The sequence below is a fragment of the Hevea brasiliensis genome, chromosome 5, assembly GCF_030052815.1.
Source record: "Hevea brasiliensis isolate MT/VB/25A 57/8 chromosome 5, ASM3005281v1, whole genome shotgun sequence".
In the NCBI taxonomy this organism is placed as follows: domain Eukaryota; kingdom Viridiplantae; phylum Streptophyta; class Magnoliopsida; order Malpighiales; family Euphorbiaceae; genus Hevea; species Hevea brasiliensis.
Window position 1 is genome coordinate 102,516,879 of NC_079497.1, and position 72,089 is coordinate 102,588,967.

Consider the following 72,089-nt stretch of genomic DNA (forward strand, 5'->3'; position numbering starts at 1 on the left):
ATTGCTTCAAAATCAAGATTGAATGAGAGCAAGGGATTGAAGCGAAGATCATGGGAGACTCTACAATGTAATTTTTTATTTTTCTCATACTTTGTGAATCTCAATTAGTTGATTGTATTAACTCAAGTCTATATATTTTCAAAATTACTTAGTTTCTTTGTTTTTACCTATTTCTTGACTAAGGGGGAGTGAAATGAAATTTTCATTTTTAAGAAATGCAAAATTATCTTTTGAAAATGTTTTTGATGGAAAATTTATTGCATTAGCTTTTCAACGGTTCAACCGGATTAAAAATCCAGTTCTAAGACAAAAAGTTATGCATTTTTTAAACTTCTGTTTATTTCAATCCAGTGGGCACTTCAACAGCTGAAGTAGGGAACTTCTGTGACACCCCTTACCCGTCTACAGTAAAGCCGAGTAAGATATGTTACCAGTGTATCGGAATACCATAATTTTATTTCAATCATTTTTATTCTTCCTTAATTTATTTTTTTCATAGTTATGAAATACAATTTGTGAAATATAATTCATTTAAGTCATTTATTGAAATTATAAATTTATTTGAGGTTCCGCAAATTTTATAGAAAATTCGGCAGAGTACCGGCTAAAAATGGAGAAAACAGTTTTTTCGGAACTTGTGAAAAACACTTCCAATACGTTTTCACTCATTCCCAAACTCTATTATATCAACAAAGTCTCAATTTTTCTCAACAATACTTCTATTTCTCATTCATTCATTTCACATGATAATCATATACAAACCATAAATAAATACTCCATTTTTCATTTATAAACACAAATTACAAATATTTACATTAATACCAAAATATATTACATGAGTCTCAACTATACATGAGAAAATAAAAGTTTAATTACAAAATACCAAAATGAGACCTAGTGTCCTACTAATGCACTGAAGTCTGTGAGGTGACACGGACACTATGCAGAACTGTGGACGGCCTCACTCAGTCTGTGGTCTACTGAGCTCTCTGTCAGTCTCTCCAGAACCTACGCGTGGCAAAAAGCAACGCGCTAAGCAATAATGCTTAGTGGTGCCAATAATAAAATAAAAAGAACTAAAAGAAAATAAATATGCAGTGAATGTATTGATGTCTTGTGCAGACAAATTTTTAGTAATTATTTGTAGTCTTATTTGTTTGGTACTTGTTAGATTCATTATCTCATTAAAATTTTCAACTTTCATTTTTAGTTGCCCAAGTAACCTATACTGGATGACTAGACTGGATAAACGGATAAACTGGCACTGGGAATCAAGTACCTCGGGCCGTCACACTATCGGTCACATATGTATCTCCCGGTGTGCAACAGAACAGCTGATAAGCTGTAATAAACATTAGGCACAAGACCAAGTATCATCATAATGTCAGAATGGCTAAAAGCCATAAAATCACAGAATGGCATAATGCCATATGCAGTACTGCTAACTGAACCCTATTGGCAGGCCAACCTATCCAAACCAATCTTACTAGGTGTACTAGGGTATGTTACACTTTTAGATTTTTACAATTCTTTGAAATTGAAGTTTAATTGTTACTATTCATTTCATTAGTCAACTAAAATATGGACTTTTTCATAGAAAATGGGTACATTGGTTCTAATATCCCCAACATGCCACATTTTGCATTCTAAAGTTGTTGGTATTGGTTGCCAATACCATTTCAAAGCTTAGTGTTAGTTATTCACAATTTTCAGATTTCAAGCACTAAGTTTACTGTTCCATTGGTCATTTGTGTAGTAGGAATTTGACAAAATTGTCTTCAAGAAAGTTGTTCCTTATTGTGTTTAGTTACATTTTTTTTTTTGAATCACTACATTTGAAGTTTTGTAACTCAAGTTATGGCCTAAAAACTATAACTGGCTGGATTGCAAAATTTCCATATTTTCTGGGCAGGGTTTCTTCACCAAAGTTGTGCCATTATGTGTCTAGTTTCATGGCCAATTGGCCTTGCACCAATTGAACCTATACAACTCCATTTATGGCTGCCCAAACCTACTAGACTCACAACCAGTCCTGCAGGTTACCAAGGGCAGCATGCCTAAGTTCAACTCCAATATCGTTACTCACTTCAATTCCTCCTCACACACATTCAATGTTCACTAATTGACCATTACAAGGTTAACATACCATTACATGAGCAAACCCTAATGTTGTTCAAATGTCCAAGTTTTCAAGTTCATTCATGCATTATACTTGCATTTCACTTACACAAACATGTTCAGTCACTCATCTAATACTAAGGGCAGCTCATAAACACTTTACTTCAAGTAAATTCATCAAACCCTAGCCATCCCTAGGCTTTCGAAATTGTAGGGATGAATATACATAAGTTTTATTTTGTTTTTCTTACACTTTTCCACTTATCTCATGCCAATAAACATGAATTAAGTAAAAGAGATAGGAAATTGGACACTAACCTCTTTGGGCAGAATTTCAAGCTAAAAAAACTTCAATTCTTTCTCTTCTTTTTGCTACAACTAGCTTCTCCAACATGTGGGAATGATTTTTAGTAAAGTGAGTGTAAGGTTTTGTGGTGTGGAAGCTTAGGAAAATCAAGCTTTAAAAGAGGAAATGGAGAGAGCTTCTTGGCTATGGTGGACAGAAAGTGAGGAAGAAGAAAGCAAATTTCTTTTTTTTTTCTCCCATTTTATCTCTTTTTATTTGTTTTAAGTGGGCTTGGTTAAATGTGATTGGTGGAAAAGGGTTTAATGACATCATGTGATGTCAAAATTGACATTTTATCTCATTTTCTTTTCTTTTCTTCTTTACTCATTTTCAATTTAATTTTTAGCAATATTTATTCACATTTTATGTCGTGATAATTATTTACTTAACTGAACAAGTCGGCTAAAAATCATCTCTGAAGACGAAATGATCAAAATGTCCTCTGTTTGGCTTAACAGACCAAAATCATATGTACCAATTCAAAAAAAATTTTAAGCCTTTTCTTGGCATTCTAATGCCTTAGAAACCTCAATGACTCTTCTCTAGAGTCCCAAAAATTATTTTATGAATTTTCTCCTGGGTCTAGGGCTCCTAGTTGTGAGGACCGCAACTTCCCACTGGGTTACCCATCACTAGGGCACCGACTCATTTAACTTGGCTATATTTTATTTCTAAAATCTTTCTTAAATTTTTTTTATTAATATTTAAGTTAATTATAGTTCCTCATTTTAGTTTAAATATTTTTCCAGATGTTCTAACGGTCCAGACCAATACCAGTTAGCGAAACAGTAGAATGTACGGAATTGCTACAATGAGGGTGTTACAACTTCAACAGCCAAAGTTAAGTTTTTAAACTTAAGATTTTGGCACTCCAAATTTCAATAGCCGAAGTAAGGGACTTCAACAAATGAACCTAGATATCTGCAACTTGATAAATGGGGTTTTACGTGGGTGAATGGCTATAATTGTATTTAATGCACCTCCAACAGTCATTATCTTACCAAAACCATAAATAGAGACCATTTATGACTAGAGCAAAGTTACAACATGTCACACCTTACCCCTTCATAAGGCATAACATGATCCCGTAGAATACTTAATGAACTACCGAACTTCACCTACCAATAACTCATTAAGTACCCTACAAGGGATTTTGAAACAATTTTCTTACATTTTGGAAGTGGTGAGCATTTTGATGAGAATTAAAAATCATTTATTCAAACTTTAATACTAGTAAAAATTTTGTCCATTTTAAATTTTGCTGCAAATTTTATAAAAATTTTGATAGAGTTCTGTTTGTTTTTGGAGAAAACCGTTCTTCAAATACCTGAGAAAAACACTCCCAAAAATGTTTCACAACTCCCAACCTCCAATAATTCACAATTCAACTCAAATCAATTCATTCCAAAACAGTTCCACAATCCAAATCAAATTTGTCAACTCAGAATATTTAATAATTCCATTCATAAAACATAAAGCAGGAAATTCATATGTACAAATATTAAATTTACAGAAGAAAATCCAAAATAATATTATTACAATTTATTTACAACTGCTCAACTACATTGATACATACAACATTTCCGTATTTACATCAAAATTATCTACAAGGGTATAAAATAATACCCGTACAAAAGCTTGATGTGATCTTCAACTCAGTAGCAGCTCACTCCGCTGCTTTTTCCTTGCTCTTATCTGCGACAGCAAAATAAGCTATCACTGAGTATAAAAATACTTAGAGGTGCACAATAAAAATTTAAAATGCAATAAATAAATCATTCATTGCCAAACACAATTCAAATGTTTCTCAAACACATTTCAACAATTATCAAAGTTCATAATAACACCATTTTGTCAAATAATCTATTAAACACAGTTTAGTCAAACAATTTCATAAACACAGTGTTGCCAAAGTCATACACAACTTAAGCCATGACACAAAATTTCCGATCAATGCCGCGTTGTACACCACGACAAAGCAATCTCAACCCCATTAATCAAAGTCAATAACGGAGGTGGCTAGCTAGCTAATGAGTACTCATCCGATCTACAACCTCAACTGGCAAGCCAGAGAGAGAGGAAAATAAACGATCTCAACCCCATAAATGGAGGAGGAATAATAAGTAACTGTCATGCTAAGTGTGAATCAAAAATCCATTTCAAAAATTTCATTCAAATATTGCATACAAAAATCAAATCAATTTCCAAAGTTACAATTTGATCACAAGGTGGCAACACAAAAGTTCATAAATTCATAATGCGTACTAAATCAATTTTTCAAAGATAAAATGCTTAAATAGGGTTTATTGTGCACAAACCTCAAGCGAGTCGTCCCTTAGCCTCGACTCGGTTCCTCGGGTTTCTTCCCGATATTCTTTTCAACTGAAACATACAATTTTACAATGTTTCAGTACTAGAACTTAACATAAATCCAAAATAAATTTTAGCTTCACAATTACCTAACTCTAACGTGCTAAATTCGACGTTCTTTAAATTTTGTGTTTCGGGTTACTATTCACTGCACTATTCAAGTCAAATAGTTGACTTTCTAAGGCTTAATAGGTATGGGAATTCCAACTTCACCCACATACCACATTTTGGTCACTAAACTTGTTGGTTTTGGTTGTTCACTCAAATCCTAAGTCTTTTAGGCAAATTTGGTAAGTTTCGGTTTTGGAGTCCTAAGTTGCACTATTCCATTGGTCACTTTATTGTTGGAATTTGGCAAAACTTCCTTCATAGGAAATGTTCCTTATTGTCTTAAGTATATTCTCATTTTTGGATCACCCCAATTGGAGTTTTGTAGCTCAAGTTATAGCCAAAATACAATTACTGTTCACGTGCACTGTTCATGCTGCAATTTTGGTTCTGGCAGATTTTTGGTCCAATTTCATTCAATAATTTGATCAAGTTAAGTCCATAATTTGGTCTAATTTCCTTCATAAGAAATGTTCTAATATGTCTTAGGTTTCCATCGGTTCAAGATTCACCTAAATCAGAGTTTTCTAGAGAGAGTTATAGCCATTGGAACTTTACTGCTCAATGGCAATTCTGCAGAGATGCAGGTTCAGTAACTCAACTTTGCTCAATAATTTGACTAAGTTAATGGCATAATTTGGGGTGGTGTTCTTCATGAAAGTTTTAGATCTATGTCTTATCTAATTACTGGTAAAATCTCAGGTCATTTTGACCTTCCTAGCTCGAGTTATGACCAAATGAACAATTACTGTTCATTTGGTCAGTTTGGTGCAGTGGCAGCCTGCTCTCATTTCACTTTGGTCAATTGTTTCACTAAGTTTTGGTCAGTTTTTGGGCATGGTTCCTTAATGAAAATTATGCCCTTTTATGTCTATTTTCATCCCCAATTGGTGGCATATCAATTGGACTTGTAAAATTTCCGTTTTGGTCCTTCAAAGTTGGCTTGGTCATGCTACCAGCAGCATGACCAATTGACCTACGAATTTGTCTTCCATTCTAACAATTCCCATACATTTCCTTTGGTCATTATTGACCATTCTTCAGTCCACAACTGGTCAAAGATATCATTTATGCATTTCTCCAAAATTTGGTTCACAAACCCTAACATTCAAACCCTAATCTCACTACTTTGTTGTAATCAATCACACTTAATGATTTTAATGCTAATCATTCAACTAAGGAAGGTTTCTAACTCATTCAAACACATTAAATTCATGCAATTCACACTCCCTTCAAGCTGGCCGAAAATTCAGTTTATTCCTCTTCACATATTTTTATTTCATTTTAAGGTTATTTACAAGCTCTTAATGCCATATAAACACTAATTAAGCAAGAAAAATTGAGGTTTGTATTACCAACCTTGAGCAGAATTTTCTTCCTCCTTTTTCTTCAAATTTTCCTTCTTTCTTTCTTGCCCAATCCTCTTCTCAAGTTGCCTAGATAAGCTTTAACTATGGTGGCTAATTTTTCTATGGTGAAATTTTATGATATACAAGCTCAAAATTGAGCTTTAATGGAGTTTGTGGAGAGGGAGAGTTGAGAGAGGGAGTGAGGCGGCACCATATGAAAAAGAAGACCAAAATTGATTTTTTTCATTTCTTTTCTTAATTTATTTTAGTTGATGGAAGACCACAAAATCCCATTTAATACTCAACTCAACTCAACTAAGCCTTTATCCCAAAAATTTGGGGTCGGCTATATGGATTCGCTTTCTCCACTCTAAACGATTTTGGGTTAAATCCTCAGAAATTTGTAATACTTCTAGGTCATGTTGTACTACTCTCCTCCAAGTCAATTTAGGTCTACCTCTTTTTCTCTTTCTATCCTCTAACCTAATGTGCTCTACTTGTCTAACTGGAGCCTCCGTATGTCTACGCTTCACAAAATCCCATTTAATAAATAACTTAATTAATTCTTTATGACATCATTCATGATGTCATCACCTTTGACTTTTCCATCTTCTTTCTTTTTTTTTCTATTTATTTTTTTCTATTAGTTCTTTAATTTAATTCTCGATCCCAAAGTTTTCTTTTCTCTGATTTTATTTGACAGTTAGGTCAGGAGTCAGCTCTAGGGGTCAATTGACCAAATTGCCCCTCGCCGGTTCATCTCGGTTTGCAAATAATTCCATATTTCTTCCAGCTCCCTGACCTAATTATTTAACTGGCTTAATAGTTCTTTTTCGTGATTTTCTCTTTTCCACTGTGTTCATAAGGGTCCTAAGGACCGCAGCGTTACTTTTTACGGTTCGAAATTTGAGTTTAAAACGACTTCGCAGTCGTTCCCGAGGAGGTCACCCATCGCTGTGACTCTCGGCTCATTTAACTTCTTATGTTCTGTTTTTCTTATTTAGACTTAACTAATTGGCAATTACTAATTATTTGTGTTTATGGTTTCTCTAGTTGTCTTAAGTGTGGTTCTAATCCCCTTAATTGTCCGGACCGACACCGGTCACGGGAACAGTGAAATCTACCAGGCTATGCAAACGGGGGTGTTACACAACAACTTATTATTTGAGAATTTATTGAGTTTTAAAGTCTTTCCCTACCTTCTCACTCTAGAACTTGAGCCATTTCAATTAATTTCTTGAGAGCTTGTTTTTGAGCTATAATTATTGTATTTTAAGAGTAAGATTGAAGTTATTGAGAGTATTTATTGTGTCTAAAGTGTATTAGAGCATTAAATTGCTCTTGTGAGAAAAGGAATTTGTAAAAGAATAAGGGTTTACTCTTATGGTTTTGTAAAGAGGTTGTTCTTCACCCAAAAAAGAAATATAGTGGAGTTAACTCTCAAGGAGGGCCTTAAGGAGAGGACGTACTATAAATCTTTACGTTCACCATCTTTCCTTTCTCTCTTCCTTGTACTTGCTTTTCATTAAACTATCTTAACCTCTAAAATTTTTAATTAGTACCCAATTCACTCCCCTCTTGAGTTGCTACAAGGGACAACATTTATATATCAATATGAAATCCTATATGTCCTGAAAGAGTAAGAAACTCTTAATTTTCTTAGTATCTATTGGGGTAAGAAATTGTTTGCCACTGCATTATCCTTAGTTAAGTTTCATCTAAATCAGTTACTATAACTCCATATGCGTATGGACTCACAGAAAACCCAACTTAGGTGTTATTGAAACCTTAAAGGTGTACCATTTTTGTTCACAATCTTTTTTATAAACATGAAAATTAGTTCCAAGGGGAAGGAAACATATCTTTATAAGATGCTTAGAATAGTCAAAAGGACATGTATTTATGGGTGAATAAGATAGAGGCACAATAACTAAATTTGAATCATAAGATTCACATTCTTAGATAATGACTTTCCCCAACAGGGTGAAACAGGTAAATACCTATCTCTATATGAAATTATGGACTAGGCTACTTTCACTATACAAATCCTAATGGATTCTTTTCCGAGTGGGAGTATTTCAATTAACAATGAAACAAGTTTCAATTGCCATCGAAATACAATCTGTAGAGAATCCAATGTATATTACTGGTCCTAGTGGGAGTAATATAAACATTGATAAGTTAATTTATCAATCTCAATCACGACGATCGAGTTATATCAATGTTCCCATCATCATTTTGAGATCGAAGGGGAAGCATTTATAGTTACTCCATAAGATAAAAAAGAAAAAAAAAGTGATAATAAGTATATCCCTCATATACCCTGCCAAGGATGAATGGCCTCATATGCCTTGCTAAGGATGAATGAATTAAGGCAATAGAAGAAGAGGTGGATCTATAAAATCAAACCAAGTATGTGAATTGGTTGATTTACCAAAAAGATAGCAAATGGGTAAAGTCCCTTATGCTAATGCAATTATATCTGCTATGTTGTTGGGTTGGTTAACAAATACCAATTCAATTTAAGATATCAACATTGAAAAGTAATTAAGAGGATATTAAGGTATCTATAAGCATATTGATGTTAGATATAATTATTATAAACATGGTTCCAAGATAAGAGATGAATATGAAGTACACATCTATGCTTGATATGGTAACATATTATGAAAGATACTTACAATATGCATGTTAAATCTTTGGATTTGCGTGTATGTTTGTTGTGCTTGTATTATATATTTTTCCTAAATATGTTCATATGCCTAAATATAAATGTGAACTTGAAAAGTATATAAATATACATATGTGAGTATATATGTTTGGAACATCTATTAGAACTTGAAAAGTATGTCGGACAAATAAAAAGATTGGCCTTCTCACACAGGCAATTGCCTCCATAATTTTAGTGGTGGATAGAGATGAGACAGTTACAAGCTTAATGTTATTTATGTGATAATGATAATACAAAGAGCTCAAAGCTTACAACGTGAAATGGCACCTTGGAAAAGAGACAAGGATCTAGGGTTATTATAAGCTAAGTAATTACATTGACCATATGTGATTTGAGTCACATTATCTGTCTTGAATGCCAGTGAGTTCTGATGTGAAAAGAGTAGACAAGTGAACTCAAAGTTAGATATTGAGGTGTCTAAACCATCATTTGTATGGCATTTAATAAAGACATACGCTCCATTAGAAAGGAGTAAATACCATATCATGCAATTCATACCACATGTGTGATTTGTGTCCATCAAAGGGAATGCAAGTGTGATCTCTACTTAACATTATGTGAGACCCTAAAGGTTATAAGTAATTTTTACCTAGTACTCTCACGACTCTAATCAGTTACTCAAGACTTAGTTTAATGTTTGCTATCTTAAGGTGTTATCAATGGACTATGAAAGATTCGGTCCAGAGTGGCATTCCTAGAAAAGCAAGTTAAATTAAGGCTGAGAGTATCGTGCAAAGGGAAAGCTCATTGGAATTGTCACATTAATATGTGTTCATAGGCTAGCCAATTATGTTTATATTTGCTATGAAGACATAATTATGAACTCAAGATATGTAAATGAGATTGGAAGAGATTAGAATGTAATAAATAATCTAGGATACTGCATACTCTATCTACTCTAAGCTCCATTAGTTTAGATGTTATATTATCCTAACAGGTATATAACAAACGAGCTCTAGAAATATGCACTGGTCACACTGTCTATTACAAAGTATGAATGTTACAGAATTGAAATGGAAGTTGACCCATCATGTGTGAGTGGGAGATGTTGAAAATATGGATTAGGTCATACATGTGGGTCAATCCGAATCCATGGTTTTCTATTTTGTGAAATAAAAAATATATATTAAAAGGAAGTAATGAACCTATGTAACTACAAAAAATTGTTTTTATACAAAGAATTCTATCTATACATAAAGATGTATCCATACAAATAGTTGTATCCATTGACCAAAGGTGGTCATATTAAATTATAAATAGCCAATCTTCTTAAGAAAAAAGGTTGTTGGTTAGAATAGTAACAAAAGTGTTACCATTTGAAATTAGTTTTTAGACTTCTTTTAAAGATATTTTCAATCTTAACAATTTAGAGTATTTTATATTTTTATAATAATAAGGGATACATTTAGACTGTGAATTAATATATATAGTTCATGTTATTCATATAATTATATGATAGACAAATAATATAAATATAATAAAAATTTTAGAATTATATGAATATAAATTAGGAGCTATATTTAAATTCATACGTTAGTCTTTACACTTTCTCTTCGTTGTGATATAAAAAAAGAAAAAACATCATTAGTATGCATCATCTTGTGTCATTGAGCGATTATCACTGGATGCGCCGACTGCGTCAAAATTCTAGCGCTGCAATCAATGTTTTTTCAATTTTTAAATCCAGAATTTTGTATTTTCATTCTGACTTTACACCAAATCAAATCTCATTTCCAAGTGTTATAATTACAACTTACAAATCTCATTTCCATTGCAGCTAAACAGTTATGCTATACGTAAATTTAATGGAAATTGATTTTTTTATATTTAATTTAAATTTTAATATTTTACTTTTTATGAAAATATTTTTTAATATTTTTTATAATTTAATTATTAAAATTTATATTTTATAATTATAATACTTTCACTTTAATATTCTACTTTTAATCTTTACATATTTAATTTAGATTTTCAACTAAATTAAAATTTTTTATCACTTTTTATAATTATTTTTTATAAAAAAAATATTTTTTAATCCTTCCTAATTCTATCATACTTTCAATTGAGCCATTAATTCACTAATGGGATGCCTATCAAATACCGCATCACGCCAATAATAAGATATAATTAATAAAAGTTAAAAAGTATGTGATTTAATTTATAATTAAATTAAATTTTATACTTTTTAACTTTATGCTTTCATTTTTTTTTAATTATATCTTATATTAATTAAATTATCAATTAAATCATATGCTTTTCAACTTTATTAATTATATTTTACTGTTAACTTGATGTGATATCTGATGCGATATCTTCATTGATGAATTAACAACTCAATGATAGGGTAGAGATACAAAAATTTTAAAAATATAAGATTTTTTTAGTAATTCTCATTAAAATGTATAAAAAAGATTGAAAAAATATAAAAATCATTACGATGATAAGTAGATAAATAACAAATATAATTAAAAAAAAATAAAAATAAACATACGCAAATCAATATTGGAAACTCATCGTTGTATATATATATATATATATATATATATATATATATATATATATATATATATATATGTAGAAAGTTACATTTACCTTGTTATACTATTGTTTTTTTTTTTTTACTTGATGCTACTCAATCTTTTGGTTTTGGATTCAATGAACTCTTCCTAATACTATGAATAATCAGAAATTAGTAGAATATAAACAAATTTTGAGAATCAAAATCAATAAAATTTGATTAGATAAAAAAAATAGAGAAAATCAAATAACATTTTGAAAGCGTTAGATAATAGAAAAAAAAAATAGTAGTTTTCAAATGGCACAGAAATGCTTAGGTAAAATGATATAAAATAAAATAAAATAAAATAAATTTAATCATTAAGCAATTTTAATTAAAAAAATATTATAAATTAATAATTAGCAAGTCAAACTCTCCTTAAAAAGTATCATGTGACAATTTAAAGGGAAATTTTCTCTCTCTCTCTATATATATATATATACACACTAAAAAAATCATGTATTTTAAAATTTTTGCAATTATACTCATACTAAAAAAATTATCTATTAAACCCTATACTTTTTAACTCTTGCCAATTTTCTTTATCATCAACTGAGCCATTAATCTATTAATGAAGATGCCACATCATTCTAACTGTAGGGTATAATTGATAAAAGTTGAAAAGTATAAGGTTTAATAGTTAATTTAATTAGTACAAGGCATAATTGCAAAAAAAAAATGAAAGTACAAGGTTTTTTTTACAATTTCTTCTAAAATAATTAAATTTTTAATGGTAATTATACTTTATGTAGATTATTAATTAAAATATATAGATTTAAACGTGTTTCGGTATTATTCTAGTAATATAATTGAATTTAGGACGAGTACGAATATTTAAAATAATAATTAGATTCAGATAAGATAATTTTTATGAGCACTTTATATATTATCATCCCTAACAAAATTTAATGACTAAAAAATAAATTTTCCTTAAATATTTACTATAAAATTATGTATAATTAATTAAAATATATATAACAATAGTAATTAAGTTTCCCAAACTAATTAAAGCTGGCTTTATGGATCATTTTTTACCATGTAATTATGTTCAAAATCAATTTTGTATCAATATTTAAATATTATAAATGCCTTTATATTACTTTCTTTCGTGTCATTTTAAATCTCTTCCTTTCTATTATCTTTTCTTTCACCACTAATTTATCAAGTATTAATATTGAATCTTTTTTAGATTAATCAAATTAATCCAAATCAAATTATTAGTTAACTCTCAATTTTAAAAATAATTTAAAATTTTGTTTAAATTAAAATGAATAAGGGAAATTATCAAAAATACTTTGTATACCTTCAAATTTTTTAATTATAAGCATATACTAATTAAATTATAATTTAAAAATTATACTTTTCAACTTTTATCAATTATAAACTATTATTAGCATGACGTAGTATTTAATGTGATGTCTCCATTAATGAATCAATGGCTCAATTCACAATATGATAGAATTGAAAGGAGTTAAAGAGTATAATGTTTCACTAATAATTTCTTTTTAATATGGTATACTTGAAAAAATTTTAAGAGCACAAGATTTTTTTATTTTAATAATTTTCCTTGTACATATTTGAAAATGATACATATTTTTTTTTAATATGGAATTAGAATTTCATTAAAAAAGAAGGAAATACAAGGGAGTCAAGGACTAAATCCAAAAAAAAAAAAAAAACAACCCAAAACTCATCAATCTATAAGTTTAAATCAGCCCATAGCAATCTCCAGAATATGATGAGGAACGTAAACCAGATACTTCACCATAGCTTTACTGCACCGCACCATCAATAGATTAAAAGAGCACACATATCTAAACAATAATAAAAGTAACATAATATCATTTATATTAACCATATTAATTGTACTATAAAAATATAAAAAAAATAATGTGAAATTGAATATAAATTTAAGTAAAATATTAAAGTAAATATCATTAAAGGAGAGTGGGAATGGCAAACTCTTGAAAAGGCTTTACATTGCTGATTGTAACTATTTTGCTCCACAACAGCATGCTCAAAAAGCCCAACTCGCACACCCAGCTCTCTGCAAAGATCACAAAAACAAACCTCTTCTCCCTCCCCCTCAAAAGGAAAAGGTGATGTATGATAAGTAATATGGTGATTGATTATGTACATCAAAGATAGAGATGAGAACTAACAGAAAATTAAACCTTGCAATTCACCCCACAAAAAAAAAAAAAAAAAAAAGGGCAAATTGTTACTTTTCCATGGAGACCTAAAATGACCATTCTTGAAGTGAATTCAATGTCTTCTTGGTGGCTCTGATCGAATAATCCTTAACCAGCCATTTACCTGAAACTTCTTTGGAATTACCCCTTTGGTTGATTTACATCAAGAAGCATGCCTGGCATCTCAACAATGGCGATTTATGCTTAGAGGGACACCCTGAGAAGCACATCTACTCTTTCCATAAGTGCTAAACAATTCACCATTATAAGAAGACCAAAGAGAGAGTCTGTTCTTGTATGATAAGTTGTGATCGAAGCAAGTATCCTGAATTCCTAGTCGTTGCCTTGGTGTGCTTATCAACCTTGCCTTTGCCTTTGCAGACTCTGTTGCAGCCATATAAGTTGGAAAAACCGGAGAATTCGGGGCAGCACTGTCATCTCCTGCAGTATTCATCCGTGTGCGACAAAATGATCTTCTTGGAAATGACACTGGTGAATTCAATCCTTCCGTAGAATCTTGTTTTCTTGTGCCTTTTGTTTTAACTTGTAATTCACCAAATATTTCACCAGTGGACGGATTAGAAATGGCAGTTGATTTCAGATTCTCCATCTGTTCTCTAGCAAATGCATCTTTGTCTACCAATTGTTCCAACCAGTGGTTCTGTCTACCAGTTTCCTTGTTGGATAGTGATTCTTCCAGCCTATGAGTGTTCCTCCTCTCCTGAAATTGTTGCAGAACTAGAAAATGAGAAAGGAAGACTAAAAAGAGATCCGATTCTTAGTCAAACTCAAGACCTCACAGCCTTGTAGACAAATAAGTACCACTAAACTAAAACTCATTTGTAAAATATAGCATTTGATTGTGAGTCAAATCACTGTTAAATTCCTAAAATAGTTCTTTATAGCTTTCCTGTAATCAGAAATGGAAAGAGGGAGGGAAGGAAAATGCGTGGCATATGAGATAAAATTACCCGATGAGAGAATGAGAATTTCATCATCCGATCTTTTTTTATGATAGCCTCTTGCTTCTTGAACCATAGGCTTTCCATGTCTTCCTTTGAAAGCATGCTGTAATCCCAACATTTTTTACTTTGGCATTCAAGCTGTCCATAAAAGAAAAAGAAATTGTTGAATGTTACAAATAAACCAACAAATGCTATATGCTAGGCATTTATGCATCAGATTTTACCAATTGAATTGATTGTAGATCTTTCTTCTGGTTCTTCCCCTGGAGAGAAAAATACAAAAACAATTGTTAAATTGCAAGAAACCTTCTCACCAATTTCGATTGCCCTTCCACAAACAAAAGTTCAAGAATGAACTTTGGCCTACCTTACTGTCCATGTCTCCCAACTCCTTGGATAATTGTTTTTTTCCACCTCCTTTACAAATGTTATCTATATTAGGAATCCTTTTCGCTTGGACCTGTGATTGCATCTTCTTCACATTGGATGGCAAATGCTTCAGTTTCATGACTACTTGCCGTCTCACAGCTTGTCCTCGGACAATGGCTTGAAGCCTCACTAGTCCCTTCAATGCTCGCAAAGCTTTCCTCGCCTGCTTCAATACGATTCAAATTTTTAGTAGGCTAGTGCATGACTATACATGGGCACAAATAATTCCAAAATTTCATTTCTGAAATGGTATTGTGCAGTGTGCTTGATTGGAATTCAGACTACAAACGAAGACCATCTGAGCTTCAAATTGGGTGGAAAGTACTGTTGCTTTCTTCACACAGTGATTAGAATTAGTGTCTAAATTGAGCATTAGAAATTTTCATAGAATTTGTAAATTGAGCACCAGAAATTGTTATAGAATTTGTAAAATTATTTAACTTCATTTCATACATAGCTACTACACCTACTGATGAATTTGAGCACAGTAATTATTCTGTTTTTATCAGCTATTTAAAATATTATATGAATTCTATCAGGATATATGATTAGACTTGAGAAAACAGAGAAGAAAAATTCATGTTTAGGTACAGAGAAAAGCAAGGATTTTTGCAAGCTTACAAGATATCCACGGAAAGCACTCTGTACTTTAATGGCAGCAAAGTTTTCATCTTTCTTGGTGAAATGAAGACGAGACTCAGAAGAACCAGTGAGCCTAACAACCTCAGCTGCAGCCTGAACAGCAGCAACTGCAACCTCAGCCGCAGCTGCAGTCGCCAGGGCTACACTCACAGAAAACTTTCTCTGCTTTTCTTTTGCTTCATCGATTGTCCTCTGAGGTGATGGCAGGCTTGGAAGCGCAGGGCGTTGTTTAAACTTTAGCCTTCCAAGAATCCATCTCCACCTTTTAGATTTCTGTTTTCAGAGCAAGAAAAGGAAGATTTTAGGAAATGCTTCTTTCAAAAGAAAGAACAGAACAGAATAAAAAAGCAAACCTTCTCTGTTTTTGGATTTTCCTCAGAAGCAAACATCCTTTTGAACCAAACAAACCAGCAAGTCTTCTTTGCCATGGAAGATATTATAAAATCAAATTAAACCATTTTAAGAAACTTCATATTCTTTTTCTATTGTTAAAAGAACTGCATCTATGCAAACCTGAAATCTCAACAACCCACAAACACCTTAACCAAATGTACTAAAGAAACAGAAACATAAATTTCAATTCAAGAAAAAGGAATCAATCTTTGAATCTTGAACCCCAGTTCATGGCGAAGAAAGCAGAGGATAATACATTGAAAAGTGTGTATGTGAGAGAGAGAGAGCGTATACAGGGGAAGGGAATTGATCTGGCATATGATGGAAGCAGAAGCAGAGGTGCTTTGTAAAATGGGGAGATGATGACTTGTTAGCGAAGTCTGTTCTACTTCGTAGGGGTCCCGTTCTCTTCTCTCTCTTCCAACTGTCACTGATTTATCTTCAACTGCCACTGATCCCTCACAAATTTGCACCCTGTTTGGATAGTTGAAAAGATTCAATCACAGAATACAAATGTTAAATATATAAATTTATCTTGTATTCATAATATGGTTTAAATAAAAATTTTTCAAAAAAAAAGATAAAATAAGTTTAGGGTTTAATTGTAACAACAATTAAAATTTAAAATTTAATTAATCATTTTTAAAATTTAAATAGAATTATAAAAATTTAAATTTTTTTAATAATTATCCAAAAAAATTATAATTATTCTCAACCAACTTAAATATTTTAGAAGTTTTGAATAACCATTTTATTATTAATACTATTAAATATATACGTTTTTAATGTAAATAACTAGACAATCATTACTTAATTATTCACTATTTCAATTGCATAACCGATTACTCTTTGTAATTGCAATTGAAATGGTCAATACTACTTTTACAAACAAATAAATTAGAAAATAAGTAAAATATTTTTTTTTAATTTTTCTCAATCAACTTTTTAATAAGATTATTTATTCCTTTAATATTTATTAAGTCATCACTCGATCGTATGTCTATGATATAAGTTTCAAATTGATTATCAAAGACCATAAGTTTCATAAAAAAAAATTCCAATGAATAAAATTGAGCAACAAGATAAGTTGATTGAAAATTACTTAATCTAATTAAAATTATTTTTAAAATGATGAGAGTATGTTTAAATTCTAATCAAAGAATAATCAAGTGATCCATTATTCATAACTGCAAAATACCATTATCTTGAAATTGGTAATTTTACTTGGAGCGACAATGGAGATATTGGAATAGAGTGTAACAAAATTATGCATACAATTTGCATTGCTTTTTGTAGGAAGATTACACTGAAATCTCTCCTCACCGTTTTTTCTTGGTCTGGTAATTCTAGTCCTCTGTCAGTAGATCCCTATTTTCGTACTTCTTTCGACATTTTCCCCTAATTTTTTTCACGAAAATTATAATTTTCAGAGTATTTGGTTTTATTATTTATTTTTAATTTTTATTTTAAAATGCATTTTTTAATTTATAAATCAAATTAAAAATAACTAATTAATTATTTGATAAAATTATTTTAAATAGTTTAAGTGTTTAGTTAAAATGCAGTTAAAAGTAATTTAATTAATTAAAATTATTAAAAATAATATGTAATTAAATATTATAATTATTAATATTTTTAAAAATATTAAGATAATATATTTTTTATTTAATTATATAATAATTTTAAAATAAATAGATAAATTACAAATAAGAAATTATTACTTATGACTTTTGACTTATTTTAAATAATTTTTTAATTTATAAATTAAATCAAACATTACTTTATTTATAATTTTTATTTATAGGTAAAAGGGTGAAGCTATGGCATCCTCAATACAGTCACTCATTTTGGGATATAAATATTATTAATCTTTCTATAAAGAGGTGAAAGAGAGTGAAATTAAAGAAATTATTTGAATAGCATTTGGATTGGGAGTGAACACTATTCGGTTTTAATTGAATAACTAGAGCTAAATTGTTTTAATTCGATAATTTGATTTTATTTTTAAGATAATTTGATTTAATTTTGTATTTTAAAAATTTTAATTATTTTAATTTAATTTGATTTTAAAAAAAGTCAATTAAACTGAACAGAAATGAATTATTTTATTAATTTTTAAATTAATTATTTTTATAGAAAATTTATGAATTATATGTAATTTTATACATATAAATTATTTAATTTCATTGATTAATTGTTATTAGGTTTAATCAAGATCAAAATCAGATCAAATAATTTGAAAATCGAATCTAAATTAAAAAATAATTAAAACTCAAAAATTAATCTGTTCAAACTGAATCAAATCAAAATAAAACAGTTTGATTCAATTTAATTTTTATTAATTTTAATTTAATTTAACTTTTAAAATATAATAATTTAATTAATTTAATTTTAATAATTCAATTTGAATCGAATGCTCAACTTTATAGTTTGAAACGAGAGAGAGTTCCTTATCAACAACAATAATGTTAGTAAGGACTAATATGTTAAATTACTAAAATGTCAAGAATTTAAAAAGTGACTTCAAAATTATAAAGATTAAATCGTAGGTTTCACTAACTGATTATACCAAAATTCTCAATTTATAGAGAAAACAATTTGCTTTTCACGTCAGTTGACAACATTTTAGTTTGCAATCTGGGTGAGGATTCAGCTGTGATTGCACATGTTCCTTGTCAAAGTCTACAAACGCTACACCTGTTCTTGCCCTTCCACCTCTTCCACCTCCTCTCTTTTGGACTAGCTTCCTTTTATTTTATTTTTTTATTTGAATTAATTAGATTGAATTAGGGTTAATTAGGAGATGAAAGCCATCTGACATGACGTTTCTCGACTCTTTAATGACTTTATTAATAGTAAGGTGTTATTGGGTAAATATAAAAAAGTACAGATTTAATTAGTATTTATTTTTTTAATTTATATAAAATTGAAAATTTTTAATTTTTTTTTAATTTTTCCTTTTTATTTCAATATCTATTTTATTTATAATGTTGATAATAATTAATAAGGATTGACATTCAAACGGTATTATTCACGGTAGGGTGTTTTAGTTTAAGTAAAGAGTTCAAAATCTTGTAGTTTTTTTTTTCTTTTTTTCTTAAAAAGAAAAAGACTTTTAATGAAAAAATAAATAAATATTATAACACCATTAATTATACTAATGTGATAATATGTAATAAATAAAATTAATTTTTTTCCATTAAAATGGTTAATCAGTTTTTTAAAATTGTTTAATTTTATGTTATTTGTAAGATTTAAGATATTTTTTTATTTTACTAAACTTGCATTATTATTTCAGCAAAACTAAGAGTATTAGAGGATTTTTTTTTTTTTTTTAAATTGCTAACAAAGTTCATGGTATCATAACTTATGGAAATCAGTTTATAAGCTAATTTAAGTATATAAATATTTAAAATTTTAAGTAGTTATATACTTAATCAAAACACTTAAAAGTGACTAATAAATAATTAATGTATTTAGTAAAAAATATCTTATAAATATATTTATTATTAAAATAAATAAAAAATATTAAAATGAAATTTTGATAATCATCACAAGATATTGCTAGAATAGCAACAAAAATTAGAAATGGAATGTGTCCGCTTCTAATTTGCAACAGACATACAACGAAACAGGAATTAAATTTGTTTATTAGGTGGTGCAACGAACTAGAATAAAATATAAATGAAATTTAGAAATGGAATAGAATCTGTTGCTATTTTAGTGCCAAAAAAATGATGCAATATTTAGAACCAAAAATTAAAAAATGATTAGAAACGGATCTAAATCTATTTCTAAATTAGAAAGGGATTTAATTTTGTTTTTAATTCATTTCTAAATTATAAAGAATGAATGAAAGCTTAAGAATTTAGAAACGGATTCTAAAATCTCTTTCTAAATTTAGAAATGGATTCCAAATTCTATTTCCATATTAAAAATGGATTTAATTTCATTTCTAATCCATTTCTAAATTGCAAAGAATGAAAGAAAGATTAAAATTTTAGAAACGGATTTCAAATTCCATTTCTAAATTAAAAAGGGATTCAATTCCGTTTCTAATTATTTTTCTAAATTATAAAGATTAAAAATTATAAAAAGAAATAACCGCTTTTTTAAATTTAAAAAAAAAAAGAAAAGAAATGGACTCATCAATCCTTTCCAAAGCTAAGAATGGATCTTAGAATCCATTTCTAAATTGTGAACATTAAAATTAATGGCAGCATTATCTCACCTTTTTTAAAATTTAGAAACAGACATGAAAATCTGTTTCTATTCTATTTCAAATTTAAAATAGATTTAAAAATCCATTTTTAATTTCGGGAAAAAAATCCCGCCATTTTTCAATTAGAAACAAATGTTTGCAATCCGTTTTGAAATCGCCTATAAAAAGCCTTCTCCTTCCTTGTTTCACTCATCATTTCATTTTGTTTTCTCTCGTTTCACTCTTTCTTCCACCCTTTTTCATTTCTCTTTCTTTTATTTTCTTTCATTTCTTCCTTATTCTCTTCATTTTTTCATATCATTTTTTTCTTTTTTTTTTCCTTTTCATTTATATTTTTTTCCATTTCATATTTTCTCATTTCATTCTTTCTTCCATTTTATTTCATTTTCTTTCTCATTTTCTTCCTTTTATCTTTTATTTCATTTTTCTCTTATTTTTAATTAATAGTTTTTTATTTAATTTTTCTTTCATTTTTCTCATTTTTTTCATTTTCTTTTATTTCATTTTTCTCTTATTTTTTCATAACTCTTTCTCCCATTTTAATTTTATTAGTAATTTAATTTTTAGCAATTTTTTTACTATAATATAGTTATGGTAATTTTCTATTTAATTTATTTTTATTTGTAATTTTTTAATAATATTTTTATATTGTTTTAAGTATTAATGCATTTTTATTAGTAATATATTAATAAATTTTTTTAATTTATTTTTTAATATTTTTATTGTAACATACTAATGATAATTCTTCATTTATATTTTTTATTAGAACAAAAGAGGGTATTTATTAGGTACATACAAGTATTGAAAGATATGTATCCGATCTCAATTGGATTACACCAAGGATCAACCATAAGCCCATACCTTTTTACATTATTTTTAGATGAACTGACGAAACATATACAAGAGAGTATTCCTTGGTGCATGATGTTTGCAGATGATATTGTTCTGATAGATGAGACACAAGAATGAGTTAATAGAAAGCTAGAACTTTGGAGAAGTACTCTAGAGTCAAAGGGTTTTAAGTTAAGTAGAACAAAGACAGAATACATGCATTGCAAGTTCAGTGAAGGCCAAACTGGTGATAGGGAAAGAGTTAGTTTGAATGGAGTGATACTGCCCCAAAGTAATCACTTTAAATATCTAGGCTCAGTCCTTCAAGTATATGGGGGATGTGAGGAGGATGTTAGTCATATGATTAAAGCCGGATGGTTGAAGTGGAGACGTGCCACGGGAGTTTTATGTGATCGTAAGATTCCCAATAAATTGAAAGGAAAATTTTACCGTACAGCCATACGACCGGCTATGTTATATGGTAGTGAGTGTTGGGCACTGAAAGAGTCGTATGCATCTAAGATAAGAGTTGCAGAGATGAGAATGTTAAGGTGGTTGAGTGGCCATACTAGACTAGATAAAATCCGTAATGAGAGTATTAGAGAAAAGGTAAGAGTGGTGTCAATTGAAGATAAGTTGAAAGAATGGAGATTGAAGTGGTTTGGTCATGTGAAGCGTAGACATACGGAGGCTCCAGTTAGACAAGTAAAGCACATTAGGTTAGAGGATAGAAAGAAAAAATGGGGTAGACCTAAATTGACTTGGAGGAGAGTAGTATAACATGACCTAGAAGCATTACACATTTCTGAGTATTTAACCCAAAATCGTTCAGAGTGGAGAAAGCGAATCCATATAGTCGACCCCAAATTTTTGGGATAAAGGCTTAGTTGAGTAATAGTATTTATACTGTATTTTTTAGTAGTAATTTATTGTTTTTTAAAAAAATTACTTTTAAAATGACTTCAAAATAAATAATTTAACAGTAAATTACTTTTTTTCACCTTTATTAACTAGAAACAAAAAAAAATTATTTTTAATTTTTTTAAAATAATCTTTTTTACGACGGATTAGAAATGGAATTCTGTTTCAAAATAGAAATGAATTATGAATGAACAAGAATATGTTTCCAATTTAAAACAGTTTAATATCTTTTCCTCTAATTCGTTGATAACTAGAAATGAATTAGAAACAGCAAAAAAAAAAAAAAAAGAAAGAAATGGATTAGAAACAGATTTGTTTCTGTTTCTAATTTATTTAGAAATAAAATACTATCTATTTCTAATTTAGAAATGGACATAAATTTTTGTTTTTATAGTCATTAGCAACGAGCTAATTAGAAATGGATTTTTTCCATTTTTAAACCAAATTAGAAACAGAAATCTTCAATTTAGAAACAAAAAATTATGTTTCTAAATTATATTTTTTTAGTGAGTTAAATGAAAATAATATAGTAAAATATTTGATCAAACTAACTTATAAACACAAAACTTATGAACATCAAAATAAAAAACTGATCCCCCAACTTATTTTTTTAACTTATAAACTAGTTTAATCAGTTTATAAATTAGGACAAATATAAGTTATCTACTCTTAATAGTAAAAGCGAACCCTTTCATTTTTCATTTCTAATCGTCTAATTCGAAATGAGTCAAATCTCCCTAAGTAAGATTCGAATCTACGACTTGTCAGTTAACAGCGATGACTCTCTAAACCACAAACCTCATAATATACCACAAACCTCATAATATATCAAAGTGCGAATTCATAGTATTCTTTTATATATATATATATATATATATATATATATATATATATATATATATATATATATATATATATATATATATATATATTTTTTTTTTTTTTTCTTAATACAAACCCTTTGCAGTAAGATAAAAAGAAAGTATAATTATTTGATTCCATTGTAAGACAACAAAACAATGTATTTAGAATATTGAAGCACATAGCCTCAATATTTAATTTGATTGATGAGTAGGTTTATTCTCTATTCTATTATAATTTTATCAAGGTTTGAATTATGTGGCTAATATACATGAAGCTATTTTCTCTTTTATAATTTTTTATTTTTAATGTAATTATTTCATATATTAAAACATTAATTTAATATGATACACAAAAATTCACTTCTAATATCATATTATTGTAATATTATACATTTTGAAAAATGCAGTTATTGCACATTCTTCCTTTTCATTGGATAATTAAGAGTGCGCATCAATCGGTTTGATTCAATTTAATTTAAAAAAAATTAAATAAATTAAATTGAATCAAATTATAGAGAAAATCAAATCAAATTGAATTAAACAAACTACAACTTTTAGCATATCAAACTTAATCAAATAGAATTATTTCGATTTGATTCAATTTAAGATTTATTTTAAATATTTTTAAACTTATTTTAGATTTCCCCTCTTGAAAACAAAAATCAAAATTTACTTTATTTGGTATCAAACGAGAGCTACACGCAAATAAAACTCCTTTCAAAAATCTAAAAGATTCTATAATAACAATAATGAGAAAATTCAATTGTTTACTTATTTTCAATTTCAATGAGTGAATTGCAAACTCATTTTTAAAATATAAAATGTAAATAACTCATTTCCAACTCAATTTTAATTATATTAATTTAGGCTTAATAATAATTAATTATAAATAAATTATTCAGTTTAATTCAATTAATTTTTTTTAAATCAAATTGAATAAATTAAATTTTTTAAAATTAAAAATAAATTAAATCGAAATTAAAAAAAAAGTCAATTCAAAATTTAAAATTAAATCAATTTATCAAAATTTCAGTTTGAAATTTGAATTCACCCCTAAAATTAATCAAATACCTCCAAGAAGTTGGCCCAGCAATTTCTAAAACAAGGGCCTGAGGATTATTTAGCCCCACACTCTCAATGACAACCCATGTGAAGTTAACCAAATTCTTGACCAAGATAATGTCCAAGAATTAGAAACTTTTTGCTATAATATCACAGCATTAAAGAGGCCAATGTGTCTTTTGAGCTGTTGAGGTCTCAACAAGATGATACCTCTGAACTAATCACTGAAATTTTTTTTTGTTTAATTGAGCTATTCATTGAATGGAGATTTTAAGAAGGCAAAAAGAGTGGCTTTCTAGCTGTATAATCATTCTAGAGAATGACTTAATTATGCAAAGGAGAATGTGGAACCTTTGCTTAATTTTTAATTAATCATAAAATTAATAATTAATTAATTAATTATTGACAAGAAAATTGCAAAATTATTGATTAATTAATTATACAAACCCTCTCCCATGGCCCCATTGCCAACATTCATGCCTTTTGATTCACTAGATTTTGTTATTAATAAACAAATTTTTTTATTGTTTTAATTAGCTTTGCTTCTTATGACTTTAATTTAATAATCTAAACTTTAACAATTTTCTGTCTAAAACAAAAACTTTATTAATTAGTAGAATGGATATAAGTTATGCATTGATGAATTTAATGAGTTGACATAGTTTTGCCCAACTTGGCCCATGAACAAGTGACCCACTATGAATAGAAGTTTACCTCTTTTATTCATTTATTTTAATTTCATTTACATAAAAGTTCCCTTTTTTTCCAACTTCAAATGCATGAATTTCAATTAAATTTAAATTAACAAATATTTTTATTTAATAATAATTATAAGAATAAAACTACTTGCACTCTGATTATTTCACAAAAACTAATTTATTTATAAAGAATATTTTTTATTAAAGTAATTATATATATTTTATATTATGCATATAAAGTGTTTTCATATTTTACTAAAGTGACTTTCTTTTTTAAATGAAAAAAATTATTTTCTTTAAAAATAGTTTAATTTTTATTTTAATTAAAAAAATATTTTCAGTTAACTCATTTTTCTAATTGTTCAAAACACTAAAAAAATAAATAAAAAAAAGTAGTTTTTACAAAACAAACCGAACCTTAGCTTATATTTCATTGATTTATTATTTGATTTATTATTGATGAGATATTTACATCTTATAATTCCATCCGTAAAACCCAGATACAATAAAATCTTCGTACAGGTTCGATGAGTTCAATTTTCCATTCAGAACTATAGAATAACCCACTGCTCCCCATTTTTACAATAGAAAATATATATATATATATATATATATATATATATATATATATATATATATATATATATTGTCACAATGTGAATTTTTAAAAAGTATAAATATTAATAAATACAATTTCCATATTATTAACTTTCAATGAGTGAAAAATTATGATTACAATTGCAGAAGACAAATTATGAATGATGGGTTATTTTGTTTTCATGATAATTGACCAGAACTGGTGGGAAGAAAATTAAAAGGATTGAATATCTGAATGACCAAACAGCAAACAATATTATTAACTGATTAGAATGGTCAGTTAAAATATGGCCTTGTTTTATTAACTTTACAACAGAAGCCCACGAAGAATCACAAAAAAGTAATTTTATATATTTTTTTTTAACAAGACATAAATTTATATGTATAGTCTTCTTTTTTGCATTCATTACATGAAACTTAACTAATAGCAATTTAGAGAATGGAATTAAGTTGATATAAGTGACCAAAGAGTCAAGAAAAAGGAACATTTGTTCTATGATCACTGACACTATAATTACTTTCACAAACCCTCTCCCATGGCCCCATTGCCAACATTCATGCCTTTTGATTCACCAGAATTTGTTATTAATAAACAAAATTTTTTAGTGTTTTTATTAGCTTTGCTTCTTGACTTTAATTTAATAATCTAAACTTTAACAATTTTCTGTCTAAAACAAAAACTTTATTAATTAGTAGAATGGATATAAGTTATGCATTGATGAATTTAATGAGTTGACATAGTTTTGCCCAACTTGGCCCATGAACAAGTGACCCACTATGAATAGAAGATCACCTCTTTTATTCATTTATTTTAATTTCATTTACATAAAAGTTCCCCTTTTTTTCTATTGAAATTAACAAATATTTTAATTTAATAATAATTATAAGAATAAAACTATTTACACTCCTATTATTTCACAAAAACTAATTTATTTATAAAGAATATTTTTTATTAAAGTAATTATATATATTTTATATTATGCATATAAAGTGTTTTCATATTTTACTAAAATGACTTTCTTTTTTAAATGAAAAAATTATTTTCTTTAAAAATAGTTTAATTTTTATTTTAATTAAAAAAATATTTTCGGTTAACTATTTTTTTAAGTGTTCAAAACACTAAAAAAAAATATATAAACAAAGTATTTTTTACAAAACAAACTGAACCTTAGCTCATATTTCATTGATTTATTATTTGAATTATTATTGATGAGATATTTACATCTTATAATTCCATCCGTAAAACCCAGATACAATAAAATCTTTGTACAGGTTCGATGAGTTCAATTTTCCATTGAGAACTATAGAATAACCCACTGCTCCCCATTTTTACAATAGAAAAAAAAAAAAAAAAAAAAAAATATATATATATATATATATATATATATATATATATATATATATATATATATATATATTGTCACAATGTGAATTTTTAAAAAGTATAAATATTAATAAATACAATTTCCATATTATTAACTTTCAATGAGTGAAAAATTATGATTACAATTGCAGAAGACAAATTATGAATGATGGGTTATTTTGTTTTCATGATAATTGACCAGAACTGGTGGGAAGAAAATTAAAAGGATTGAATATCTGAATGACCAAACAGCAAACAATATTATTAACTGATTAGAATGGTCAGTTAAAATATGGCCTTGTTTTATTAACTTTACAACAGAAGCCCACGAAGAATCACAAAAAAGTAATTTTATATTTTTTTTTAACAAGACATAAATTTATATGTATAGTCTTCTTTTTTTGCATTTTAAGTGAGTGAGCCGTGTCCTTTACATTTGGAGTACAGAAATAAGATGTTAAGAGCTCAAGAGAACTTCACTGTGCTTACCACCATCTTCCATTCTTATCCAAGACTTAATAGAAAAGGGCTGCTCAGTGATCTCCAGAATCCTAGCTCCTCTGGGCCAATTTCCATAACCACCATAACCAGTATGCCTCGCAAAGCATAGCCATAGTTTCTCGTAGGGGCAACACCAGTCCAATCCATGGTTGTGTCCCACAAATATTGCCTGCCACAATCCAAAGGAACACAACCCAATAGGACCCATTTGTCAATTTCAATGTTCAAAACATGGCTAATTATTTGCTTTCTTTGAATGGGCAAATACACTGTTTGGTCCCTACTTTGTATCTCTCAAACTTTCTCATTGGTATTATTGATATCTTTGATTTATTGGCTTTTGGAAATAAATTCTGCAATGGCATCCAAATCTATGATCTTCTTACATTTTCAAACCTCTGCATGTGTGGTGTTACCAAAATAGACCATGAAATGGCTTGTTGTGAACCAAAATGCACCAGCATAATTTCACGAATTAATTACCCATCTTATGCAATAATTATATGAGAAACAACCCAAGCAATTATACAATTATCTGGTTGGAATTTATTCATATCAGACATTATATAAAAACCTAAAAATTGTTGGGAAATAAAGAAAGAATGCTTTATCCATGAAGAAGACAAGTCATCCACAGAAATAAAGAAAAAGTTGCTGACACTACAATACTATGGATGATTGGAAGTTAAAGTAGTCTCACTAATTTCACTTATGACCATAAGCACCAATCAAGCATAAAGAGATCATATGCATAGTTATTAAGGCAAAAGGCGACACTAAAGCTATAAGGTCTCGCCTTGCCTTTTTTGCGAGGCGAGAGGTGAGGCAATGCCTTTTTAAAGTGAGGTGCCTCGCCGTGACATAGCCTAAATTATATATATTTTCTAGTGCGCGCACGCACACACACACACACACACATATATATACTCAATTCAACTCAACTCAACTAAGCCTTTATCCCAAAAATTTGGGGTCAGCTATATGGATTCGCTTTCTCCACTCTGAACGATTTTGGGTTAAATCCTCAGAAATGTGTAATGCTTCTAGGTCATGTTGTACTACTTTCCTCCAAGTCAATTTAGGTCTATCCCTTTTTTTCTTTCTATCCTTTAACCTAATGTGCTCTACTTGTCTAACTGGAGCCTCCGTATGTCTACGCTTCACATGACCAAACCACCTCAATCTCCCTTCTCTCAACTTATCTTCAATTGGCACCACTCCTACCTTTTCTCTAATGCTCTCATTACGGACTTTATCTAATCTAGTATGGCCACTCATCCACCTTAACATTCTCATCTCTGCAACTCTTATCTTAAATGCATACGACTCTTTCAGTGCCCAACACTCACTACCATATAACATAGTCGGTCGTATGGTTGTACGGTAAAATTTTCCTTTCAATTTATTGGGAATCTTACGATCACATAAAACTCCCGTGGCACGTCTCCATTTCAACCATCCGGCTTTAATCCTATGACTAACATCCTCCTCACATCCCCCATTTACTTGAAGGACTGAGCCTGGATATTTAAAGTGATTACTTTGGGGCAGTATCACTCCATTCAAACTAACTCCTTCCCTATCACCAGTTTGGCCTTTACTGAACTTGCAATGCATGTATTCTGTCTTCGTTCTACTTAACTTAAAACCCTTTGACTCTAAAGTACTTCTCCAAAGTTCTAGCTTTCTATTGACTCCTTCTCGTGTCTCATCTATCAGAACAATATCATCCGCAAACATCATGCACCAAGGAATACTCTCTTGTATATGTTTTGTCAGTTCATCTAAAACTAATGTAAAAAGGTAAGGGCTTATGGCTGATCCTTGGTATAATCCAATTGAGATTGGAAAATCTCTTGTGTCCCCTCCCACTGTGTGCACAATAGTAGTTGCTCCTTCATACATATCTTTCAATACTTGTATGTACCTAATAGATACCCTCTTTTGTTCTAACACATTCCATAAGACCTATCTTGGAATACTATCATAAGCCTTCTCCAAATCAATAAAAACCATGTGTAGATCTTTCTTCACATCTCTATATTTCTCCATCAAGCTTTTAATGAGAAAGATCGCTTCCATAGTTGAACGACCGGGCATAAAACCAAATTGATTGAGAGAGACAGAAGTATCATGACGTAGTCGATGCTCCACAACTCTCTCCCACAACTTCATAGTATGGCTCATGAGTTTAATTCCCCTATAGTTTGAGCAACTCTGTATGTCTCCCTTATTTTTAAAAATAGGTACTAAAATACTCTTCCTCCATTCATCAGACATTTTCTTTGAGTTTAGAATCTTATTAAATAATTTAGTTAGCCATGCCACTTCCATATCTCCCAAATACTTCCATACTTCAATTGGTATTTCATCGGGTCCACAGGCTTTACCCACTTTCATTCTCTTAAGTGCTTCCTTTACTTCTAAAGATCTAATCCTTCTAGTATAATTCACATTCTTTTCTATTGTTCTATAATCTATATTCACGCTATTACCATTTTGACTATTATTAAAAAGATCATTAAAATAATTTCTCCATCTTTCTTTAATGTCCTTATCTTTCACCAACACTTTTCCTTCTTTATCCTTAATGCACCTAACTTGATTGAGATCTTGACATTTCCTTTCTCTCCTCTTTGCTAATCTATAAATATCTTTCTCCCCTTCTTTAGTTTCAAGTTTCTCATATAACTTTTCAAAGGCCTGTGCTCTTGCTTGACTAACTGCCTTTTTTGCCTCTTTCTTTGCTATCTTGTACTGTTCATATACCTCATTATTATCACATTTAGGTAATTTCTTATACCATTCCCTTTTTCTCTTCACTGCCTTTTGTACTTCCTCATTCCACCACCATCTCTCTATTGAGGGTGGTCCATGTCCTTTAGACTCTCCATATATATATGTTAGCATAATATACATACTCAAATTTAAAATCATTTTATTATTATTATTATTATTAACTACTAGAATAATATAATTTTTAAATCTACTTATAAATTACTTTGTCTTTATTATAATTGTTTTATGGAATTGTATTTATTATAATTATCGCCACTAATGACTCCATTAACATAGTAAAGTCAACTAATTACTCCAATTACTCCAATTTATTGTCACCAGCCACCAATATAGTAAAATCACCTAATTACTCCACCAATTACTCTCACTCCAATTTATTGCCATCAATTTACTGTCACCAACCTGTTGTATTTCATTTTGTTTCTTCTTCTTCCTTGAATTTTTGCAGAAACATGGTTCTGCTTCTTCTTCTTCCATCTACTCCTTCCTTTTTTTTTTTTTTTTTAAAAAAAATTTCATAGAAAACTACTATTTCTTTGGCTGCTGTAGTGTGAAAATGAGAAAAAATTGGGTATTTTTCCTTTTAAAACAAAGAAATAAAATAAATAAATAAAAAAAAGGTAATATGAGAGAGGCGACGCCTCTCTCACCTAGCGCCTCCTCGCTGTGGTGAGAGAGGCGCTCGCCTCTCTCATCCTAGGCGAGGCGAGGCGAGGCTTGCCTAGAGCCTCGCCCGACGCCTTTTGGCGCTTTTAATAACACTTATTCATATGCACTATTACTTACTATATTTTTCTCAAAAAAGCAATAAAAAAATACCTTTTATTTTATTGACGTTTGAGAGGATAATGCTCTAAATCACTTGATGATGACATATGCAACAAAAAACTATTTGTTCGTTAATTTAAAAAAGCTTCCTCTGAGTTTAAAATGAGTGTCCCAAGCATCAGTTTCCCAGCTCAAGGCAAGATTATTAGTAATAAATTTCCAGCCATGAAAAAAGGATAAACCAACAATCATAGTTATTAAATGGTGTACCTCTACTCAATGCTCTAGCCTCTTAGCAGCTCTACCATGGTCAGGTGCATGCCTTATTGCCTAGGCAAGCACATCTTTCGAATAAGGTGCAACAATGGTGTGCCTTCATTATATTTTGACTACCACTACTTATTTTTTATGGAAAAGTATAAAAAGGTACCGAAAGGTTTTTCCCGCTTTGATGCTTCTGGGCCTATAGTTCAATTTTGAAAAAAATAATACCTTTAGTTTTGCTCCATTAGCACTTGAAGGACAAATGCTCTAATGTTGTTAGTTATGCTAAAATGGTAATGCGATTTTGACAAAATAATTTTTTGAAAAAATGTCTTGAATCCCACAAATAATATGAATTTTTTTTTTTAAATTGAATTAATAATTTTTAATGAAAATAAAAAAAAACTATTTTATTTTATTGATTGTACACTACCTCGTTAGCATAACTATTAGCATTAGAACATTTGTCCATTAAGTGATAACGAATTAAAGCTCAGGGAACAAACAAAAATTTAACCGCAGGCCTCTGTGTATCAAAACACAAAATCTCATGATACTTCTTTGTTCTGTCCCTACTTTTTATATTTACTTGATGTTATTTTGCATATGGATTGATATAACATTGACTATTAGTTATAGTGTATAATTGTATTATAATATACTCATTTAAATTGAAAGCAACAAGAAAAGGACTAAGACAAGGGCTAGATAGGCACTATGACCGTTTCAATTGAAAATAACACCGAAGCAATGAAGAGAAAAGAGAATTTCACCAAAAATAGATGAGGAGAAAAAAAAAAAAATCCAAATATGGTTTCCACAATTCCCTCTCTCAGTCTCTTCATTTTCTTGTATTCTTCCCTTTTTCTCCAATCTCTCATCTTTCACAATTCTCTGATTTTTCTCCCCATACTTTCTCTCTCCTTCCTCTCCACATTTCTTTCTTCTCACTATTTCTTTCACTTTTGTTCACTATTACTTCTTTTTAAAATTTTTCCAAATGGAATTCTAAGAAACTTAGAATGTTGTCCCCCACTCCAATTGATATAGACACTAACATTCGTTTTGTCTCAAATATGGATCTTAACAAGGTTTTTATTTTATAGTAGAGCCTAATGAATAGTGGCATGAATAATGGCCTTCTAATTGAATTTGCATTTGGATTATTATCCTTATATAAATATAGGTTAAAATTTTCAAAAGAAACAGTATTTCAATTTTTTTTTTTCTGACCATCAACCTTTATTTGTTAACTTTATATATATATATATTGTAATAATTCATATACTAATGTATATTTTTTTTATAGAAGTAACTTTTACACTAAACTGTTCTTTTGGGGAGATAATTCAAGATAACAGGTACAGTAGAAAATAGTGCACCCTCTCTCATCTCATGCAGAATCCAGCTTCACATTTTCAAGCAGGCCCCATGTGTTGATGAGGGCAAGGTGCACTATTTTCTAGTGCATCAGGTGCACTGAATAATTTCTCATTTTTACCTTTTTTTTTTCACTATAAATTGTTAGATATACAAGATTATTATAATATGTAGTTATATTCTTCATTTTATTTTGATTTGAGTCATTTTGCAAATTTTGTAACACAATTCACATAAGCAGGAGCCACTTTAGCCTAATTCAATCACATTCATTCTGATTTCAGTGAATCCACTTTTAAACCATTTCAAACAATTCAAAAATGGATTATTATTATTTGTATGGGTAAATCATTTCATAACACCTTTTGGACTCCACTTTTAAAACCCTAGCCTCATGCCTTTGATAATTATGCCAAAAATTTACATGTGAAATTGTCTTTTCATTCAACCATCCTTACTAAGAACACCAAAATCATTGTTTAGTCAACAACTGACACGAAGCTAGCTAAGTATAGATTTAACTTTCTAGGCCAAGCACAATTCAAAATGCTTATGATTTCATATGCTCTCACAAGACCATTTCATTGTGAAATTAGCTGAAAGCTGAGCCATTCAAAATCAAAATCTTGGCGCTGCACAAACTCTATGTTAATGTGTGTGTGTGTGTGTGTGTGTGTGTGTGTGTGTGTGTGTGTGTGAGCGTGCGTGCACGTGCATGTGTTTGGTGTATGTGTGAACACAGGCAATTGCTTACATATATAGGTTTTTAACCACAAGAAAAAAAGCCTTCTACATGCATGTATATCATGCTGACATTGAGCATAAGACCATACCTTGACAGAAGGCCTTTTAACAAGAATGTGCATAATACCAAATTCAGCTTCTTGAGCAGCAACTTTTTCCTTGTTGATAGAGCCTACACAAGGTTTGTGTATAGCAAACCAAGGAGCCACTTTCTTATATGCTGTACTTGGTATATGCCAAAAGATAATCTCAGGAACACTGTTAAAAAGGGGGAGAAAAAAAAAGGATGATTATTGAATGGAACAACAAGTAAATGAAAGGAAATAAAAATGGAAGAAGAGAAATTTTCTTAACCTGCCTTATATTTTCAGTTATACCAAATAACTTAATATGGAATGCTCCAAACGTTCAATTCAACAATTTTTTTTAGCATATCATTACAACGTCTGCTAAAAGAAGCTCAAACAAAAGTTATGGATTCACATTATCTGTACCTTGAATCAGGGTTAATTTCTTGATATTTGTGCTGGAACCATTCTGCTTGAGCACTTGATATAACTTCTGGATAGGAACCGCCACCAGAATCTAGGAAGTACATGATCAGAATTGTTGATTCTGGATCGCTGGAGGATGCAACTTGGAGGACATAGTTGGATACACTTGGCCATAGATTTTTAGGTCCATTTTTTGAAAATGATAAGCTATCATGCTCAATCTCATTTTTCATCAGCTCTATGCGTTGTGTACCTCTGAAGCTACAGTATTCTTCTGCTGCAATGGTATTAAATCCCCATGTCACAGAAGCTAATATCAATATCCATAATAAAAAAACCTATAAAAGCATTAGCAATCAATAATAATCTCTAAATTATTCAAAAGTAAAGTTTTCCATTCTTCCTTTTGTATCCATAAATGGAATTCAGACTCAAAATGGAGAATCAGTTGAAATAAAAGACACATCACTCAGGATATGAAATCACTGTCACCTGTTTTAATGCCTCTACCACGGAAGGCACACAGAGGGATGTTACATACCATGCCTGTAATAACTGTGTAGTCCATTTTCTTTTCTTTTCTTTTTAACCTAAGGCATCATATGACTCAATCAACTCCTAGAGGTTTGATTAGATTTTCTCTTCCTTTTCCTCGTCTTGTTGAGAGGAGGAGGGGAAGTAGTGAAAAAGGATTTAGCGGCCCTAAACTTTTTTTGAAAAATCTAGGCTTAAGCCGAGAGGGATCAAGGAAAAAGATCCATATGACTAACTTGAAATAGCTGAGTTGACTTGTAAATGGAGGGGCTGGGGCAGGGATGGAGGGGGGATTCTTAAAGAAAGGGCAGTGGCAGTGAACTTGTGGCCTCCACTGGAAACCTATAAATGTACCAATTGAAAAAACCTCAGCCAGTAATAAGATGCCACTTTTTGCAGTATGAACACAGCTAAATTAGTGAACTGACTTTCTTTGATTATTAGTTGTCTCATGTCTGACTCTCAGAAATGGTTTGCTACTCTAAGAATACCAACATACCTCATTCTAACTTGAAATTGTTAGCTAAGAACATTAAAGCAACTGATTTTTCTTACAGGGATACGACAATGGTAATAAATCTTAAACAACCTTCACCTATTGCATTAGAAAAATTGTTGAAATAGGCTAGCTCAAAGAAGCAAACATCTTCAGAAAAATAAAGCATCAATCTTGAAAAAACATTGACAACCAGATGAAGCGAAGGCACAATAGATCTTTCATTTTGTAGTAAAGGCAACTCTTCATAGACTTAGTATTCCATATCTCTGAACTTTATGCTCACCTGAATACGATGAATTGGTTGCAGGGCAATGACGTGGAGGAATTCCAGGGGCTGAAAACCACTCCATTGGCCACTCAAATAATGCATCATCGTGATTTCCAAAAACACTGGCCCACGGTATACCCCTGGCCTCTGTAGGAGAGATTGCTTGATCCCAATACAAAGTCGCATTTTCAATTGGCATATTGTTGGCAGTAATGACATCTCCAAGATATATTACAAAATCTGCCATCCCACTCTGTTAATTAGAATCAGGAAGAAAAGAACAACAACATGGTGGAAGGGAAATACTAAGGCAGAGTAGATTGCACATCATAAGAGAGCTAAACAAAAACAGAGATTAAAATATCTTGACCATGAGTTTGAAATCACACTAACATTCAAATGTAAATCAATCAGCGCTGTTGGGATGGGAGACTGTGACTAAGTAATAGGAAACCGGACAAAATATAGAGGCTAACAGACTTCTAAATTTTTACATTAGAAGAAAGCTGAACCAATTAAAAACAAACTATTCTATTTCCGCCAAAATTATATCACACTCACTACCAGCTCAAAATTTGACTCAAAACTCAAATTTTCTTTCATACTCAAGCTCAACCAATTACTGTTAACAATTCAAATGAAGGCATTTTGATGAACTCAGTAGCCTCCTTCGAGGATCAATCTTATAAATAATTTATCCATGTCTACAAAAATTTCACTAGTATAAACAAATATCAGTAAACATTAATTTTTTTTTTCAATTTGCAGATTTTCACTGAACTATAGTTTGCTTTGATTTTTTTACATTAAAAAAGTTTCTTACAACTAAAAATAGCTTATAGGACCTTCATAAATAATCAACATGTAACAAATCTTGATAAATTTCAGCAAAATTTTGTTCAAACTCCAATTTGAACCATTTTATGAATACAAATTGAAATTCATTATAATTGCAATGAAGCTGACAAAATTCAGCTGAGTTCGAGTTCTTAGTAACACAAGCTAGTCGTGTCAAAGTATAAGAATAGTCAAAACTTTACCAAGATTAATCACAGAGTTCGAGCTCCAATTCAAATTCTCTTGCTTGGAGCTCCATTTTCTATCTACAATACAAAGCATCACCTCACCTGGTGTTTCATGGTCGAGTACAGTGGACATGACCTTGATGGAGTTCACGTCCTGTTGCGGGCCCCAATCAGTCCAGGCGTCCTCCCCGAAATGCAGGTCGGCGAACAGCGCAACCTTGAACGATCCGCCGCCGTTGACACGAAGGCCATTGTCCTTGGGCTGCGACGTTTTCAGCCTGATCGGCGAGGTAGGGGTTGATTGGAAGAGAATAGAGAGAAAAGTGCAGGACAGCACGGTTAAATGAAGAAAACGCTGTTCCATAACTAGAGTCTACAAGCGGAGAACGGACATAAAGCTGTTGGCGTGAAGTATATAGAAGGTCTGTACGTCACTGCTGTTTGAGCTGAACTTTGGCATTTTAGAAAACGTTATTATAAAATTATTATTTTAAAAACCGTTTATCTGTTTAAAAAGAATAAATTATTATATAAATAAAAAATATAAGATTTAAATAATTAATTTTATTAAATTTAGAGATTATATTATAATTTATGTTAAAATTTTCATTAAAAAAAATTTAAAAATGACACTCCATTCCCAATTTTCAAGAAAAACAAACATGGCCTTGGAATTGTCTAAACTTCGTTGCTCGTAAAGGATATTCTTGAATCCCAAAGGATATTCTTGAGTTGATGGACATTCATTCTTCGTGTATTATTTAGCCTTACGTGGATTATTTTTTATTTTATTTTAATAATATAATTTAATATTTATTTTTTATATTTTAAAAATTATAATCAAATTTTATAAACTATAAATTATATTAAATATAAATTCAATTTTATTAAAATTTTAAATATTAATATCATTGATCTGTCACTAAATAATAAAAGATATGAATGAAAATGGAGATTATTGTTATCTATTCTACTTGTAAATATTTTTTTTAATTTAATATTAATTATTATTAAAATAAAACTATTAAGTCAAATATTATTTAATAATAATAATTAAACTTATAATTAATTATTACCTTATCATCTTTTTACTTTTTTACCTAATACTCGTAATTAATTATTTCCGTGATCAATTTTATTTTTATTATCTTATTTTGTTGAGCAAATATGTTTTTTAATTTAATATCAATAATTATTAAAATAAAATTATTAAATCAAATATTATCTAGTACTAATAATTAAATTTATAATTAAAAAAATTAAAATAAAATTTTAACTCAATTAAGTCCTATCTAATAAAGTTAATTTTACTTTTAAAATGAAATTTTAAATATTTTATATTTTTAATAAAATTATTATTTTTCTAATGATGTTAATTGTTAATTAATGGTGGACACAATTTTTTATATATATATATATATATATATATATATATATATATATATATATTTATTTATTTATTTATTTATTTATTTATCAAATATTTCATTGTACTAGAATTAAATTTATAATTTATTTGTAAATCAAAATAATCAAAATTTTTCCATGGCATCATTAAAATTCTTTTTCATTTTCTTCGGACTTAATTAATTATTTTAAAAAAAGCAGATAGCTGCATAACTTTTTTTTTTTGCAGAATTCATATATCCAATTTTGATATCCATGCAAAGCTATGCATAATAAATTATAAATCTAAAATTAAATATAAAGAAGTACAAATGTTAGTAAGTCCCATAAATTACCTTTTGCTGAGTCCTCTTCTACAGGGTGTCAACCGTTAAAATTAATTTGCTCCAACGTATGGGGGCCTATGCCTACTATGTCTGTTAATGGATATCGCTACTATGTTATTTTTTATGACCATTTTCCAAGTATTGTTGGTATCTTTTTTCTCAAATAGAAATCAGAAGTGCTTAACATTTTCATTAAATTTCATCATCTTGTAGAAAAGCTTTACTAATTAAATGCTTTCAGGTTGACTAGGTTGGGGAATTTCAAGCCCTTACCAAATATTTGTTAGAAAATGGCATTACCCAACATGTGTCCTATCCATGCATGTTTGAACAAAATGGTTGTGCTGAATGTGAGCACAGATATATTGTTGAGACAAGTTACCTAATAATTAATAAACATTGGACACATGCCTTTAAGAGTGTTGTGTATGTAATTAACCGCCTTCCTTTGATTCATACTCATCCCATTACACCATATGAAAAACTCTTTCATGTTACACCTACTTATAATGAGTTAAAAGTATTTGACTCATTATGCTACTCTTGGCTCCTTCCATATAATAAGGATAAACTTGCCCTTCACTCTACCCCCAGCATTTTTTAGGATACAGCAAATTGCATAAAGGCTGTTGCTGTCTAGATTCCTATAATGGCAAAATGTACATTTCACGACATGCAGTTTTCTTTGAGCAAGTATTTCCATTTCAGCAAAATATTGGTGATTTGCAAATGGTATTAAAATCTCCAGATCAATTCATGAAGCTTGTCCATCTTTCACCAACAATAATCCTCCACAAATTACCTTGCCAAGCATTTTAGGTTAGCCACCTATCAACACTCAAGGGCCACCATCAACTACCATTTAACTCCAAACAAATCCCGCATATATGTCGCCTATGTGACGCCCCTTACCCGTCTACAGTGTAGCTGAGTAAGGCGTTGTAACGCCCTCACCGTAGGTAGTCCGTACATTTTACTGTTCCGATGACTAATGTCTGTTCGGACAGTCAGGATATTTGGAACTACACTTAAACTATAGTGAGGAGGCATAAATTAATGAAATAAATATTAAAAAAAATATAGGAAAAATTTTGAGAAATAAAATAAAATTTAGAGAATTTATTAATTGGTATAAAAAAATAAAAATAATACGATGAGCACCATGAAAGGTATTTTGGTTATTTCACCCCTAGAGGTGAATTTTGACTTAAATGTCAAATTAAAATTTGGAAATAGAATAATTAACATAAATTAATTTTATGAATTTGAATTTGAAAAATGAGAAGAGAAAGAAGAAGAAAAGAAAAGAAAAGGAAAGAAAAGAAAAGGAAAGAAAAGAAAAGAAAGGAAATAGATTTATGAAATTTAAAAAAAATAAAGTACACATAAATGTATATAAATAGACACAAGAAGACAAAACCCCACCAACCATTCTTCTTCCTCTTCTCTCTCTCTCCTTGCCGTCTCCCTTGGTCTCTCCCTCCCCACCATTGTTATCAAGCTTAAAGCTTGGTTTCCTTTTCATTTACCCATCAAAACCCATAGCTCTCTTCACAAATAATTCTCCCCACTCCATAAGGAAGCTTTAGATACCCATTTGAAGAAGAGAAATTGAAGTTTGGCAAGACACCCAAAAAGGTTAGTGCTCAAAACTCTTAATCTCTTCTTTAAGCATGAAAATCATGCTAAACTAAGTGAAGATTTACATGAAATTAAAAAGAAAAATTTGGGAAAGAAGCCCTTGAATTCAGCAGCCCTAGAGGGACCATGAAAATGATGGATTTTGTTGGTTTTAGTTTAGTTAGGGAAGTTAATTAACAAGGTATTATATGTGGGAATTGATTTCATGGTTATATATATGCATTTGATGTTTGAAATTAGGGTTGTGCACTTGAAGTTGAGGATTTTGTGATATTTTTGAATTTGACCTAATTTTGTTGAGATTGATGATAATAGAAGTGACATGTATGTTTATTTGGAGTTTGGAGAAGGTGGAGATTAAATTTTGGAAGTGCTATTTTCTGCAGGTTGTGTTTGTTGAGGGCAGTGTACATTTTAGGCCATAAATAAAATTGTGTGACCCCAATTGGTATGAGGCCAATTGGAGGTGAAACTAGACCCAAAATAGCCCATTTTCCATGAAGAAACCATGCCCAAATTCTGTCCAAAACTTGAGCTAAATACTGCCCAAATTCGGATTTCCCTGCACCCAACCCAGAAAATGACCAAATGAACAGTACGTGTTCATTTGGTCATAACTCTCTCTATACTTGTCCAAATGACCTAAAATTTTACCCATGGAAAGCTTAGACATAGGGCTACACTTTTCATGAAGACAACTTAACCCAGTTTTGCCTTTAACCAATTCAAATTATTAGCACAAGTTGAGTTACTAAAACTGCCGACCCAGAAATTATCCAAAAATACTGTTCCTTTGGTATGCTTGACCAGTTTTGGCAAAAATGCCATAACTTGGTTTGCAAAGCTGCAAATTGAGTGAAACTAGTGCCAAAAGTTTTATAAGACATAGCACGACAATTTTTATGTTTTGACCAAGCTCTAGAAACCATTGCATCCTAGGGAAAATATTAGCCAAAGTTAGGAATTGAAATCTGGAAAATGTTAAGTTGAACCCAGAATGCCATTTGATACCTGTGTGTTCATTTGGCCATAACTCCCACTAGGAAATTCCATTTAAGATGTGCAAATATGATCTAGAAACATGATACTTAGGGCTACAACATTGATTTAGACACCTTTGCCAAATTCTAAGTGTAAAGACCCTAAAAAGAGGGTCAAACATACTGTCTTGAAGTTGATTTTTGCCCTTATAGGACTGAGAGTCCAGGTTAATACATTGACTATAACTCACTATACCAAGCTTGAAAAATTATGAAATTGTACCTGGGAGTCTCTAAGACATAGAGGAACATATCTTGTGAAGGAACCTAAGTCTAAAAATGACAATAAAATGATCAAATGACTAGTCAAAGTTTATTGACCAGGAATTGTAAATTCTGGACAGCTTAGAGACAAAGGGACCAGTTATGGTATTTTGACCATAACTTGAGTTCTATAACTCCAAATTCAGTGATTCAAAAACAGAAATTCAAGTTTAAACATAGAGGAACAATTGTTATGAAGTAAGTGTGACTAAATAGACATCCTAACCTAGTCAAATTCCTAGATAAAGATAACACATCAACATGAACCTAAAGAAAGGTTCATGGGAAAAATGCGATATATGAAAATTAAAATACTCATAAGGATAATTAAATATTAAAAATGATATGAATATGTCAATTGGGACTAATGTCCCATTAATATGAAATTAATGGTACCAATGAACAGTACCAGAAAATAGTAACAGTGAATAGTGCTAAAATAATTAAAAATGTTTAATTGCCCATAGTATACCTAGACTTATTTATTTAGTTTGGATAAATTGGTATACCAATTAGGGACCACAGCTAGCGATCGCTTATAGAGCAAATCATGAACTGACAATATATGTCTGATATGATTGTTCTACTGTGCTATATGCCTACTTCGCCATTGTGCCTACTTTATTTACGGCTTTACAAGCCCGATAATGGTCTCGTGCGACGGTGGCCTCGTGCACATGGATGTATACAGGTAGACATATGGCTGTCTAACCCGTATACTCCCGTGTATCCAGCTTTTATAATTTGTTATAGGTTTCTTGGGCATTGATAATAATTAATTAATACTGAATATACAATAAGTAAACAGGAAAGACCCCAATAATTTTAATTGATTCCAAAGTGTAATAAAAAAAATGTAAAAGACCCAGAATTTATGATTTGTAAATATTATTTCAATTGTTTAATTATTATTATTATAAATTATGCACCACTAAGCGTTATGCTTAGCGCGTTGGTTTTCCATCGCGTAGGTATCAAGATCAAGCCATGCCACAGTAGTATTCGGACAGAGTTCCGACCAGATCTGCCACCGATCAACGTCACCTCACCAGTCTTTTGTATTTTGGTAGGGCCCATGTATAGACTAGTATTTTGGTTTATTATGTTTAGTCATGATGTAATTACTGGTTTATGATGTATTTTATTTTGGACTTGTAATTTAACTTTGAGATTGAAATGAAAACTTATAATTTATTATCTATGAATTTCAATATGAATGCAATAGATGACACTTCATTTTGAGATCTCATAAATAGATGCGAATGATATGATAAAAGAGAATATGATATAGAAATATGAGAGATGACTATGAATATGTTAACAGGTGATAGTGGAACTCGCCAGATGCTAATAAAATAGAGGAGGATCTGTTCGGGTCTCTACAAAAATAAGATATAAAAAAAAAATTCTACACGTAAATTACCTGATTTAAAGGACATTAAAATTTACAATAGACATGACAAGACAAGATAGGGTGCTCCGGCACCGAATGTGGCACTTCTTGCTCGGCTATACAATAGACGGGTAGGGGGCGTCACAGGCGTGCTATATTCAGTGTCGGAGCACCCTATCTTGTCTTGTCGTGTACATTATTTATTTAATTTATATTTATTCATGTTATCCCATGTGTTGAAATTTTTTTGTCACATTTCATTTTTATAGAAACCTGAATAAAGTCCCCTCTGTTTTATTAGAGTATGGCGGGTTCCACTATTCACCTGTTAAAACAGTTCATATCCATTTCATATTTTCATATATCATATCATATCAACATTGCTCATGTGAATTTCAAGGAAATATTTTTCATTCATTCATATAAAATTTATATACAACAATTTAAAAATTATTTACAATCTCAAAATTTAATTACAAGTCCCAAAATGAATTACATCATTTACGTATGTACAGTGAACAAAATACAAAAGCTAAATATACATGGGTCCTATCAGAATGTGGACTGTAGAGGTGACTCTCACACTATCGTAGATCTGGTCAAATCTTTATCTGAGCACTACTGCTGCTGGTGGTCTCCAGTACCTACGCGATGAAAGACCAACGCGCTAAGCTAATTGCTTAGTGGTGTATAAAATAAATTAAAAATAACTAAATAATTAAAAATAACTAAATAATTAAAAATAATTATTCTATATGTAATTTCCTAAATTTTGAGTTATTTACATATTTAATGAACTTTGGGAGCAAATAAATTATTCGGATTTTTTAGTTCATTTATTACATTTTTAGTCTTTTTAAATTCATATCAGTGCCCAAGTAACCTATGACAGACTATAAAGACTGGATACACGGAAGTATACTAGTTAGACATCCATATGTTTATCATTTACACATCGATCATGTCAGGCATAAGGCCAGAGGGCAGGCATAAAGCCAGAAATTATATTAGGCACAATGGCCAATGGGCAGGCATAAAGCCTGTAGAACAATCATATTAGACAGATATTATCTATCAATGATCATTCATATGGGCAATACTGCTATCTGTAGTCCCTAATTGATAAACCAATCTATCCAAGCTATATACATAGGTCTAGGTATACATTGGTCAAATTAATGTTATTAAGTACTTATGGACTTATCATTTCATATCACACACTATTAGTGCTTAATGGCAATTTCATATCATTTGTAATGGGAAAATAGGTTTCCACATCATTGTCATGTAACTTATGCATTGGCAAATCATGTAGGTAATTTACATGTCATGTATCAAATAATTTCTTAAACCCTTCTCTAGGTCTAGATTTTATCCCTTATCTTTGCCTAGCAATTTGGCTAAGATATAGGGTCTGTTTGGTTACACTTCCTTTATGGAAGTTATTTCTTTATGTTTAAACTTTGATTTCTCTTTTTAAATCACTCAATTTGGAGTTTTAGAACTCAAGTTATGGTCAATTTTCCAAGACTGATCCATTGACCATTTCTGTTTTCAGAACCGGACAGATTCTGGAGTCAAAATTTGTCTAGTCATTTGGGCATGCTACAATCATTTTGAGGCCTAATATCCCTTATAAGAGTTGTTCTCCTATGCCTTATGATCACTTAGGTTCAAAAATCACAATTTTTCATGTTATGTAGAGTGAGTTATAGCCAATTTATTGACCTGGACCCTTAACCCTATACTTTCAGAATTTCAGGTTCAAGTCAGTGTCTTTGGTTCCCATTTTAGGGTCCTTACTCTCAAATTTTAAGGAAGGTTTCTAAATCAAAGTTGGAGCCCTATTCCTTAGGTTTTCAAAACAGTTTGGCACATCCCAATTGGAGTTTCCTAGTGGGAGATATGGTATAAATACTATTGTAGAGTCAAGTGGCTATTTGGTTCAATTTCAGGATTTGGCATGCTGACTTATCCTAACAAATTGACCAAGTTCCATTTGGTTCTGGGTTTTGGTCAAAACACCAAAATTGTAGTTCTATGTCTTATAAAAAATTTGGCTATGGTTTCACTACATTTGCAGTTTTGTGGATTAAGTTATGACATTTTTGCCAAAACTGGTCGGATAGGTTAAAGTCCAAAATTTTAGGGCAGTTTTGGTTCTTGTCAAAATTGTTGACCTAATTTATGCTAGCAATTTGGTTGGGTTAGAGGTAGAATTGGGTTTTGGGTTCTCCATGAAAATGTGCTCCTATGTCTAACATTTTCAATGGTTCAAGAATCAGGTCATTCTGACCTTCCTAGAGTGAGTTATGGCCATTTGAACATTTATTGTTCATTTGGTCATTTTTCAAGGTCCAGAATAGGATTACCCAGATTCAAGCAAATTTTAGGTCATGTTAAGTTCAGTTTTTGGGCATGGTCTCTTCATGAAAAATGTGGCAAATTTGATCTCCAATTGGCCTCACACCAATTGGAGGAACATAACTTAACTTATGGTTGTCTAAGCATATTGGACCTATAGGTCCAGAAATCCTGCATGAAAACAACACTCCTAATTTTCAATTCCACCCCAACTCTCAAACTTCAATTCATATTCATGGTACTTCTAATAGTTAACAATTGATCTCAACATCATCAATTTTAAGTCATACACAAAATTCCCAAAGTTAGGTCAAAACCCTAACTCAAAATTCACAAGCTCATGCATAACACATGTAATTCATGATCTAACTAAAATTTTCTCATCACATGCCATCACTAACAAGTTAAGATCAATTAAAATCATCACATTCTTCCTCTTCCCATGGCTGCCGAAAATTAGGGTTCCATATACTCATGGTATTCTTTTTAATTTCGTGCAATTTCAACCTAGTTTGGCATGCTTACACTAATTAAAGAAGAAAGGAGACTTGTATAGTGCACTAACTTCTTGTGACCCAAGTTTGATCTTGTAAAACTTTCAATTTCTACACTTTCTTGGCTGCCAAAGGCTTCTCCAAGGTATGGGATCAATTATTAGTGAAGGCACTTAGGGATTTTGGGGTGGAATAAGAGAGGAATTTCAGGCTTGAAGCTTAAAAATGGTGGAAGGTATTTGCTAATAGAGGTTAGGCCAAGGTGGTTTAAGGGAGGAAGAAGATGACTTTGAATTAATGTAATTTTTCTCTTATTCTTATATTTATCCTATGATAATTGTATTAAATTTTAATGATGTAATTTTTTCATCATGCTCACATCATGCTTATGTCACAATGATGTAATGCTTATGTAATAATTCTACTTTCATTCCCTTTTCTTTCTTTTCCCATTTCTATTGCACATTTCATAATTTTAATTCATTTTATGTGTTTTAATCTCTCTCATTTTAATTGACATTTAGGTCAAGATTCAACACTGAGGGTGAAATGACCAAAATGCCCTTCGTTGTGTTCATCGAGTTATAATTATCTGTACCAATTAACTAAATTTTCTTGGCATTTTTATTATTATTTAAACCTCATAAGGCCTTCAAATAAATCCTAAATATTTATTTCATAGGGTTCCTCATGGGTCTGGGGTCGGCAACTGTCTTCACAGTTGCTTCCCATTAAGGTCACCCATTGCCAGAACCTCGGCTCCTTTAACCTATTAACAAATCATTTCTTTTATTTTTTCTTGATTTTTCTTAGTCTTTATTTAGTCAATTTATGTCTCCTCACTCTAGTTTAAGTGTAGTTCTAGACATCCTGGCTATCTGAACAGACGTTAGTCATCGAAACAGTAGAATGTATGGACTATCTAAAGTGAATGCGTTACAGCCTACCCCATCCACTTCTTTACCAAATGCCACAGGTCCTACTCTAAATACACTACACAACTAATCCCATACACCAATTACAATTCATGCTACATCCCCTCCCTAACCCATAAATCTCACTTTTCCCCCACCATAGAAACACGACATCCTTCTCTTAATCAACAAGTGACCCTACCTTCAAATGCTACTTTGTCATCTGAAACCCAACTTATTGAATCTCAAGCTACTAACACCCATGCCATGCAGACTCAGTCCAAAATTGGCCATCTCAAGCCACAAATGTTTACTGCTGCAAACACCACTCTTCAAGTACCCACATGTTATTCTCAAGCTGCCCCACACAAGCATTGGTGCTAGGCAATGGATGAGGAATTTACTGCCCTAATGCAAACTAGTACATGGGACATGGTTCCACGCTCATATGTTCAAAATGTCATTCATTCAAAATGGATTTTCAGAGTTAAGACAAAGCCTGATGGTAGCACGGACCGCTATAAAGCACATTGTTGGACTTACAGGTCCTAATCTATGTTTTGATGATAATAAATAATTAGTATGCTACTAATCTACCTTAGAAGTGTTTGTGTTAAGATTGTAGGTCCCAAATTCAAAATTGTGAAATTGCTTCAAAACCAAGATTGAAAAAGAGCAAGAAATGAAGGCAAATATCATGGAGACTCTACAATGTAAATTTTTATTTTCTTTATGTACTTTATGAATCTCAATTAATTGATTGTGTTGGCTCAACTTTAGGTATTTCCAAAATTCTTAGTGTCCTTATTTTTTTACCTATTTCTTGACTAAGGGGGAATAAAATAAATTTTTCATTTTTGAGAAATGAAAAATTTGTTCTTGAAAATGTTTTAGGTGACAAGTTTATTGAATTAACTTTCCAACATTTCAAATAGATTGAAAATCTGGGTTCAAGACAAAAAGTTATGACTTTTTATAGTGTTTTTGCATTTCTATCTAGAGAGGACTTTAGCAGCCAAAATAAGAGACTTTGGTAGCCAAAGTCAAGATTTTAATCATAAAGTTTTGGCAACCCAAATTTCGAAAGCCGAACTTGGATTTTTGTAACTAAAAAAAATAGGGTTTTATGTGGTTGAACAGCTACAATTACATTTAATGTATCCCTAACGGTCATTTTCTTACCAAAACTATAAATAGAGACCATTTATGACTAGAGAGAAGTTACAACATGTAACACCCCTTACTCATCTACAGAATAGCTGAGCAAGGCGTGCTACACGGCATGCCGGAACACCTAGTCTGTGATTATTTCATTTCTTGAGCTCAATTTGATTTTAAGAAGTCTTTTATGTAATATTCATATTATGCTGATACTATTTTCATACTTTGATAAAATCAGTGTTTCAAGATTGGTAATAAAAATTTGGCAAGGTGCCGTCTATATTTCGGACAAACTGTTCTTCTAAACCTGTTGAAAACAGTTTAATATGATAATATCAAAATCTCAAATATTTCACAGTCTCTATTTCTCAGTAATGTCAATAGACCTTTACAGTCATTAAACGGTTCCATAATACAGTCCATAATAATTTAAATATATCCAGAAAATCTCTATGTTATTTAATATATACAAGATATAACAAACTTTAGAGCTTTCATAATATTACAAAATACAAGGCCGAATTTCAAAAATACAACAAAAGTACAAAATACAAGATATCCTAAGTCCTACCATGTATGCAATGCAGTGCAGATGACTCTGGACTCCTATGCAGATCTGATGTCTCACTCGATTGTAGGTCTGATGGGCCCCCCAGCTGTGTCTCCAATACCTACGCGTTACAAAAGCAACGCACTAAGTAATTTTGCTTAGTGGTGGTAAATATAAAGAAATATACACTAAAATAAAGTAAATAAAGTGTTTACAAATTTTTGGTGGTGCTGTATGTCAGTAGATTGGATTTAGCTATTTGAATTTAATAGTACTTGAATTACTGCCCGTGTAGCCTATATATTGATCAGACTGGATAAATGGATATACTGGCACTGGGTACCTAGTACCTTAGACCGTCACACCATTGGTCACAAAGTGTCTCCTGGTGTGCAAATAGCGTGGCTAAAAAGCCATATAGTCAATCTGGCGATAAGCCAAGAATAAATACACAATATGTATAGCCGTAGGCTATTAAAGTCACACTGTGGCATAATAAGCCGTAAAAACACAGTATGGCATGAAGCCATTTACAAAACAGTTGTCAGAATACTATTGGCATGCCAACCTATCCAAACTAGTCAACTAGGCAAACTAGGGCACATTATAAATTAATTGTTTAATTCATCAATTTTTTTAAAGTTTACTAGCTATCATGTAATTCATAAGTCAATGCATATGTTGACCTTTTTAGGTACTATGGATAAATTGTTTTTAGTATCAACATGTCACATATTGTAATTCAATATGCTGCCAATATAGTGCAATTTACCATTTATATAAGTTAGCATTCATTGCCAAATTGCTTCAAGCATCATTGTATGTAAATGTCAAATTCTCAATTTTTGGTGTGCTAGATTGGTCTAGCTTAAAGTCCTATTTCTTGTGGTTTTTAGCTTTTGGTCAAAGAAGCAAAATTGCAGCTCTATGTCTTATTGCACGCGGGACAAAATTTCAGGTCATTCTGAGTTATATAGACCAAGATATGGTTAATTTACTAATGCTAGACAGATTGCACCTTTAGTGCAAAATCTGGTCAATTTTATGTCACTTTTAGTTCTGGCAGTTTTGGTACCGGAACTTGTGCAAGCTATTTGACTTGGTTCTAGTCATTTCTGGGCTTTGGTGTCTTCATAAGAATTGTAGCTCTATTTCTAAGCTAACCATGGTAAAAATTTCAGATCAATTGGACCTGGTTTGAGTGAGTTATGGTCATCTTAATAATTACTATTCATATGGTTAAAAATCTGGGTTGCAAGGTTGCTATTCCGGATTTGGTCATTTTTAAGGTCAGTTTCTAGGTAGAATTTTGGCAACATTTCAATATGAAAGTTGGCCTATTTGGTGTCTAGTTTCACCTCCCATTGGCCTCATACCAATTGGGTTCACAGTTTGGCACTTATAACTTAATTTAGGTACTACCATCAATACACAACCTGCACAAAACACATACACTTCCAATTTGATATTCCTTCTCCTCCTCATTACTTCAATATTCAATCAATGACACTTCCATATATATATATATATTGTACATAATTCCAGCAAACAATTTTGGACAGAACATTCAAGTGCTCAATGCACACAATTCACCATTAAGTTCAACATTCACTTCCATCAAAATTCAACATATCTCAATGTCAATATTACACATACACTTCAACATACTCATACTTCAATATCACTTACACATGTTGCCCACAATTTAACACTATCATATTTCATTAATAAACTTCATATTCACACACAAATTCATGCTATTATGGGCTGCCAAACATGGCAGTTTGGTCAAAGCATTGAGGTTCCATTTCACACCCTTAATTCAACCTCTACATGCACATACTTAAATTTTAACTTACTACATCCTCCATTTGAGTTAATCAACCTTAATTTCCATCCATTAGAGGTAAGAAAAACTCAAATACAACACATATTCATGGCTGCCGAAAATGGACCATTTCATTTCTCACTATTATCTTCATTTCTCTTCACCAAAATACTCACCTCAACCTAAACACAAGGTTTACTAAAGCAAGGGAGAGGTTTTGGACACTTACCACTTTTGAAACTTATCAAAACTTCACCAAATCTTGTTTTTATTATTGCCAATATCTTCCCCAAGGTAAGTAGGCAAGCTTTAATAAAGGAACCAAGTGGAAATGGTGGCTTGATCATACACCCATGAAGGTTGCATGTGGGGCGGCCATGGTGGTTTCCATGGTGAGTTTCATTTCGGCAAGGTGAAGTGGGATGAAGAAGAAGATGACTCAGCTATCCCAAGGCTGAGATAAGTGTCCCATGGCTGGAGTTAGTGGAGCACTAGGTAATAGTTTAATAATTAAATAATTAAAGTTTCCTTATTTGCTCATTTAGCTCCATTCTTTTACTATTTACACATTGTATCCTATTATAATTTTTCATGTCATTTCTAAAGTGTAATATCATTTATTTTTAATGGACATTGAGGTCAAAAGGTAGCTCTTGGTGTCAAATGACCAAAATGCCCCACTTCGGGTTATATTCCTGATTCTTCGGTAACACCGATTTTTGTCTGTTTCTTAATTTTTCATTTTTCTCTGTACTAATTTTTTAATTTTGCTTTGATATTTCTAGTATCAATTGCATTTCAATAAACCTTTATTTATTTCTCAAAATTAAATTCTGAGGGTTCTCCGCCGTCCTGGGGTCGGCAACGGCCTTCCCAGTGAGGTCACCCATCACTGCGGTGCCAGCTCGTTTAACTTAGCTTCACTTTCTCTCTTCATTTTTCTTTGATTTTTCTTGTATTTTCTTTTTATTTATTACATCATTATATGTCTGTTCACTATCACCGAAGTGTAGTTCCAGACATCCTGACTTGCTTGGACTGTTATTTGGCTACTGGAGCAATAGAACGCACAGAACATGTATAGGGAGGATGTTACAACTCTTCCCCTCTAAGTAAAAATTTCATCCTCGAAATTTACCTGATGTGAAGAGCTGAGGGAACTATTGCCTCATTATCTCCTCGCTCTCCCATGTTGCCTCTTTCGTGTTGTGGTGTCTCCATAGGATTTTCACTAGTGGAATTGTCTTGTTTCTGAGCTCTTTTACCTCTCGTGCCAAGATTTTAATTGGTTCTTCTTCATATGTCAGGTCAGATTGTACCACAATTTCTTCTGCTGAGATGATATGTGAAGGATCTGATCTGTATCTTCTGAGCATCGAGACATGGAACACATTATGTATCTTGTCCAGCTCAGGTGGTAAGGCTAATCGGTAGGCTACTAGTCCCACACGTTCCATAACTTTATATGGGCCAATGAACCTAGGGCTTAATTTTCCCTTTTTCCCGAATCTCAACACTTTCTTCCACAGTGATACTTTGAGAAATACCTCCTCGCCAACTTTATACTCAATGTCCTTTCTCCTCAAGTCAGCATAAGATTTCTGTCGGTCCAAGGCAACTTTCAAATTGTTCTTTATCAGTTTCACCTTTTCCTCTGTCTGTTTTATCAGGTTTGGCCCCACTAGCTTATCTTCTCCCAATTCAATCCAACATACAGGTGTTCTGCATTTTCTCCCATACAATGCTTCATAGGGTGCCATTTGTATGCTAGCTTGATATCTATTATTGTATGCAAATTCTGCCAATAGAAGGTATCTGTCCCAACTTCCCTCAAACTCAATAATACAACTTCTCAGCATATCCTTGAGGACCTATCACACATATTCAGTTATTACTATCATTATTATCAGTTTATTGTTTGCAATAACTCAATGAATTTCAAAATTTACCTGGATTATTCTTTCTGACTGTCCATCCATCTGAGGATGAAAAGCCGTACTAAAATGGAGTTGTGTGCCCAAGGATTCTTGTAATTTCTTCCAAAATCTAGATGTAAACCTCGGGTCCCTATCAGATATAATGGAAAGTGGAATTCTATACAGTCTAACTATCTCACTGATATACAATTCTGCTAGCTTTTCCAGTGAGTTTTCAATTCTGACTGGCAGAAAATGTGCTGATTTGGTCAACCTATCCACAATCACCCATACTGCATCATGCTTCTTCTGAGTGAGAGGTAGACCACTGACAAAGTTCATAGTGACTCGGTCCCATTTCCATTCAGGTATGTTTATGGGCTATAACAAACCTGATGGAACTTGATGTTCTACTTTGACTTGCTGACATGTCAAGCATCTAGTTATATAATCAACTATGTTCTTCTTCATACCTGGCCACCAGTATCGGAGTTTCAGGTCATGGTACATTTTTGTGCTTCCTGGGTGCATAGCATACACACTGTTATGTGCTTATCTCAAAATACTAGTTTTCAATTCTTTATCATCTGGAACACACACTCTTTCTTTATAGTACTGGCACCCATTTTTTTTCACTTCATATTCAGTTTTCTTCCCCTCAGTGATTTTGCCCATAACAGCCATTAATTTCTCATCTGTCTTCTGCCCATCCTGTATCTGTTGTAACAGATTCGGCTTCATTTGTAACTCAGCCAAAATAACTCCATCATGAGTTAAAGACATTTGGGCATTCAGAGATCTTAATGCTACAATAGATTTTCTACTTAAAGCATCAGCGACTACATTTGCCTTCCCAGGGTGATAATCAATCACACAATCATAATCTTTCAGGAATTCAATCCATCACCTCTGTCTCAAATTAAGTTCCTTCTGGGTTGGCAGATACTTCAGACTCTTATGGTCTGTGTATATGTAGCATTTTTCTCCATACAAGTAATGCCTCCATATCTTCAATGCGAAAATAATTGCTGCTAAGTCCAAATCATGAGTAGGGTAATTCTTTTCATGTGGCCTTAACTGCCTGGAAGCATATGCGACCACTTTCCCTTCTTGCATAAGTACACACCCTAACCCATTGTGTGAGGCATCATTGTAGACTACAAAGTCTTTTCCAGACATTGGCTATGTTAACACTGGTGCCTCTGTCAACATAGCCTTCAGCCTCTCAAAATTGGCTTGACATTTATCATTCTAGTCAAATTTCATATTCTTGTGTAGTAATTTGGTCATTGGAGCAGCTATCAGGGAAAATCCCTTTACAAATCTTCTATAATATCCAGCTAACCCCAAGAAACTTCTGATCTTAGTTGTATTTCTGGGAGGCTTCCATTCCATCACTGCTTCAATCTTCTTGGGATCCACTCTAATCCCTTTAGCTGATACTACATGTCAAAGGAATGCAATCTCATTCAACCAGAACTCACACTTGGACAATTTAGCATACAATTTCTTCTCTTTTAGAGTCTGCAGAACAATTTTCAAATGCTCATCATGTTCTGCTTTATCCTTGGAATACACCAGGATGTCATCAATGAAGACCACTACTAACCGATCTAAGTATGGATGGAAGATACGGTTCATAAGGTCCATGAATGCTGCTGGAGCGTAGTTAACCTAAATGGCATCACTAGGAATTCACAAATGCCCATACCGGGTTCTAAATGTAGTCTTAGGCACATCTGCATCCTTAACCCTTAGCTGATGATACCCTGATCTGAGATCAATCTTAAAAAACACACCGGCTCCCTTCAACTGATCAAACAGATCGTCAATTCTAGGCAACGGATACTTGTTCTTCACTGTTACTCTGTTTAACTGTCGGTAGTCAACACATAACCTCAATGTCCCATCTTTCTTCTTAACAAACAGTACTGGAGCTCCCCGTATGAACTCCTTCTCTAGTAATTCTTGTAGCTAGATTTTTAACTCTTTCATTTCAGCAGGTGCCATCCTATACGGAGCAATTGAAATCGGAGCTGTACCCGGCATAATCTCAATAGCAAATTCAACTTTTTTTCCTGGTGGTAAACTAGGCAATTGCTCAGGAAATACCTCAGAGAATTCCCTTACTGTGGGTATGTCAGACAAGTCAAGTTTACCCTGCCTAGTGTCAACCACATGTGCCAAATAGGCTTCACACCCTTTTCTCAACCATCTCCTTGCAACTGTAGCTGAGATGACATTGGACAAGAAATCTATCCCTTCACCCACAACTATTATTTCTTCATTCTCAGCAGTTTTCAGAGAGATTCTCTTCAATTTATAATCTACTATTGTCTGATGATGGGATAACCAGTCCATTCTCAAAATCACATCAAACTCATGGAAAGGCAGTTCAATTAAGTCTGCTGAGAACTCTTTCCCTTGAATCTTCAATGGACAGCCCTTATACACCTTGTTTACTACCACACTGTGGCCTAACAGATTTGTGACCAGGATGTCTTGGTCACTTTCCTCTACTGGTTTTCCCTTTTCTACGAGCAGCTTGATACAAATATATGAATGAGTAGATCCAGGATCTACTAATGCATGCACAAAAGTATTGTAGAGGAGGAACGTACCCTTAATGACATTTGGAGCATCCTGTTCCTCCTGTGCCCTTATAGCATAGGCTCTGGCTAGTTTTATGCCTTCTGCTCTCTCCACAGATTCTGACATAGGTTCTGTGAAGTACCGGCTGCCTCAGCCTTACCCGGCTTTCTACCCCTTGGAGCTAGAGGGGCAGGCCTATCAGTTGATACTGGAGTGGATGTAGTAGTTCTGTGAGGACAATCTCGGACTAGGTGATCTGTAGATCCACACCGTAAACAAGCACCTATCATCCTCCAACATTCGCCCTTATGCCATTTTTGGCAATGTGGGCAAGCAATAGATACTGTTGGGGCTAGTCCCCTAAATCCTGTCCCTGGAGAGTTAGCCATTGAAGGGGTGGACTAGCCTCTCCTTGGTGCAAACTGAGATTTGGGCCTCTGTGACTAACCCTAACTTGGTGCTCTACTGAAACTCTGAGTAGGTGAACCTCTAAATTTCTTACTAGGGGTAGAAGATGTACCGGTCTGACCCTGATCTCTTTTCTACTGTCTGTCCCTTCTGTTCTGCTCATTCAGTCTAACTTTTTCAACCTTTAGTGCAGCTTCCACTAACTTGGCAAACTCTGTAATCCCCAAGGCTGTAATCATTACTTTAATGTTATCATTGAGTCCTTCCTCAAATCTCTTGCATCTCTCTGCCTCATTAGGGACTATTTCCCGCTTATAGCTGCTCAGTCTGACAAATTCTCTTTCATATTCAGCCACTGTCAGCTATCTCTGGCGTAGGGTAATAAACACCCTTCTCTTCTCTTCCAGGTATATACTGCCCACATACTTCTTTCTGAACTCAGTGAGAAAGAAATCCCAAGTTATCTGTTCTGGTGGCACCTCACTAGTTACTGTATCCCATCACTGGTATGCATCATCTTGTAGTAGTGATACAGTAGCTTCCAAATTCTGCTCTGGAGTACAATGAAGTTGTTTCAAGACTCTTCCACTTCTGTCTAACCAGTTTTCAGCTGTGACAGAATCATCTTCCCTTTTCCCTAGAAAATCCACTGCTCCAAACTTCCTGAGTCTCTCCATATGAGATTTTTGATGTGGAGGTGGTGGTGGTGGCATAACTCCTGCCATCTGTCTAAAGAACTCAACCATTTGCTGCAATGTGTTTGGTGCATTTGGTACTGGCGTAGCAGGTTCCCTCCTGTCTCCTGGTTCAGTCATAGATGGAGCATGACTTTCCACTTCCTCATTGACCGCTCTTTGCGATATGGAGTCCATATTCGGATCAAAATAACAAAATAAATCAAAAGATCTGTATTAGAGTCATTTTAACACTTATAATGCAATGCATGATATGCAATCTATCTAGGTCCAGAAAAGCCTAAACCGTGCTCTGATACCACTAAATGTAAAACCCCTCACTTGTCTACAGAATAGCAGAGCAAGGTGTGCTACACGGCGTGCCGGAACACCTAGTCTGTGATTATTTCATTTCCTGAGCTCAATTTGATTTTAAGAAGTCTTTTATGTAATATTCATATTATGCTGATACTATTTTCATACTTTGATAAAATCAGTGTTTCAAAATTGGTAATAAAAATTTGGCAAGGTGCCGTTTATATTTCGGACAAATTGTCCTTCCAAACCTATTGAAAACAGTTTAATATGATAATATCAAAATCTCAAATATTTCACAGTCTCTATTTCTTAGTAAAGTTAATAGACTTTTACAGTTATTAAACGGTTTCATAATACAGTCCATAATAATTTAAATATATCCAAAAAATCTCTATGTTATTTAATATGTACAAGATATTACAAACTTTAGAGCTTTCATAATATTACAAAATACAAGGCCGAATTTCAAAACTACAACAAAAGTACAAAATACAAGATATCCTAAGTCCTACCATGTATGCAATGCAGTGCAGATGACTCTGGACTCCTATGCAGATCTGATGTCTCACCCGGTCGTAGGTCTGCTGGGCTCCCCAGCTGTGTCTCCAATACCTACACGTTACAAAAGTAACGCACTAAGCAATTTTTCTTAGTGGTGCCAAATATAAAGAAATATACACTAAAATAAAGTAAATAAAGTGTTTACGAATTTTTGGTGGTGCTGTATGTCAGTAGACTAAATTTAGCTATTTGAATTTAATAGTACTTGAATTACTACCCGTGTAGCCTATATACTGACCAGACTGGATAAATGGATATACTGGCACTGCTTACCTAATACCTTGAGCCGTCATACCATCGGTCACAAAGTGTCTCCCGGTGTGCAAATAGCGTGGCTAAAAAGCCATATAGTCAATCTGGCGATAAGCCAAGAATAAATACACAATATGTATAGCCGTAGGCTATTAAAGTCACAGTGCGGCATAATAAGCCGTAAAAACACAGTATGGCATGAAGCCATTTACAGATCAGCTGTCAGAATCCTATTGGCATGCCAACCATCCAAACTAGTCAACTAGGCAAACTAGGGCACATTATAAATTAATTGTTTAATTCATCAATTTTTTTAAAGTTTACTAGCTATCATGTAATTCATAAGTCAATGCATATGTTGACCTTTTTAGGTACTATAGATAAGTTGTTTTTACCATCAACATCACATATTGTAATTCAATATGCTGCCAATATAGTGCAATTTACCATTTATATAAGTTGGCATTCATTGCCAAATTGCTTCAAGCATCATTGTATGTAAATGTCAAATTCTCAATTTTTGGTGTGCTAGATTGGTCTAGCTTAAAGTCCTATTTCTTTTGGTTTTTAGCTTTTGGTCAAAGAAGCAAAATTGTAGCTCTACGTCTTATTGCACGCGAGGAAAAATTTCAGGTCATTCTGAGTTGTATAGACCAAGATATGGTCAATTTACTAAAGCTGGACAGATTGCACCTTTAGTGCAAAATTTGGTCAATTTTAGGTCACTTTTAGTTCTTGCAGTTTTGGTACTTGAACTTGTGCAAGCTATTTGTCTTGGTTCTGGTCATTTTTGGGCTTTGGTGTCTTAATAAGAATTGTAGCTCTATGTCTAAGCTAACCAAGGTAAAAATTTCAGGTCAATTGGACCTGTTTTGAGTGAGTTATGGTCATCCTAATAATTACTGTTCATATGGTCAAAAATCTGGGTTGCAAGGTTGCTATTTTGGATTTGGTCATTTTTAAGGTCAGTTTCTAGGTAGAATTTTGGCAACATTTCTACATGAAAGTTGGCCTATTTGGTGTCTAGTTTCACCCCCCCCATTGGCCTCATACCAATTGGGTTCACAATTTGGCACTTATGATTTAATTTAAGTACTGCCATCAATACACAACCTGCACAAAACACATACACTTCCAATTTGATATTCCTTCTCCTCCTCATTAATTCAATATTCAATCAATGACACTTCCACATAAATATTGTACACAATTCCAGCAAATAATTTTGGACAGAACATTCAAGTGCTCAATGCACACAATTCAACATTAAGTTCAACATTCACTTCCACCAAAATTCAACATATCTCAATGTCAATATTACACATATACTTCAACATACTCATACTTCAATATCACTTACACATGCTGCCCATAATTTAACACTATCATATTTCATTAATAAACTTCATATTCACACACAAATTCATGCTATTATGGGCTGCCGAATATGGCAGCTTGCTCAAAGCATTAAGGTTCCATTTTACACCCTTAATTCAAGCACTACATGCACATACTTAGATTTTAACTTACTACATCCTCCATTTGAGTTAATCAACCTTAATTTCCATCCACTAGAGGTAAGAAAAACTCAAATACAATACATATTCATGGCTGCTAAAAATGGACCATTTCATTTCTCACTATTCTCTTCATTTCTCTTCACCAAAATACTCACCTCAACCTAAACACAAGGTTTACTAAAGCAAGGGAGAGGTTTTGGACACTTACCACTTTTGAAGCTTATCAAAACTTCACCAAATCTTGTTTTTATTGTTGCCAATATCTTCTCCAAGGTAAGTAGGCAAGCTTTAACGAAGGAACCAAGTGGAAATGGTGGCTTGATCATACACCCATGAAGGTTGCATGTGGGGCGGCCATGGTGGTTTCCATAGTGAGTTTCATTTCGGCAAGGTGAAGTGGGATGAAGAAGAAGATGACTCAGCTATCCCAAGGCTGAGATAAGTGTCCCATGGCTGGAGTTAGTGGAGCACTAGGTAATAGTTTAATGGTTAAATAATTAAAGTTTCCTTATTTGCTCATTTAGCTCCATTCTTTTACTATTTACACATTGTATCCTATTTTAATTTTTCATGTCATTTCTAAAGTGTAATATCATTTATTTTTAATTGACATTGAGGTCAAAAGGTAGCTCTTGGTGTCAAATGATCAAAATGCCCCACTTCGGGTTATATTCCTCATTTTTTGGTAATATCAATTTTTGTCTGTTTCTCGATTTTTCATTTTTCTTTGTACTAATTTATTAATTTTTCTTTGATATTTCTAGTTTCAATTACATTTCAATAAACCTTTATTTATGTCTCAAAATTAAATTCCGAGGGTTCTCCGCGGTCTGAGGTTAACACGGTATCACGGTCACCTATCATTGCTTTACTGCTTAACTTAGCTTCACTTTCTCTCTTTCATTTTTCTTTGATTTTTCTTGTATTTTCTTTTTATTTATTTCATCATTATATGTCTATTCACTATCACCGAAGTGTAGTTCCAGACATCCTGACTTGCCTAGACTATTATTTGGCTACTGGAGCAATAAAACGTACAGAACACGTACAGGGAGGATGTTAGACAACAACTAATCATTTGAGAATTTATTAAGTTTCTAAGCTTTTTCTACTTTCTCTCTCTAGAACTTGAGTCATTTTAATTAATTTCTTGAGATCTTTTTTGTCAATCTTTAATTTATGAGTTCTAAGTGTCACACCTTACCCCTCTATATGGCATAACATGATCCCGTAGAATACCTAATGAACTACCGAACTTCACCTACCGATAACTTATTAAGTACCCTACAAGGGATTTTAAACAATTTTATTACTTTTGATAAGTGGTGAGCATTTTTTAATAGGTATTAAAACATTTAATTAAAGTTGAAAACTAGTTAAAATTTTTTGCTCATTTTATTTTTTCGTAAATTTTATAAAAATTTCAGCAGAGTGCTGTCTGTATTTTAAGAAAACAGTTCTTCAAATACCTGTAAAAAGCACTTCTAATAATTTATCTCAAAAATTTCAACAACTCTAGAACAATCCTAACCAATTTCTCAAGTTTCAAAAATTCAGTAATCAACAAAATACTACCAATCAATTTTATTCAAATTAAAATAAAATATTTTCATTCATATTTCATCAAGGATAAACATTTTATATATACATCATACTAAAAATTTACATTAGGAAAATCCAAACTAAAATTTATTACAAAAACTTTGTACAAGCTGCTCTAGACCAATTTTACATGTCCATATATTTACGTGCATTACATACATCAAAATAAATATTTACAGTCAGGGTATAAATTATACCCGATAACTTCAAAGCAGGTAGCTCCTCTGTCCTCAACAGCTCACTCTGCTGCTCTTCTAGTCTTTATATCTGCGACAGCAATAACAGCCATCGCTGAGTACTAAGACTCAGTGGTGCACAACATACTAAAATAATCTTTATGCAGAGTTTAAATCATATTTATTCAAAAATTTGACTGAATATGAGAATTAAATATAAAACATGAATTATGAGATTTTAATCCAAACAATTTCATTTCAAAGTATCAAAACCAATTTCATAAAACTCACAGTTATATCATGTCATTCGAAACAAATATAATCTCAATAGCCAAAGGCTAAAAAGAAGTCACATCATAAGGCTAGCTAGCTCAAATATATGGATATCCAATCAATTTCTTCTTTTACTGGCACACACCTCAACACTTCAGCCAGAGAAGGAATCAAAATTCGAAACTAATTACCCCCACTAGTCATGCTAGTGAGGTGTTCAAATATATGGTCATGACACTGTGGTTTCAAAACTTATCTTAAAAATTTACTAAACATTGCCATTTCAAATATACACAAATATCTTTCAACAATTTAAATCAAAAGTATCATAGTAATGTCACAATTCAATATTTCAAATTATTCAAAACAATGTGCAGAAAATAATTTACAAAAATTATATGTTGTGCACAAACCTTAAGCGAGTCGCCTCTTGGCCTTGACTCGATTCCTCGGGTTCTTTCTCGATGTTCTTTTCCACTGAAACACACAGTTTCACAGTGTTTCAGTATCATAACTTAGCATAAATCCAAAAATAAATTTAAATTCACTTTTACCTAGCTCTAATGTGCTAAACTTGATATTCTTTAAATTTTGTGTTTCAGGGTTACTATTCACTACACTATTCAAGTCAATTTGTTGACTTTCTAAGGCTTAATAGGTATGGGAATTCCAACTTCACCCACATGCCACATTTTGGTCACTAAATTTGTTGGTTTTGGTTGTTTACTCAAATTTTAAGTCTTTTAGGCAAATTTGCAAATTTTCAGTTTTAGTATCTTAAGTTGCACTGTTCCATTGGTCATTTTTCTGTTAGAATTTGGCAAACCTTTCTTCATAGAAAATGTTCCCTATTGTCTTAAATTTATTATCATTTTTGAATGACTCCAATTGGAGTTTTTTAGCTTAAGTTATAGCCATTTGAACCATGGCTGCCGGATTGGACTTAACCCAGATTTCTAGGCAAATTCTGGTTCTGACAGTTTTAGGTCACCAAATTTGGGTGGCCAAATGACTTGGTTAATGGCATAATTTGGGTTTATGTTCTTCATGAAAGTTTTAGGTCTATACCTCAACTTTCCACTGGTAAAATTTCAGGTCATTTAGACCTGCCTAGCTCAATTTATGACTAAATGAACAAACACTGTTCATTTAGTTATTTTTGTACAGGTCAGACTGAGAAAATCCAGATTTGGTCAATTTGTTCACTAGGTTTTGGTCACTTTTTGGGAATGATTCCTAAATGAAAATTGTGTCATTTTGTGTCTATTTTCATTCCCAATTGGTCTCATACCAATTGGACTTGTAAATTTTCAGTTTTGGTCCCTCAAAGGGACCTTAGTCCTGCTGCCTGCAGCATGACCACATTCAATCTGAATTTAATCTCAATTCCAACACTTCCAACACACTTCATTTGGTCACAAATGACCATTTCTCACCTCAAACTAGGTCAAATACATCATTTCACAATTTCTCACATTTTTGCCTCTAAACCCTAGGTGTCCAAAAATGTAACTCCACTTGTAGTTACATTTAACCAAATCTAAGCATATCAACATCACCTCCACATTCATATAAGCTTGCCTACACTTTTAATCCAATCAAATTCATGCAATACCATAGCAAACCCTAGCTGACCAAAATCCATGATTAGTCCTCCAACAATTAATTTCATTTCATTTTAAGTTTATTTCTAAGTTAGTTAAGTTATAAACACAACTAATAAACTAAATTTGCAACTTAAATCACTAACCTCAACTTGGATGCTAAATCTTCAATTTTCTTCTTCTTTTCTTCTTTCTTTTATGATCAATCTTCTTCTCAAGTGAGGTTAACAAGTTTTTATGGAAGAATTTGGGGCAAGGTAGGGTTAAGTGGGTGTTTACAAGCTTGAACTCAAGCTTTCATGAAGGAAAACAATGGTGGAGCTTAGGGAGATATGGCTGCCGAAACTTTGAGGTAAGAGAAGGGTTATTTTCTTTTTTAATTTTTATGTCTTTTATGGTTACTTTTATGTAATTGAATTAGTCAAATATGGTGGGAAATTAAAAATCAATTTTGACATCATTTTGATGTCATAAAAGTGATGTAGTTAACTTTTTTCTTTTTTATTTTTTCTTAGTTCTTTAATTTAATTTTTGATCCCAAAATTTTTTTTTCTCTGATTTTATTTGACAGTTAGGTCAGGAGTTAAGTCTCGGGGTCAATTGACCAAATTGCCCCTCACCGGTTCAACCCGGTTTGCAAATAATTCAATATTTCTTCCGGCTCTCTGACCTAATTATTTGATTGGCTTAACAACCTTTTTTTGTGATTTTCTCTTTTCCACTATGTTCACAATAGTCTTAAGGACCACAGCGTCACATTTTACGGTTCGAAATTTGAGTTTAAATTGACTTCGCAGTCGTTCCTGAGAAGGTCACCCATCGCTGTGACTTTCGGCTCGTTTAACTTTTTATGTTTTATTTTTCTTATTTATACTTAACTAATTGACAATTACTAATTATTTGTGTTTATGGCTTATCCAGTTGTTTTAAGTGTGGTTCTAATTTCCTTAATTGTCCAGACCAACTCTGGTCACCGGAACAGTGAAATATACCAGGCTATACAAATAGGGGTGTTACATTGAGAGTGAGTTTAAAGTTATTGAGTGCATTTATTGTAACTAGAGTGTGCTAGAGCATTAAATTACTCTTGTGTAAAAAGGGAATTGTAAAAGAGTAAGGGTTTGCTCTTGTGGCTTATAAGGGGTTTGTTTTTCACCCAAAGAAGAAAGATTAGCAGAGTTAACTCTCAAGGAGGGCCTTGAGAAGAGGATATAAGCTTAGGATAGTCGAACCTTCATAAATCGATTGTGTCTTCATTCTTCCTCCACCCTTCTTTGTGTTTATTTTTCTTTAATCTCTTTTAGCCTTTAAAATTTTCAATTAGAACCAATGCACCCCCCTTCTTAGGTTGCTTAAGGGAAAATAAGTGGTATCAGAGCTAGTCTCCATTCAACAAATATTTAATCATCTTGGAGCAAAGATCAATGGCAACCCTTAATGCACAAGAAGGCCACTCAATGATAAGATCTCCCTTCTTTGATGGCAATGACTTTCTTTATTAGAAAAATAGAATGTATTACTTCCTTAAATTGAAAGGAGTAGATTTGTTGAATGTTGTTAAAAATGAACTATTCACCTAAACCAAAGTACTAAAAGTTATACATGTAGCAAAAACAAAGGGTAAATGGAGTGAGCAAGAAAAGAAAAGAGCAGCTCTAAATGACAAAGCAATTCATATTTTATTTTGTGCTCTAAGTAGAAATGAGTATAACAAAGTGTGTATGAAGTCTACCGCAAAGGAGATTTGGGATGTTTTGGTGATTACTCTTGAGGGCACTAGTCAACTAAAGAAGAATAAAATGGATTCCCTAATCTATCAATATGAGTTATTCAAGATGAAATCGGATGAGACTATAAGTCAAATGTATGATAGATTTGTGGAGATCATTAGAGGAATCAAATCCCTTGGGAAGACATTCATAAATGAGGAACTAGTAAAGAAGATTCTAAGAAGTCTTCTTAAGGAGTGGCTACCAAAAGTAACCTCACTCAAGGATTCCAAATTGTTAAGCATGGTAAAACTTAATGAACTTTTGGGAAATCTCATTAACTATGAGATGACTCTCAAAAGAGAATAAGTGGAAGAACCAAACAAAACCAAGAAGAACATTGCTTTTAAGGTGCCTTTCGAAAACTCAAGTGATTATGATGAAGAGTTTGATGAGGAAGAATTTGTTTCGGTAACAAGAAGAATAAGGAAGATGCTCTTCCAAAACAAGAAGTTCATTCCAAAGAGAAACTTTAAGAAGGATAAGAGTGAGAGTAGCATAAGGGATCCTCCCATACGCTATGAATGCAATAAGCCGAGTCACATAAGAACATATCGTCCCAAGTTGAAGATGCCCTCTAAGAAGTTCAAGAAGAAGGCTCTTAAAGCAATATGGTATGAATCAAGTGACTCCAAGGATGAGGAGATTGGTGATGAATTTGCCAAAATGTGCTTCATGGCAATGGAGGAAAGTTCAAATGAGGTAACTTTAAGTGATGATGTTGTTGAACTTTCCTATGATGAACTTTTTAATACTCTTAAAGTCTTGAATGATGAACTAGAGTTAAGTCATAAGAAAAACATACTTTTGAAAAATGAACTAGTTAGTTTAAGGAAGGAGAATGAGACCTCATCTAAGGATGTTAAACCTTTAGATAATGATATGCAAAAATCCTTAAATGAGCTCTCTCTAGAAAATGAGAAGTTGAAAAATGAAATTGTTGAGTTAAATACTTTTCCCTCCAAATTTGCTAAAGGGAAGGCAACCTTGATGCAATTTTAGACTCTCAAAGATCTCCTAGTATTAAGTATGGACTTGGATATAGCAAATTTACTTAAGCACCTCCTTTTGAAAGCATATTTGTTAAAGCTACTAGTTCTAGTGAGCCTAGCCCCCAAGAGTTTAGTCCAAAGATATCCAATTCTAAGAGGCAAGAGCTAAAGACATCTAATGGTAATGCATCTAGGATGACTCCACATCATCAATATGTTCCTAGATAAAATGTTAATAGGGCATCTATATCTAGGAGATTTGCATCTAGGCCAAACTTCTATAGGGGTCATGCTACTAGGCCTCACAACCATCATCACACTTACCATGCCTCATGCTCACATGCACATGATGGACACAAAAGGAGTGGTCACATAAGACTACATGCACACTCTTATGCATATAGACGAAGAACAAGAAGGTTTAATAGTCATTATCACTATTGTGGCAAGTTTGGTCACACTAACTATAAGTGTGCTATTAGGAAAGTCCATCATAGATATGGTAGATTATTTGATTTTGATGATGATGGAACTACTAACCCCTAAGGACCCAAGTACATTTAGGTACCTAAAATTGTTTGAATTGTTTTGTGTAGGTGTGCTTGAAATCTTCAAATCTTGAAAGCAAGTGGTACTCGGATAGTGGATATTTAAGGCATATGATTAAGAATGCTAACCTCTTCCTTTCTCTTGAATATAAGGATGGAAGTGGGCAAGTGACCTTTGGTGACAATGGTAAAGGTAAAATTGGGGGGGATAGATAAGATTGGTAAGGAAAAGTCTCCTATCCTTGATAAAGTTCTTTTAGTGGATGATTTGAAGCATAATTTGCTTAATGTTAGTCAATTATGTAATAAGGGTTGCAGAGTTATATTTGAGTCAAAATCTTGCTTTATTTCTAGGATATGTGATAATAAAATATTATTTATTAGTGAAAGGGTTGAAAACATTTGTGTTATTAATTTGCATGCTTTATCTAACAAGGATGTCAAGTGCTTAGTGATGACTTTTGGACTTGGCATAGACGATTTGCACATGCTAGCTTGGATTTTCTTGCAAACTTGAACAAGGTTGAGCTAGTTGATGGGTTTCCAAAGATCAAGTTCCAAAAGGACAAGATGTGATGCATGCCAAATGAGTAAACAAGTCTCCTATCCTTGATAAAGTTCTTTTAGCGGATGATTTGAAGTATAATTTGCTTAGTGTTAGTCAATTATGTGTTAAGGGTTACAGAGTTATATTTGAGTCAAAATCTTGCTTTGTTTCTAGGATATGTGATAATAAAATATTATTTATTGGTGAAAGGGTTGAAAACATTTGTGTTATTGATTTGCATGCTTTATCTAACAAGGATGTCAAGTGCTTTGTATCTATTAGTGATGACTCTTGGACTTGGCATAGACGGTTTACACATGCTAGCATGGATCTTCTTGCACACTTGAACGAGGATGAGCTAGTTGATGGGCTTCCAAAGATCAAGTTCTAAAAGGAAAAGATGTGATGCATGCCAAATAAGTAAGCAAGTCAAGAGTTCTTTTAAATCAATTCGTAAGGTATCTACTTCTAGACCTCTTCAATATTGCATATGGATTTGTTTGGTCCTACTAGAGTAGCTAGCTTAGATGGCACACATTATGCACTTGTGATTGTTAATGAGTACTCCAAGTATACTTGGGTTGCATTCTTTGCTCATAAGAATGAATGTTTTGATGTTTTTGAAAGATTTTCATAAAAAGGTTCAAAATGAAAAAGGTTTTCAATGTTCTTCTATTAGGAGTGATAATGGTAGAAAATTTGAAAATAAAATATTTGAAAAATATTGTGACTATCTAGGAATCACTCATAACTTTTCATCTCCCAGGACTCCCTAACAAAATAGTGTTGTTGAAAGAAAAAATAGAATTTTTTTAGATATAAGGGGGACTATGTTAAATGAATATAACCTGCCTATTTATTTTTGGGCAAAAACCATTAATGTAGCTTGTTATGTTTTAAATAAAGTTTTGATTAGACCTATTTTGAAGAAAACTCTTTAAAAGCTATGGAATGGCAAGAAACCTAAAGTAGGTTATTTTAGTGTTTTGGTTGTAAGTTCTTTTGTAACACCCAAACCCTACTTACAGCTAGAGTAATGTGTACATGCCCCTGAGACACCCAATAGTATATCTCAATGGTTAAAAATTCCTCCTATAAATCTTGATTTACTTATTTCTAATTATGCTTCGTTTTAAGGAAAAACAATTGAAGATTTAAAAATTTTAAATCTATTTAAGTCATAAGAAAATAAAATTTATAAGTTTTCCATCTATTTGGAAATTCTCAAATAATGAAACTTAGTTTTAAATTCAAGGCAGAAATCCAATGGAGCTTCCCTTAAAATTTTGGAGTAACCTGTTAAAATACCTATCAATATTTATCATATTACTCCAAGATACATATGAAACTTAGATGGTTTCATTCATAACCCATCTCACAGTAACCATAATTTATACAATATCTCATCAATTAAGATAAATTTACATACTTGAAAATTTACAATATATACATATGAAAGCTTTTACAAAATACAAGACTTGTTTCAACATCCATATAGTTTGTAGAATTTAAATAGTTACACATTAAAGGATTACATTTCATAACATAATTGCCTAATACAATGTAATCTCCTAATGTGTACAAAATAATATGGTGTCTTCTTAAGTCTTGAGCAAAACGTCACCCATTCAACTTCACTTCCGTGCTGGCTCTTTATCCTTACTTTTATTACCTACAGAAAGTTCAAAAAACTCTCCGCTAAGCAAATTTACTTAATAGTGCTATAACTTAATGATGTTATATCATGCAACGTGTATGTGAGCAAATCATACATAATCTCATGGGACACGTTTCAAATAATTTTATTTCAATAGTACAATGTGCAATCTTACATAATTTAACATGACATGACGTAGCTTTTAATTACATAAATTTTTGCATGTTCAGGTTAAATACATTTACAATCAAGGTGCATAGCATTTCATGAATAACCTCTTTCGCATACCCCTTTTCATTTATTTCCTTAGTCCAATTATAATGTCTAGACAACTCAAGTGACAAGTATCCTCATCATGGCATAAGCCAAGTTATTGTGCACAATTTTAGTTATTGACTAGTTAATTTCCTTATGCCACTTATTTCTAGACTTGTAATGGGAATACACACTATCAAGATTACATATAATTTATTCAATCAAGACATGCTTACCAATTTCCCCTTTATTCACAACTCATTCATAATCAATATCAATAATATTACACAATTGAATTTCCCCTTTATTTACAACTCATTCATAATCAATATCACTAATATCACACAATTGCATTTTCTAGTCAATCTGGGTAACAGGTGCAGTAAATTTAAAATATTACGAAAAATCATAGAAATAGGGATTTATTGCCATAATGTCCAGAATTTAACTTTTATATGTCTATATAAATCTCCAATTTGAATTATATCAAAATCAGGTCTGCATTTCAAGTTATGAACAAAAATGTGGAACTTGTTCCAGACTTTAATCACATTCAGAGCAATAATAGGAAATATAAAAATATCACTATGCTGCCAGTAAAATCAATTCTCAGCCATAACTACAAAGTTTTAGGGCATTCATTAAGATTTCCAACTGTTTAAGAATCACCCTATTTCAAGTTCTGTAGCATAAGATATGAATTTTTAAATTTAATTTCCCTGCTTCTGAAAATCATCAAATCAGTTTCCAGATTTAAACAGTAAAAAGTTTTACTTTCAAACACCATCTTAACAAGCGAATTAGGTCTGGCATGAAACTACAACGCTTTAGGGCATTCATTAAAGTTTCCATAGACATAAAGATCATAACAATCTAACATTTCTAGTTCAAGTTATGAATTTTTAAAAGTGATTGATCCTGCAGCCTACTGGCAGTTCCAAACTTTTAACACACACACAAGCTATCTTTTTCATTACTTTGTATTTCTCCCTTATCCCTAGTGGAGTCTCCACTCAAACATGATAAAAAATAAAGGTTATAACACTAACCTTATTTGAGTACCAACTGGTACCCCTGTTCCTTAAAATCTCCACTAAACTCTTCAAGAAATTTGGTTTCTTCAAGCTTGAATCACCAAGTCTTCTTGCTCCCTTTGCTTAGGCTTCTAAAGTGATATGGTTCAAGCAGTTTTTGCTTGGTGTCTCTTCTTCAAATTTGAGAGTGACTAGCTATTGAAAGAAAAAAAGAAAGAAAGAAGAAATGGGAATGAATGGCTGGCTTCATGGAGGGGGAAGATAAAGTGATTTTGTTGGTTTTTACCCATTAGTCTTTTCACCTATACCCATTGGTCCATGATGTATTTTCTATTTCCTATTGATTATTCATTTTTTTATATTATTATTATTTTTTTTAATTTTTTCTCTCAACTTAGTAATTAATTCAAGTTAGCCCTTTAATCTCTTGCTTGCCCCTTAATTTATTAATTAATTCAATTTGGTCCTCTAACTCTTGGTGGCCGAATTTCTAAGTATGAATAGAGGCAATTTCATATACAATTAATTTTGCAATTTATATGAATAACTTTTAGAGTAAATTTGAGGATGTTACAACTTCATTTTGAATTCCAAGGATGATGAGGAGCCGATTACACCATTATCGCACCAAGGTCCAATTACAAGGTCCATAGCAAAGAAGCTTCAAGGCATAGTGTCCATACACATTAACAAGCTCAACATGATGGAAGAATTTAGTTCAGAAGAAGGAACACTCAAGAACACCAATTTCATGATGGTTGGTATGCTAATCGAACCATTAGTGCACCATGGAAAGGAATTGGTTCAACCACTTAGGACCAAGGTCTAGGCTACCCATTCATAAACCATTTCACACTCCACACGCTCCAAATTTGTGTCTTAATATGCCCCGAAGTTGTCCCATTTTTTCCTAATTGCTGAAGAAGAGTTTCACTATCTACATGGGAAAAAAGGAAAAAGCACCAACTCCATATTTGGGATACACAAGCAACCTAACTTGACACTTGTTTTATACACTTTTCGAGGCTGAATTATGTCAATCAAGGCCTTTTCAATCTAATTATATCTGATTGTACCCATACTATTTATGTTTGAACTTATTTTCCATTTTTGCTTAAGAAAAACGTAATATTCAAGCATGGGAAAACACATTGGTCATTACCATGCTTGCTGAACTACCTTCTTTAAAAGGAGATTTCTCCTTCATTTTGAACAGATTTTGAATATCAAAATTAAATTTTCTGTCATTGGAGAGCTTTGCAAATATTCTTACAATCTTAGTTCTTCTTAGAACTTAATCCTACTTTTAACAAATTCGGCATAGTTTATTAAATTTCATTGCATGTTTGAGGTTGTTCTTCCATCTTGAAATTTTAGTCTTGTTCTTGGCTATTCCCTTTACTTGCTTTTGGTTCTTCTTGGTCTCTATTGAAGGGTTGAAGCTGCTTGGGTTTGGTTTCTTATTTTGGAGACGGTTGGGACAAACTTCCTTTCGATGTGTCTTGGTCTATCCTTGAAAAATCACAATATTTGGTATTAGAGCTTTGGTAATCTCCAAAACAGGTCTATTATGTCTCTTTTAGTGCGTTTTTTATGTTAAAACTTTTGTTCTACTTACTTATTCTTTTGGCCTGAAGATCCTTCTTCAAAGCTTGTGTTTCTCCTTGTGTTGTTATTGAATCTATTTTGTATTGCTTTTGTGCTTCCATCTTGCATTTTTCCTTCTTTAAAATGTGTGTCTTTACCTCTAGAAAACCTTGTTTGTGAAGTTTTGTGGCTGTTGTGTGGTTCATTCTTCTACATCTTATTGTTACAAGTTAAAAATTCTACTTTAGTACAAGTTATTGTTCTTGTAAAAAAAAGTGTGTGTTTGATGTTGAGATAAAAAAAATATTTAGAAACAAAAGAAAAAGAATAAAAAAGGAAAGAAAAAGAAAGAAAAGAAGTAAAGGAAATTATTTGAACATTATTGTTTTAGAGGTTGTACTAAAAACACTTAATACCAAACTTACCTAGAAAATTCTCAAATTTTAAAGGGATATTTTACATACCAAATTAGACCTAGATATCATATTTGGTGGCCAAATTCCACTGTTTACTTCGTGAACTTGATTTTGCCTCTATTAGGCTAATTTGGAGTCCAAAACTCCAAACTGATTTCTGGAACTTCTAGACCTATTTTTCCTTATTAAAATGGTGTCATTTGGTTGCCTTTAATACAATTTTACATATTTCCTTCATTTGCATATAATTCCCTCTTATTTGGTGTCTTTCAATTTTTAGCCTCTAGAGTCACATACACCTTTATTAATACTCATTTTTGCTCCTATTTTGTGCTTGAAAACATGTTAAAACTTGATTAAACTTGCTGCCTTTAAGAAGAGTTAACCTAGTTCTAACAAGAACTTTGAGGTCAAGAATTGAGTGGAAAGAAGCTAGAGTGGTGAGCACATTAAGAGGGCAAAAGCCATTGATTGAGTGAAACACTTTGAGTGGTATTAAAGTTGAGTGTCAAGTTAAGAAAAGTAGTGAGGATAATTCTATTTTATACTAACCTTTTGTGGGGGTATTAAATATATCTCAAAAAGTAGAAGGTGAGAGAAGTAAAAGAGGGGTTGAGAATCCTTTCAACCAACAAGTTTTGGGTCAACATTTGAAAAGGATTTCAATGACTTTAGCCTCATTGGTAGACAAAATTGTAAGGCTTAAATAGAGAAGTGGGAATGGAGGAGTTGGAAGGGTGAATGGGAATGGAAGTCATAAACTAAATGTGGCTGGATCTGGTAGGGGCCCTAGGGCAACACCTACACCCCCTATGGATGATTGAGCTGATGATTATGAGGAAGACCAAGATGTTAATGATAAGCAGCAATCCTATGCCTATGATGATATATATAGGCTGAGGGGTATGAGAGATAGAGGAGGTAGAGGAGTTAAAGGAGTTGGGAGAAATATGATGGAGGATGCAAGAGGGAGAGCAAGGATAGATAACAAAGTCAATTGCATCAAAATGAAAATTCCTCCATTTCAAGGGAAGGTGGATCTGGATGCTTGCTTGGAATGGAAGAGAAGAGTAGAGCTGGTGTTTGATTGCCACAATTATAGTGAAGATAAGAAGGTGAAGTTAGTTATTATGGAATTCACAGATTATGCCATTGCTTGGTGGGATCAACCAATAGCCAAGAGGGGAAGAAATGGCATAAAGGGAGTAGAAACTCAAGAAGAAATGAAACAAGTAATGAGGGATAGATTTGTACCTCAATAATAATATAAGGAATTGCATCAAAGATTGTAAGGGTTGGTACAAAGAAATAGGAGCGTGGAAGTGCACTTTAAAGAAATGGAAATGGCCATGTTGAGAGCCAATGTTTAGGAGGATAGGGAAGCCACTATGGCTCAGTTCTTTATGGGATTGAATGTGGATATTGCTAACATAGTGGAGTTATAAAGATATATTGAGTTGGATGACATGCTAAACATGGTTATAAAGTTGAGAAATAATTGAAAAAGAAGAAAGCAATGAAGTTTGCAGTCGGGATGAATGCGGCAACCAATTCTCCGCTGAAGCCGAATTGGAGTAAGGGAGTTACTAAGGATGAGAAGGAGTTTTCTAAGGAAAAGAAAGTGGAGACTAAGGTGAGTGAGAAGCTACAAGTTGTTGACAAGGGTAAAGGGCCTAGTGTCACACCTTACCCCTCTGTAAGGCATAACATGATCCCGTAGAATACCTAATGAACTACCGAACTTCACCTACCGATAACTCATTAAGTACCCTACAAGGGATTTTAAAACAATTTTCTTATCTTTGACAAGTGGTGAGCATTTCAAATAAGTATTTAAAACATTTAGTTGAAATTAAAACTAATTAATATTTTTGGCCATTTTAGTTTTCCGCAAATTTTATAAAAATTTTGACAGAGTTTCCTCTGTATTTTGAGAAAACCGTTCTTCGAATACTTGTAAAAAGCACTTCTAA

The 72,089-nt window shown here is 32.0% G+C and overlaps 2 protein-coding genes across 4 annotated transcripts; both read right to left on the minus strand.

The window, feature by feature from the left end:
- Window positions 1–13,558: 13,558 nt before the first annotated feature.
- Window positions 13,559–16,291, minus strand: LOC110666120 (protein IQ-DOMAIN 12-like). Of its 2 annotated transcripts, none has more exons than XM_058147271.1 (6): window positions 16,161–16,291; window positions 15,787–16,080; window positions 15,104–15,328; window positions 14,961–14,999; window positions 14,743–14,874; window positions 13,559–14,492 (listed from the first exon to the last, which is right to left on the minus strand). In XM_058147271.1, the coding sequence occupies exons 1-6, from the start codon at window positions 16,233–16,235 to the stop codon at window positions 13,956–13,958; spliced, it is 1,302 nt and encodes a 433-aa protein (XP_058003254.1). In that variant the 5' UTR covers window positions 16,236–16,291; the 3' UTR covers window positions 13,559–13,955. The 2 variants fall into 2 exon arrangements, with proteins under 2 accessions (XP_058003254.1, XP_058003253.1); XM_058147270.1 differs by having other exon boundaries at window positions 15,104–15,331.
- A 10,707-nt stretch (window positions 16,292–26,998) lies between these two features.
- On the minus strand, window positions 26,999–36,465 carry LOC110652261 (probable inactive purple acid phosphatase 16). Of its 2 annotated transcripts, none has more exons than XM_021807820.2 (5): window positions 36,136–36,465; window positions 35,024–35,248; window positions 33,708–33,981; window positions 33,303–33,471; window positions 26,999–27,427 (listed from the first exon to the last, which is right to left on the minus strand). In XM_021807820.2, exons 1-5 carry the CDS (start codon window positions 36,395–36,397, stop codon window positions 27,215–27,217), a joined length of 1,143 nt encoding a protein of 380 aa, XP_021663512.2. In that variant the 5' UTR covers window positions 36,398–36,465; the 3' UTR covers window positions 26,999–27,214. The 2 variants fall into 2 exon arrangements, with proteins under 2 accessions (XP_021663512.2, XP_021663511.2); XM_021807819.2 differs by having other exon boundaries at window positions 33,708–33,984; window positions 36,136–36,462.
- Between the last annotated feature and the right edge of the window lie 35,624 nt (window positions 36,466–72,089).

Coding starts and splice junctions, on each gene's coding strand:
- LOC110666120 (XM_058147270.1), bottom strand. CDS start 16,235: ATGGCAAAGAAGACTTGCTGGTTTGTTTGGTTCAAAAGGATGTTTGCT. Junction 16,081..16,160: donor AAAATCCAAAAACAGAGAAG/GTTTGCTTTTTT, acceptor CTCTGAAAACAG/AAATCTAAAAGGTGGAGATG. Junction 14,493..14,742: donor AATTCTCATTCTCTCATCGG/GTAATTTTATCT, acceptor CAACAATTTCAG/GAGAGGAGGAACACTCATAG.
- LOC110652261 (XM_021807819.2), bottom strand. CDS start 36,397: ATGGAACAGCGTTTTCTTCATTTAACCGTGCTGTCCTGCACTTTTCTC. Junction 33,985..35,023: donor AACCAATTCATCGTATTCAG/GTGAGCATAAAG, acceptor ATACCATTGCAG/CAGAAGAATACTGTAGCTTC. Junction 33,472..33,707: donor GAAATTAACCCTGATTCAAG/GTACAGATAATG, acceptor CCTTTTTAACAG/TGTTCCTGAGATTATCTTTT.